General features: G+C 33.9%; 1 protein-coding gene across 1 annotated transcript; it reads right to left on the bottom strand.

Annotated features, from left to right (window-relative positions):
- Window positions 1-3,668: 3,668 nt before the first annotated feature.
- Window positions 3,669-5,051, bottom strand: LOC128132755 (uncharacterized). Its single transcript, XM_052769690.1, has one exon. The coding sequence runs from the start codon at window positions 5,049-5,051 to the stop codon at window positions 3,669-3,671; it is 1,383 nt and encodes a 460-aa protein (XP_052625650.1).
- Between the last annotated feature and the right edge of the window lie 67,038 nt (window positions 5,052-72,089).

Genomic DNA, 72,089 nt, shown 5'->3' on the forward strand with positions numbered 1-72,089 from the left:
TAAAGTTTGTAGAAATATTAATCTCGAACTTTCAGGAGAACATTTCAATGTTCCCACTATTTACCAACAAAATTCAGGAATTGATATCATAATTGGTAACAACTTCTGTCAAGTCTATGGACCATTCATACAATGGATAGATAGAATTGCCTTTCATCTTAATAATGATATGGTAATTATAAAAAAGGTTACAGAGGCCTATAGCAAAGGAAAACCAGGTTTTCTTGAAACTCAAGAAAAAGGATCTAAAGAAAAACAAATTCCAGGTACTAATATAACTCATGAAGAGATTAATAAAGAAAGGATTATTTCTATTCAAACTACCAGGTTCAAACAGATTGAAGATCTTCTTGAAAAAGTTTGTTCTGAAAATCCTATTGATCCAAATAAAACCAAAGGATGGATGAAAGCTTCAATCAAGCTTATTGATCCCAAAACGGTTATTAGAGAAAAACCTATGGTTTACTCTCTACAAGATAGAGAAGAATTTTCCAAACAAATCAAAGAATTACTTGATATGAGACTAATTATAGAATCAAAATCCCCTCATATGTCCCCTGCCTTTCTTGTCAATAAAGAAGCAGAGAAAAGAAGAGGAAAGAAGCGAATGGTTGTTAACTACAAAGCAATCAATGATGCAACTATTGGAGACTCACATAATCTCCCCAATATGCACGAACTCTTGACTCTTCTACGAGGAAAAAACATTTATTCAAGTTTCGACTGCAAGTCAGGTTTCTGGCAAGTTCTACTTGATGAAGAATCGCAGCTTCTCACTGCCTTCACATGTCCTGATGGACTCTTTCAATGGAAAGTACTACCCTTTGGGCTTAAACAAGCTCCTAGTATTTTTCAAAGACACATGCAGAATGCTCTTCGAGGCCTTGAAGGTTTCTGCACTGTATACGTTGATGACATCATGATCTTCAGCAAAAATGAACAAGAACACTATGTTCATGTCACACAGGTTCTCAGAACTATTTTAAAATATGGTATAATACTTTCAAAAAAGAAAGCTCATCTTTTCAAAACAAAAATCAATTTTTTAGGTTTAGAAATAAATGAAGGTACCCATTGTCCTCAAAAGCATATTCTTGAACATTTACATGACTTTCCAAATGTTTTAGAAGACAAAAAGCAACTACAAAGATTTCTTGGTGTTTTAACTTATGCTGAAACATATATTGAAAAACTTGCAGCCATGAGAAAACCTTTACAGGCAAAATTAAAAAAAGATGTCATTTGGAATTGGTCAAATGCTGATACAGACTACATCAAAAAGATAAAGAAAGTTTTAATCAATTTTCCAAAACTTTATCTTCCAAACATTGAAGACAGTTTAATTATTGAAACTGATGCTTCTGATGAATTTTGGGGAGGTGTTTTAAAAGCTAAAAACCCCAAAAACGAAGAACAAATTTGCAGGTACACCTCCGGAAGTTTCAAAGCAGCTGAGAAAAACTACCATAGTAACGAAAAAGAATTACTCGCTGTAAAAAGAGTTATTACAAAATTCTCTGTATATTTAACACCAGTAAATTTCCTGGTTCGTACAGATAATAAAAATTTTACTTATTTCCTCCGAACTAAGATTGCAGGAGATAACAAATTAGGCCGGCTAATACGTTGGCAAGAGTGGTTTTCACGATATACTTTCACTGTTGAACATCTCGCAGGAAACAAAAACGTACTGGCAGACTGCCTCACCCGTGACTTCAGGTATACCTTACATCATCCATGATCTCACTCGCTCCTCTCGAGCCCTATAAAAGGATATGATCCTCAAGACATATTTCCTCACAAATACTTCACCTACAAAAAGAGAGGGGGAGATTAGAGAAAAAAGTAAACAAAATTTGAGTTTACAAAAATGGAAGACCTCAACACTTTGAGGATGAAGAAACAAATGCTCCTCATAGAGCTATCTGCAATTGAGCAGAAAATCAACTTGTATGAACAAGTAACAACGGTCACCAATGTACCGGAAAGCGAAAGCTCAAAAACAAAGGCTATTCCAGTGCAAACGGCACCTGGTAAAGAATCAACAAATCCGTTGAAAGCTGATGCTTTGCTAAAAAGCATAATAAAGGAGACAGCTACTCCTCTTCCTGATGGAAAAACTAGCTTGTTGGTTGATACCAATCCTTGTACTGAAGGAATCAGTAAAATGACAACTTTGTCACCCATTAACAAATCTGTGCAGGAGTTTACACCAGATTACAAAAAAGCTCTTAACAAAGAAGCTGAAAGATTTTATGTAATCTACAAAGGACCTCATGCCGGTGTTCATACTGACTGGGGAATTACAGAAACATTCTGTAAAGTTGATAAAGTTACTTGCAAAAAATTCAGAAATGAAGCATCTGCAAGATTAAGCCTTGCCACTTATCAAGACGATACAAGCAAGACTAACCAACCACTTCTTCGACCAAAAATTCATAAAGTCAAAGAAGCTCACAGAGACCAAAGGTTTGACGTTCCAAATAACGTTCAACAAATGGTTAACCATCCTGAAATCTCTTTCGAAGACTTCAGAACAATCTGGAAGAAAGCAAGAGCTGCATGCCCAGAAGACCTTGTTCATGAAAAGTTTTTCACTACGGACAAGAAAACAAAAAGTCTGTTCAACTTCCTCGAAGGATCAGATGCAAAATTAGTCTACCAAGCCTTTCAAGCTGGACTAATTGACAATATCTACCCAAGTTGCAACCTTCAAGAACTCATTTTCTTCCCAAGCAACATGGTAGAATCCATTAAAAACTTTCGAAAGAAAGTACTTAAAGCAAAAGATAATCCAATGCTACACGCCAACACTTCTGCCGACATGCAGAACAACTTTTTGAAGAACATCTTTGTCACTTTTGCGAAAGCAAAGATTCGGAGACAATGGAGGGACCCCCCTCTGAAGATGACAAATCATCATCATCTTAAAGAAAGATGCTTCACGTGTCAAATGGCCCCAGCCACTCAAATTAATAATGCCTTTCTTCATTATTAGAAGCTTTCTAGCTGTCCACAATAATGTAATCTTTAGTGGATAAAAACGTCATACCTGACATATTAGGCAAGGATCAGACCCTCTCAATGTATCTATAAATTGAGAGTTATGTTTTGTTTTAGGGACATCGCAATAACGAGTGCAAGAAAAAACACTCTCTATCTAGTAAATTCTCAGTTCAATGTCTAGTGAGTAATTCCTCCCTTAGAAGGGGAAAAATGTAAAATATTGTAAGAGTCTTCCCATTTTGGGAACTCTGTTATCAATAAATCTTTGTTTTGTTATTTTTGAGTGTTCATACAATTTAGAGTGATGAAACTTGTAAGTGACAGAGTGTCAGGTCGACGATGATTAACAGTACCACAGGCACCATGCCAACAGGGAAAGCAACCACACAGACCAATGAACGACACAGGCTGGCTTGAATAGTTTCTATCCATGTAAGTATAACACTCACCACATCACAATTACACATTTATTGATACAAGAGTCATCTTTTCACAATTTTTATATTTATTCCCTTCTTTGTTAAAACACAAATTCCGTACACATCCACACACCCAAACTATCTTTTCACAATTTTTATATTTATTCCCTTCTTTGTTAAAACACAAATTCCGTACACATCCACACACCCAAACTGGTATCAAAGCAGTTTGCAATAGTGGCACTAATCCTGTGTGACATGAACATAGTGTTCTTGTTCATTTTTGCTGAAGATCATGATGTCATCAACGTATACAGTGCAGAAACCTTCAAGGCCTCGAAGAGCATTCTGCATGTGTCTTTGAAAAATACTAGGAGCTTGTTTAAGCCCAAAGGGTAGTACTTTCCATTGAAAGAGTCCATCAGGACATGTGAAGGCAGTGAGAAGCTGCGATTCTTCATCAAGTAGAACTTGCCAGAAACCTGACTTGCAGTCGAAACTTGAATAAATGTTTTTTCCTCGTAGAAGAGTCAAGAGTTCGTGCATATTGGGGAGATTATGTGAGTCTCCAATAGTTGCATCATTGATTGCTTTGTAGTTAACAACCATTCGCTTCTTTCCTCTTCTTTTCTCTGCTTCTTTATTGACAAGAAAGGCAGGGGACATATGAGGGGATTTTGATTCTATAATTAGTCTCATATCAAGTAATTCTTTGATTTGTTTGGAAAATTCTTCTCTATCTTGTAGAGAGTAAACCATAGGTTTTTCTCTAATAACCGTTTTGGGATCAATAAGCTTGATTGAAGCTTTCATCCATCCTTTGGTTTTATTTGGATCAATAGGATTTTCAGAACAAACTTTTTCAAGAAGATCTTCAATCTGTTTGAACCTGGTAGTTTGAATAGAAATAATCCTTTCTTTATTAATCTCTTCATGAGTTATATTAGTACCTGGAATTTGTTTTTCTTTAGATCCTTTTTCTTGAGTTTCAAGAAAACCTGGTTTTCCTTTGCTATAGGCCTCTGTAACCTTTTTTATAATTACCATATCATTATTAAGATGAAAGGCAATTCTATCTATCCATTGTATGAATGGTCCATAGACTTGACAGAAGTTGTTACCAATTATGATATCAATTCCTGAATTTTGTTGGTAAATAGTGGGAACATTGAAATGTTCTCCTGAAAGTTCGAGATTAATATTTCTACAAACTTTATTAATTTTTATGGTTTCACCATTTGCAATAGTGGCACTAATTTCTTTGGGAGCGTTTTCCCAGAGTTCATCCGGAATGATGAATTTGCTTGCAAGACATAAAGATGCACCTGTGTCTACAAAACAATGTACTCTAAATTTTTTATATCCTTTAAAGTTAAGGAAGGCAGAAACATAAATAGAGTTTGGATTAGTAAGATTCATGATAAGGGAATCATCAATCCTCTGGAGGTTTACGCAAAAATGGTTAATCTCCTCCTCCCTGAAAAGCGAGGTATGTATGGGACTAGTCTGAGTCATCCGTTGTTGATTCGTATTCTTCAGTGTCTGATGAAGATTCTGTTTCAACATGATATATAAAAACATGTTGCGTACCATCATACTCTTCTTCAAGAGCTTCATAGCCTCCATTGTTAGCGGTTTGTAAAACCTTGACTTTGTCAGGGTATTTTTTTCTATTTGGACATTCGTTTGCGTAGTGTCCTTCTTCATTGCAGATCCAACACCTACATTTTTTCTTTCCTTGCGGACAAGAAGTAGTTTTCTTAGGTGTTTCTTTTGATGGTTTCTTGAAGTATTTTCCTGGTGAAAATTTTCTTCTTTTCTTTTTCCAAAAAGATTTGTATTTCTTTTTGTTTTTATACTTTTTCTTAGTATAATTTTCAACAACACTGAAGAAAATAATTCAGAAGAAAAACAAATCTTAACTTATGTTGAAGATGAAGACGGCTTCCATGCAAATCTTTTAATAAAACAAGACCTTCTCTCTAGAGTTAAGAAAATTGATTTAAAAATAAAGAAAGAAAACATTTTCAAAAATGTTCCTTCTAAACTTAGTATTCTAAATCCCCTTAAAAGGAAAAATGAAATCTTCTACTTTGTTAGTACTAAAGAAATGTCCGTAGACATAAAAGATACAATAGGAGTTGTCTTTCTACCCCTTTTAACTAAGGAACAAATACATAATAACTTAAAAAGTATTCCAGTTGAGATTAGATCAAAAATTAGAATGGTCCATATCGGAGCTGTAAAAATTTTGTTAAAATCCCAATTCCAAGCAGGAATAAATTCTCCCATAAAAATGGCCTTAATTGACAACAGAATTACTGACAGACAGGACTGCATCTTAGGTGCTGCAAAGGGAAACCTTGCTTACCAAAAGTTTATGTTTTCAGTCTATCCAAAGTTTGCTCTGGATTTAAAATCTGCAAATATAGATAAAACCTTATCTTTTATACATCACTTTGAAAGAAGTGACCTAATGAGTCCAGGTGATAAACCTTTCACCATAACATATCTCATAGGATATGCCCTGACCAACAGTCACCATAGCATAGACTATAAGAAAGACGAGTACATCGAACTTGATGATGTCTTTTCAGAAATAGGTCATGTCAAAGATAAACAATTCTGCGACATAAATCCTCAAGAAAACTCTTGGGTTTTAAATATAGCTAGAAATAAAAAAGCTCTAGGAGAAACTCTTAGACCAAGAATTTCTATGGATTCACTCCACATAGGAGAAAGCTCGGAGAGAAAAGATAATAACCTAATAAGAAACATGTCTTTAAAAATTGATAGTCTACGCCAGAATATCAAACAAATCACTGACATTATAAATGAATAATAAAATTGATTTTCCTCATTTCTATAAAAAAGGTAAAACAGTCAAAATTAAAACTCTTGACGATAATACTGAAAAGAAAGAATACGTTTTCTCTACTTCTGGTAAAGCTGGTGTTCAAACAATCGTAAATCATTGCAATAATCTCAACCAAATCATTGCAAGATGTCTTTTAAAAACTTCAAAAATAAGCCATTATCTTGGTATTTCAAAAGATATTTCTACAGATATTTCAAAAAATAAAATACCTTTTAACCAATTTAAAAACGATTTAGCCTTTATGGTTAAAAACAATCTTGATAAAAAAGATTTTGAAAAATTCTTCGAAGTTATTGAAAAACAAAATAAATTAACTATCAAGTTAACCCAGTCTATTGACAAACATTCAATTCTTTTAGAAAGCTCTTTAAAAAACAACCAATTTGTTGAAGAAGTCGCCAAGAAGGCAAATATTGAGGGAACTCTTAAGGAAACCAACATTAAGATCACTAATATACATGATCAATTAAAACAACTAATAGGATGACCTCGATACCCGAGCTCAATAGATCAACCACCTCGATACCCGAGCTCAATAGATCAATCAATCTCCTTAATGAAAAAATTGATGGGCTGATTATAAACATGGACTTAACATTCAATAAATATGTAACCATTACCCAGTTGGAAGTAGCATCTGCAAAAATTATTGCAGACATTACCAAAGAGTTATCTGAAAAGATTGACTCTTGCCCATGTAATAAAGACATACTTGAGCACATTAAGAATATCTCCATCATAGAACAAAAAACCAAGCCTGGAAAATATTCAGGTCTTAAGAAATACTCACCCCCCAATCCTAGTATTGGAAACCCTGACTTAGGAAGCTCAAAAGATTCCCAGAAAATTAACATTTTCAAGAAAGAATAAAAATGAAAGAAACAATCTCTGAACGTCTCGAGAAATATTTCTTTAACCTTCAATATGAAGATTATGATAAAACTGACCAAAAGCTTATTCAGCTTTTATCTTTAGAAACTGAAGAATGTGAAGAATTGTATCAAAAAGAACCCAAACTTTTTGATCAATATTTTAGAATGACTAAAATAAATGAACCCGATACTGAATCAGAACAAGAAGATAATTTTAAAACAAATACAAAAACTGTTAAGTTCGAATATTCAGATATGGAAGATGATGAAGCAGAATCTTCTTATACAGCCACAAGAAGAGGCAATAAAAAGAAATACGAGTTCAAAATGCCTGTCCACAATGGAATTCCAAATAGTGGCCAAGGACCCAATACGATCAATGTACTCAATATTGATTGTATCCAAGATTTAAAACTCAGAGAAAGAGTTGTAGAAAAATGGGTTACTGAGATTTCACTAATCTTACAAACAAATCCAGATGAATTTGAAAAAGCAAAAAATGTTCTACTACTTTTAGAACACAAAACTGATGGAATCGTGCAGAAATTCCTAAGAAACAATAATTGGAATGAAGAACTACATGGCTCAGATCTTTTTGATAATCTCATAAATGTCATATACACTACTTTCTTAGGTCTTGATTATATTTCTAATAAAGACTTCACCATAAATAAGAAGGTTGACATAGCAAGAGTTTCAATGACTAAACTCCAGTTACATGATATTAGTCTTCTCGACAAATACACATGTATGTATGAATCATATTTGTATGATATTCCACAGAGAAGTGAATATGCGCAATGGATATCTGCTTATCTCATGAAAATTCCAATTATTGGAGAAACCTGTACAGACAGATGGAAAAAAGAAGCTACTGGAGAAATCCAGCAAACCAGTCTTTCTTACGCAACAAAAATTGCAAAAGAAGAAATTGATAGAATCTGTCAAGACAGATATAAACAACAAAAGCTTAAAACTATAAGCAAAGATTGTTGTAGCATTCTCTCTGATTTCAAAAACTTTGATATTGGAAAGAAAAATTATACTAAGAAAAAGTATAAAAACAAAAAGAAATACAAATCTTTTTGGAAAAAGAAAAGAAGAAAATTTTCACCAGGAAAATACTTCAAGAAACCATCAAAAGAAACACCTAAGAAAACTACTTCTTGTCCGCAAGGAAAGAAAAAATGTAGGTGTTGGATCTGCAATGAAGAAGGACACTACGCAAACGAATGTCCAAATAGAAAAAAATACCCTGACAAAGTCAAGGTTTTACAAACCGCTAACAATGGAGGCTATGAAGCTCTTGAAGAAGAGTATGATGGTACGCAACATGTTTTTATATATCATGTTGAAACAGAATCTTCATCAGACACTGAAGAATACGAATCAACAACGGATGACTCAGACTAGTCCCATACATACCTCGCTTTTCAGGGAGGAGGAGATTAACCATTTTTGCGTAAACCTCCAGAGGATTGATGATTCCCTTATCATGAATCTTACTAATCCAAACTCTATTTATGTTTCTGCCTTCCTTAACTTTAAAGGATATAAAAAATTTAGAGTACATTGTTTTGTAGACACAGGTGCATCTTTATGTCTTGCAAGCAAATTCATCATTCCGGATGAACTCTGGGAAAACGCTCCCAAAGAAATTAGTGCCACTATTGCAAATGGTGAAACCATAAAAATTAATAAAGTTTGTAGAAATATTAATCTCGAACTTTCAGGAGAACATTTCAATGTTCCCACTATTTACCAACAAAATTCAGGAATTGATATCATAATTGGTAACAACTTCTGTCAAGTCTATGGACCATTCATACAATGGATAGATAGAATTGCCTTTCATCTTAATAATGATATGGTAATTATAAAAAAGGTTACAGAGGCCTATAGCAAAGGAAAACCAGGTTTTCTTGAAACTCAAGAAAAAGGATCTAAAGAAAAACAAATTCCAGGTACTAATATAACTCATGAAGAGATTAATAAAGAAAGGATTATTTCTATTCAAACTACCAGGTTCAAACAGATTGAAGATCTTCTTGAAAAAGTTTGTTCTGAAAATCCTATTGATCCAAATAAAACCAAAGGATGGATGAAAGCTTCAATCAAGCTTATTGATCCCAAAACGGTTATTAGAGAAAAACCTATGGTTTACTCTCTACAAGATAGAGAAGAATTTTCCAAACAAATCAAAGAATTACTTGATATGAGACTAATTATAGAATCAAAATCCCCTCATATGTCCCCTGCCTTTCTTGTCAATAAAGAAGCAGAGAAAAGAAGAGGAAAGAAGCGAATGGTTGTTAACTACAAAGCAATCAATGATGCAACTATTGGAGACTCACATAATCTCCCCAATATGCACGAACTCTTGACTCTTCTACGAGGAAAAAACATTTATTCAAGTTTCGACTGCAAGTCAGGTTTCTGGCAAGTTCTACTTGATGAAGAATCGCAGCTTCTCACTGCCTTCACATGTCCTGATGGACTCTTTCAATGGAAAGTACTACCCTTTGGGCTTAAACAAGCTCCTAGTATTTTTCAAAGACACATGCAGAATGCTCTTCGAGGCCTTGAAGGTTTCTGCACTGTATACGTTGATGACATCATGATCTTCAGCAAAAATGAACAAGAACACTATGTTCATGTCACACAGGTTCTCAGAACTATTTTAAAATATGGTATAATACTTTCAAAAAAGAAAGCTCATCTTTTCAAAACAAAAATCAATTTTTTAGGTTTAGAAATAAATGAAGGTACCCATTGTCCTCAAAAGCATATTCTTGAACATTTACATGACTTTCCAAATGTTTTAGAAGACAAAAAGCAACTACAAAGATTTCTTGGTGTTTTAACTTATGCTGAAACATATATTGAAAAACTTGCAGCCATGAGAAAACCTTTACAGGCAAAATTAAAAAAAGATGTCATTTGGAATTGGTCAAATGCTGATACAGACTACATCAAAAAGATAAAGAAAGTTTTAATCAATTTTCCAAAACTTTATCTTCCAAACATTGAAGACAGTTTAATTATTGAAACTGATGCTTCTGATGAATTTTGGGGAGGTGTTTTAAAAGCTAAAAACCCCAAAAACGAAGAACAAATTTGCAGGTACACCTCCGGAAGTTTCAAAGCAGCTGAGAAAAACTACCATAGTAACGAAAAAGAATTACTCGCTGTAAAAAGAGTTATTACAAAATTCTCTGTATATTTAACACCAGTAAATTTCCTGGTTCGTACAGATAATAAAAATTTTACTTATTTCCTCCGAACTAAGATTGCAGGAGATAACAAATTAGGCCGGCTAATACGTTGGCAAGAGTGGTTTTCACGATATACTTTCACTGTTGAACATCTCGCAGGAAACAAAAACGTACTGGCAGACTGCCTCACCCGTGACTTCAGGTATACCTTACATCATCCATGATCTCACTCGCTCCTCTCGAGCCCTATAAAAGGATATGATCCTCAAGACATATTTCCTCACAAATACTTCACCTACAAAAAGAGAGGGGGAGATTAGAGAAAAAAGTAAAATGGTCCATATAGAGATATTCTTAATGTGCTCAAGTATGTCTTTATTACATGGGCAAGAGTCAATCTTTTCAGATAACTCTTTGGTAATGTCTGCAATAATTTTTGCAGATGCTACTTCCAACTGGGTAATGGTTACATATTTATTGAATGTTAAGTCCATGTTTATAATCAGCCCATCAATTTTTTCATTAAGGAGATTGATTGATCTATTGAGCTCGGGTATCGAGGTGGTTGATCTATTGAGCTCGGGTATCGAGGTCATCCTATTAGTTGTTTTAATTGATCATGTATATTAGTGATCTTAATGTTGGTTTCCTTAAGAGTTCCCTCAATATTTGCCTTCTTGGCGACTTCTTCAACAAATTGGTTGTTTTTTAAAGAGCTTTCTAAAAGAATTGAATGTTTGTCAATAGACTGGGTTAACTTGATAGTTAATTTATTTTGTTTTTCAATAACTTCGAAGAATTTTTCAAAATCTTTTTTATCAAGATTGTTTTTAACCATAAAGGCTAAATCGTTTTTAAATTGGTTAAAAGGTATTTTATTTTTTGAAATATCTGTAGAAATATCTTTTGAAATACCAAGATAATGGCTTATTTTTGAAGTTTTTAAAAGACATCTTGCAATGATTTGGTTGAGATTATTGCAATGATTTACGATTGTTTGAACACCAGCTTTACCAGAAGTAGAGAAAACGTATTCTTTCTTTTCAGTATTATCGTCAAGAGTTTTAATTTTGACTGTTTTACCTTTTTTATAGAAATGAGGAAAATCAATTTTATTATTCATTTATAATGTCAGTGATTTGTTTGATATTCTGGCGTAGACTATCAATTTTTAAAGACATGTTTCTTATTAGGTTATTATCTTTTCTCTCCGAGCTTTCTCCTATGTGGAGTGAATCCATAGAAATTCTTGGTCTAAGAGTTTCTCCTAGAGCTTTTTTATTTCTAGCTATATTTAAAACCCAAGAGTTTTCTTGAGGATTTATGTCGCAGAATTGTTTATCTTTGACATGACCTATTTCTGAAAAGACATCATCAAGTTCGATGTACTCGTCTTTCTTATAGTCTATGCTATGGTGACTGTTGGTCAGGGCATATCCTATGAGATATGTTATGGTGAAAGGTTTATCACCTGGACTCATTAGGTCACTTCTTTCAAAGTGATGTATAAAAGATAAGGTTTTATCTATATTTGCAGATTTTAAATCCAGAGCAAACTTTGGATAGACTGAAAACATAAACTTTTGGTAAGCAAGGTTTCCCTTTGCAGCACCTAAGATGCAGTCCTGTCTGTCAGTAATTCTGTTGTCAATTAAGGCCATTTTTATGGGAGAATTTATTCCTGCTTGGAATTGGGATTTTAACAAAATTTTTACAGCTCCGATATGGACCATTCTAATTTTTGATCTAATCTCAACTGGAATACTTTTTAAGTTATTATGTATTTGTTCCTTAGTTAAAAGGGGTAGAAAGACAGCTCCTATTGTATCTTTTATGTCTACGGACATTTCTTTAGTACTAACAAAGTAGAAGATTTCATTTTTCCTTTTAAGGGGATTTAGAATACTAAGTTTAGAAGGAACATTTTTGAAAATGTTTTCTTTCTTTATTTTTAAATCAATTTTCTTAACTCTAGAGAGAAGGTCTTGTTTTATTAAAAGATTTGCATGGAAGCCGTCTTCATCTTCAACATAAGTTAAGATTTGTTTTTCTTCTGAATTATTTTCTTCAGTGTTGTTGAAAATTTCATTATTCATTTTAAGAAAAGCTAACAAGTTAAAATAAACTTTCTGAGTTTTGAAACTAATTTTTTATTTCTATCAAGATGTTCTTGATGTACTTTTTGCTTATGCAGGAGATACATACGTATATTAACCAAGTTTGGTATATATTCGTGAGTATGTTTATTTTGTGCTTGTAGAATTCTGAAATCTATATGCACCAAGTCTTTTTTATTATTGAAAAGTATTTCTTTATGGTGATTTATTTCAATCTCTTTATTATGAATATGTTCAAACTTTACTCTGTAAAGTGTTTTATTATAATGTAATGCCATATTTATCAAGGCTCTGATACTTTGCTAAAAAAAGTTATGCCTGTCCACAAATTCCGTACACATTCTTTATTATGAATATGTTCAAACTTTACTCTGTAAAGTGTTTTATTATAATGTAATGCCATATTTATCAAGGCTCTGATACCAGTTTGGGTGTGTGGATGTGTACGGAATTTGTGTTTTAACAAAGAAGGGAATAAATATAAATTTTGTGAAAAGATGACTCTTGTATCAATAAATGTGTAATTGTGATGTGGTGAGTGTTATACTTACATGGATAGAAACTATTCAAGCCAGCCTGTGTCGTTCATTGGTCTGTGTGGTTGCTTTCCCTGTTGGCATGGTGCCTGTGGTACTGTTAATCATCGTCGACCTGACACTCTGTCACTTACAAGTTTCATCACTCTAAATTGTATGAACACTCAAAAATAACAAAACAAAGATTTATTGATAACAGAGTTCCCAAAATGGGAAGACTCTTACAATATTTTACATTTTTCCCCTTCTAAGGGAGGAATTACTCACTAGACATTGAACTGAGAATTTACTAGATAGAGAGTGTTTTTTCTTGCACTCGTTATTGCGATGTCCCTAAAACAAAACATAACTCTCAATTTATAGATACATTGAGAGGGTCTGATCCTTGCCTAATATGTCAGGTATGACGTTTTTATCCACTAAAGATTACATTATTGTGGACAGCTAGAAAGCTTCTAATAATGAAGAAAGGCATTATTAATTTGAGTGGCTGGGGCCATTTGACACGTGAAGCATCTTTCTTTAAGATGATGATGATTTGTCATCTTCAGAGGGGGGTCCCTCCATTGTCTCCGAATCTTTGCTTTCGCAAAAGTGACAAAGATGTTCTTCAAAAAGTTGTTCTGCATGTCGGCAGAAGTGTTGGCGTGTAGCATTGGATACTTCCATGCTATTGTTCATGAATTTTTCGCCAAACTTGGAGGCTTGACGAAGATCTTCTTGGCTGGTGTTGTTGTAACTCCAGCTTGTAATTATACAATGCGAGTCGGTATAATTAATCTTCTTTTTTGAACCAGAGATAATCTCGATGATTTTTTCTGATATTCTTCTTAAACCATTGATGCGATTGGGATGAAGAATCTCTGTAAAAGGTAGATCTTTGTCTTCCATTGGTTGAGATTGTTCAATATCTCTATTGGCTTTAGAAAGACCAATTTCCAGAAAGTGGTATGGAGAAAGAGTTGATTCTTGAATCCATTCTGGGAGTGAAGAGATGCATCTGATGTAGATCGGATTATCTTTTGCTTTAAGTACTTTCTTTCGAAAGTTTTTAATGGATTCTACCATGTTGCTTGGGAAGAAAATGAGTTCTTGAAGGTTGCAACTTGGGTAGATATTGTCAATTAGTCCAGCTTGAAAGGCTTGGTAGACTAATTTTGCATCTGATCCTTCGAGGAAGTTGAACAGACTTTTTGTTTTCTTGTCCGTAGTGAAAAACTTTTCATGAACAAGGTCTTCTGGGCATGCAGCTCTTGCTTTCTTCCAGATTGTTCTGAAGTCTTCGAAAGAGATTTCAGGATGGTTAACCATTTGTTGAACGTTATTTGGAACGTCAAACCTTTGGTCTCTGTGAGCTTCTTTGACTTTATGAATTTTTGGTCGAAGAAGTGGTTGGTTAGTCTTGCTTGTATCGTCTTGATAAGTGGCAAGGCTTAATCTTGCAGATGCTTCATTTCTGAATTTTTTGCAAGTAACTTTATCAACTTTACAGAATGTTTCTGTAATTCCCCAGTCAGTATGAACACCGGCATGAGGTCCTTTGTAGATTACATAAAATCTTTCAGCTTCTTTGTTAAGAGCTTTTTTGTAATCTGGTGTAAACTCCTGCACAGATTTGTTAATGGGTGACAAAGTTGTCATTTTACTGATTCCTTCAGTACAAGGATTGGTATCAACCAACAAGCTAGTTTTTCCATCAGGAAGAGGAGTAGCTGTCTCCTTTATTATGCTTTTTAGCAAAGCATCAGCTTTCAACGGATTTGTTGATTCTTTACCAGGTGCCGTTTGCACTGGAATAGCCTTTGTTTTTGAGCTTTCGCTTTCCGGTACATTGGTGACCGTTGTTACTTGTTCATACAAGTTGATTTTCTGCTCAATTGCAGATAGCTCTATGAGGAGCATTTGTTTCTTCATCCTCAAAGTGTTGAGGTCTTCCATTTTTGTAAACTCAAATTTTGTTTACTTTTTTCTCTAATCTCCCCCTCTCTTTTTGTAGGTGAAGTATTTGTGAGGAAATATGTCTTGAGGATCATATCCTTTTATAGGGCTCGAGAGGAGCGAGTGAGATCATGGATGATGTAAGGTATACCTGAAGTCACGGGTGAGGCAGTCTGCCAGTACGTTTTTGTTTCCTGCGAGATGTTCAACAGTGAAAGTATATCGTGAAAACCACTCTTGCCAACGTATTAGCCGGCCTAATTTGTTATCTCCTGCAATCTTAGTTCGGAGGAAATAAGTAAATTTTTTATTATCTGTACGAACCAGGAAATTTACTGGTGTTAAATATACAGAGAATTTTGTAATAACTCTTTTTACAGCGAGTAATTCTTTTTCGTTACTATGGTAGTTTTTCTCAGCTGCTTTGAAACTTCCGGAGGTGTACCTGCAAATTTGTTCTTCGTTTTTGGGGTTTTTAGCTTTTAAAACACCTCCCCAAAATTCATCAGAAGCATCAGTTTCAATAATTAAACTGTCTTCAATGTTTGGAAGATAAAGTTTTGGAAAATTGATTAAAACTTTCTTTATCTTTTTGATGTAGTCTGTATCAGCATTTGACCAATTCCAAATGACATCTTTTTTTAATTTTGCCTGTAAAGGTTTTCTCATGGCTGCAAGTTTTTCAATATATGTTTCAGCATAAGTTAAAACACCAAGAAATCTTTGTAGTTGCTTTTTGTCTTCTAAAACATTTGGAAAGTCATGTAAATGTTCAAGAATATGCTTTTGAGGACAATGGGTACCTTCATTTATTTCTAAACCTAAAAAATTGATTTTTGTTTTGAAAAGATGAGCTTTCTTTTTTGAAAGTATTATACCATATTTTAAAATAGTTCTGAGAACCTGTGTGACATGAACATAGTGTTCTTGTTCATTTTTGCTGAAGATCATGATGTCATCAACGTATACAGTGCAGAAACCTTCAAGGCCTCGAAGAGCATTCTGCATGTGTCTTTGAAAAATACTAGGAGCTTGTTTAAGCCCAAAGGGTAGTACTTTCCATTGAAAGAGTCCATCAGGACATGTGAAGGCAGTGAGAAGCTGCGATTCTTCATCAAGTAGAACTTGCCAGAAACCTGACTTGCAGTCGAAACTTGAATAAATGTTTTTTCCTCGTAGAAGAGTCAAGAGTTCGTGCATATTGGGGAGATTATGTGAGTCTCCAATAGTTGCATCATTGATTGCTTTGTAGTTAACAACCATTCGCTTCTTTCCTCTTCTTTTCTCTGCTTCTTTATTGACAAGAAAGGCAGGGGACATATGAGGGGATTTTGATTCTATAATTAGTCTCATATCAAGTAATTCTTTGATTTGTTTGGAAAATTCTTCTCTATCTTGTAGAGAGTAAACCATAGGTTTTTCTCTAATAACCGTTTTGGGATCAATAAGCTTGATTGAAGCTTTCATCCATCCTTTGGTTTTATTTGGATCAATAGGATTTTCAGAACAAACTTTTTCAAGAAGATCTTCAATCTGTTTGAACCTGGTAGTTTGAATAGAAATAATCCTTTCTTTATTAATCTCTTCATGAGTTATATTAGTACCTGGAATTTGTTTTTCTTTAGATCCTTTTTCTTGAGTTTCAAGAAAACCTGGTTTTCCTTTGCTATAGGCCTCTGTAACCTTTTTTATAATTACCATATCATTATTAAGATGAAAGGCAATTCTATCTATCCATTGTATGAATGGTCCATAGACTTGACAGAAGTTGTTACCAATTATGATATCAATTCCTGAATTTTGTTGGTAAATAGTGGGAACATTGAAATGTTCTCCTGAAAGTTCGAGATTAATATTTCTACAAACTTTATTAATTTTTATGGTTTCACCATTTGCAATAGTGGCACTAATTTCTTTGGGAGCGTTTTCCCAGAGTTCATCCGGAATGATGAATTTGCTTGCAAGACATAAAGATGCACCTGTGTCTACAAAACAATGTACTCTAAATTTTTTATATCCTTTAAAGTTAAGGAAGGCAGAAACATAAATAGAGTTTGGATTAGTAAGATCAACATGATATATAAAAACATGTTGCGTACCATCATACTCTTCTTCAAGAGCTTCATAAGAAGATTAATGTTCCCACTATTTACCAACAAAATTCAGGAATTGATATCATAATTGGTAACAACTTCTGTCAAGTCTATGGACCATTCATACAATGGATAGATAGAATTGCCTTTCATCTTAATAATGATATGGTAATTATAAAAAAGGTTACAGAGGCCTATAGCAAAGGAAAACCAGGTTTTCTTGAAACTCAAGAAAAAGGATCTAAAGAAAAACAAATTCCAGGTACTAATATAACTCATGAAGAGATTAATAAAGAAAGGATTATTTCTATTCAAACTACCAGGTTCAAACAGATTGAAGATCTTCTTGAAAAAGTTTGTTCTGAAAATCCTATTGATCCAAATAAAACCAAAGGATGGATGAAAGCTTCAATCAAGCTTATTGATCCCAAAACGGTTATTAGAGAAAAACCTATGGTTTACTCTCTACAAGATAGAGAAGAATTTTCCAAACAAATCAAAGAATTACTTGATATGAGACTAATTATAGAATCAAAATCCCCTCATATGTCCCCTGCCTTTCTTGTCAATAAAGAAGCAGAGAAAAGAAGAGGAAAGAAGCGAATGGTTGTTAACTACAAAGCAATCAATGATGCAACTATTGGAGACTCACATAATCTCCCCAATATGCACGAACTCTTGACTCTTCTACGAGGAAAAAACATTTATTCAAGTTTCGACTGCAAGTCAGGTTTCTGGCAAGTTCTACTTGATGAAGAATCGCAGCTTCTCACTGCCTTCACATGTCCTGATGGACTCTTTCAATGGAAAGTACTACCCTTTGGGCTTAAACAAGCTCCTAGTATTTTTCAAAGACACATGCAGAATGCTCTTCGAGGCCTTGAAGGTTTCTGCACTGTATACGTTGATGACATCATGATCTTCAGCAAAAATGAACAAGAACACTATGTTCATGTCACACAGGTTCTCAGAACTATTTTAAAATATGGTATAATACTTTCAAAAAAGAAAGCTCATCTTTTCAAAACAAAAATCAATTTTTTAGGTTTAGAAATAAATGAAGGTACCCATTGTCCTCAAAAGCATATTCTTGAACATTTACATGACTTTCCAAATGTTTTAGAAGACAAAAAGCAACTACAAAGATTTCTTGGTGTTTTAACTTATGCTGAAACATATATTGAAAAACTCGCAGCCATGAGAAAACCTTTACAGGCAAAATTAAAAAAAGATGTCATTTGGAATTGGTCAAATGCTGATACAGACTACATCAAAAAGATAAAGAAAGTTTTAATCAATTTTCCAAAACTTTATCTTCCAAACATTGAAGACAGTTTAATTATTGAAACTGATGCTTCTGATGAATTTTGGGGAGGTGTTTTAAAAGCTAAAAACCCCAAAAACGAAGAACAAATTTGCAGGTACACCTCCGGAAGTTTCAAAGCAGCTGAGAAAAACTACCATAGTAACGAAAAAGAATTACTCGCTGTAAAAAGAGTTATTACAAAATTCTCTGTATATTTAACACCAGTAAATTTCCTGGTTCGTACAGATAATAAAAATTTTACTTATTTCCTCCGAACTAAGATTGCAAGAGATAACAAATTAGGCCGGCTAATACGTTGGCAAGAGTGGTTTTCACGATATACTTTCACTGTTGAACATCTCGCAGGAAACAAAAACGTACTGGCAGACTGCCTCACCCGTGACTTCAGGTATACCTTACATCATCCATGATCTCACTCGCTCCTCTCGAGCCCTATAAAAGGATATGATCCTCAAGACATATTTCCTCACAAATACTTCACCTACAAAAAGAGAGGGGGAGATTAGAGAAAAAAGTAAACAAAATTTGAGTTTACAAAAATGGAAGACCTCAACACTTTGAGGATGAAGAAACAAATGCTCCTCATAGAGCTATCTGCAATTGAGCAGAAAATCAACTTGTATGAACAAGTAACAACGGTCACCAATGTACCGGAAAGCGAAAGCTCAAAAACAAAGGCTATTCCAGTGCAAACGGCACCTGGTAAAGAATCAACAAATCCGTTGAAAGCTGATGCTTTGCTAAAAAGCATAATAAAGGAGACAGCTACTCCTCTTCCTGATGGAAAAACTAGCTTGTTGGTTGATACCAATCCTTGTACTGAAGGAATCAGTAAAATGACAACTTTGTCACCCATTAACAAATCTGTGCAGGAGTTTACACCAGATTACAAAAAAGCTCTTAACAAAGAAGCTGAAAGATTTTATGTAATCTACAAAGGACCTCATGCCGGTGTTCATACTGACTGGGGAATTACAGAAACATTCTGTAAAGTTGATAAAGTTACTTGCAAAAAATTCAGAAATGAAGCATCTGCAAGATTAAGCCTTGCCACTTATCAAGACGATACAAGCAAGACTAACCAACCACTTCTTCGACCAAAAATTCATAAAGTCAAAGAAGCTCACAGAGACCAAAGGTTTGACGTTCCAAATAACGTTCAACAAATGGTTAACCATCCTGAAATCTCTTTCGAAGACTTCAGAACAATCTGGAAGAAAGCAAGAGCTGCATGCCCAGAAGACCTTGTTCATGAAAAGTTTTTCACTACGGACAAGAAAACAAAAAGTCTGTTCAACTTCCTCGAAGGATCAGATGCAAAATTAGTCTACCAAGCCTTTCAAGCTGGACTAATTGACAATATCTACCCAAGTTGCAACCTTCAAGAACTCATTTTCTTCCCAAGCAACATGGTAGAATCCATTAAAAACTTTCGAAAGAAAGTACTTAAAGCAAAAGATAATCCGATCTACATCAGATGCATCTCTTCACTCCCAGAATGGATTCAAGAATCAACTCTTTCTCCATACCACTTTCTGGAAATTGGTCTTTCTAAAGCCAATAGAGATATTGAACAATCTCAACCAATGGAAGACAAAGATCTACCTTTTACAGAGATTCTTCATCCCAATCGCATCAATGGTTTAAGAAGAATATCAGAAAAAATCATCGAGATTATCTCTGGTTCAAAAAAGAAGATTAATTATACCGACTCGCATTGTATAATTACAAGCTGGAGTTACAACAACACCAGCCAAGAAGATCTTCGTCAAGCCTCCAAGTTTGGCGAAAAATTCATGAACAATAGCATGGAAGTATCCAATGCTACACGCCAACACTTCTGCCGACATGCAGAACAACTTTTTGAAGAACATCTTTGTCACTTTTGCGAAAGCAAAGATTCGGAGACAATGGAGGGACCCCCCTCTGAAGATGACAAATCATCATCATCTTAAAGAAAGATGCTTCACGTGTCAAATGGCCCCAGCCACTCAAATTAATAATGCCTTTCTTCATTATTAGAAGCTTTCTAGCTGTCCACAATAATGTAATCTTTAGTGGATAAAAACGTCATACCTGACATATTAGGCAAGGATCAGACCCTCTCAATGTATCTATAAATTGAGAGTTATGTTTTGTTTTAGGGACATCGCAATAACGAGTGCAAGAAAAAACACTCTCTATCTAGTAAATTCTCAGTTCAATGTCTAGTGAGTAATTCCTCCCTTAGAAGGGGAAAAATGTAAAATATTGTAAGAGTCTTCCCATTTTGGGAACTCTGTTATCAATAAATCTTTGTTTTGTTATTTTTGAGTGTTCATACAATTTAGAGTGATGAAACTTGTAAGTGACAGAGTGTCAGGTCGACGATGATTAACAGTACCACAGGCACCATGCCAACAGGGAAAGCAACCACACAGACCAATGAACGACACAGGCTGGCTTGAATAGTTTCTATCCATGTAAGTATAACACTCACCACATCACAATTACACATTTATTGATACAAGAGTCATCTTTTCACAATTTTTATATTTATTCCCTTCTTTGTTAAAACACAAATTCCGTACACATCCACACACCCAAACTGGTATCAGAGCCTTCAAGAAAACCTGGTTTTCCTTTGCTATAGGCCTCTGTAACCTTTTTTATAATTACCATATCATTATTAAGATGAAAGGCAATTCTATCTATCCATTGTATGAATGGTCCATAGACTTGACAGAAGTTGTTACCAATTATGATATCAATTCCTGAATTTTGTTGGTAAATAGTGGGAACATTGAAATGTTCTCCTGAAAGTTCGAGATTAATATTTCTACAAACTTTATTAATTTTTATGGTTTCACCATTTGCAATAGTGGCACTAATTTCTTTGGGAGCGTTTTCCCAGAGTTCATCCGGAATGATGAATTTGCTTGCAAGACATAAAGATGCACCTGTGTCTACAAAACAATGTACTCTAAATTTTTTATATCCTTTAAAGTTAAGGAAGGCAGAAACATAAATAGAGTTTGGATTAGTAAGATTCATGATAAGGGAATCATCAATCCTCTGGAGGTTTACGCAAAAATGGTTAATCTCCTCCTCCCTGAAAAGCGAGGTATGTATGGGACTAGTCTGAGTCATCCGTTGTTGATTCGTATTCTTCAGTGTCTGATGAAGATTCTGTTTCAACATGATATATAAAAACATGTTGCGTACCATCATACTCTTCTTCAAGAGCTTCATAGCCTCCATTGTTAGCGGTTTGTAAAACCTTGACTTTGTCAGGGTATTTTTTTCTATTTGGACATTCGTTTGCGTAGTGTCCTTCTTCATTGCAGATCCAACACCTACATTTTTTCTTTCCTTGCGGACAAGAAGTAGTTTTCTTAGGTGTTTCTTTTGATGGTTTCTTGAAGTATTTTCCTGGTGAAAATTTTCTTCTTTTCTTTTTCCAAAAAGATTTGTATTTCTTTTTGTTTTTATACTTTTTCTTAGTATAATTTTTCTTTCCAATATCAAAGTTTTTGAAATCAGAGAGAATGCTACAACAATCTTTGCTTATAGTTTTAAGCTTTTGTTGTTTATATCTGTCTTGACAGATTCTATCAATTTCTTCTTTTGCAATTTTTGTTGCGTAAGAAAGACTGGTTTGCTGGATTTCTCCAGTAGCTTCTTTTTTCCATCTGTCTGTACAGGTTTCTCCAATAATTGGAATTTTCATGAGATAAGCAGATATCCATTGCGCATATTCACTTCTCTGTGGAATATCATACAAATATGATTCATACATACATGTGTATTTGTCGAGAAGACTAATATCATGTAACTGGAGTTTAGTCATTGAAACTCTTGCTATGTCAACCTTCTTATTTATGGTGAAGTCTTTATTAGAAATATAATCAAGACCTAAGAAAGTAGTGTATATGACATTTATGAGATTATCAAAAAGATCTGAGCCATGTAGTTCTTCATTCCAATTATTGTTTCTTAGGAATTTCTGCACGATTCCATCAGTTTTGTGTTCTAAAAGTAGTAGAACATTTTTTGCTTTTTCAAATTCATCTGGATTTGTTTGTAAGATTAGTGAAATCTCAGTAACCCATTTTTCTACAACTCTTTCTCTGAGTTTTAAATCTTGGATACAATCAATATTGAGTACATTGATCGTATTGGGTCCTTGGCCACTATTTGGAATTCCATTGTGGACAGGCATTTTGAACTCGTATTTCTTTTTATTGCCTCTTCTTGTGGCTGTATAAGAAGATTCTGCTTCATCATCTTCCATATCTGAATATTCGAACTTAACAGTTTTTGTATTTGTTTTAAAATTATCTTCTTGTTCTGATTCAGTATCGGGTTCATTTATTTTAGTCATTCTAAAATATTGATCAAAAAGTTTGGGTTCTTTTTGATACAATTCTTCACATTCTTCAGTTTCTAAAGATAAAAGCTGAATAAGCTTTTGGTCAGTTTTATCATAATCTTCATATTGAAGGTTAAAGAAATATTTCTCGAGACGTTCAGAGATTGTTTCTTTCATTTTTATTCTTTCTTGAAAATGTTAATTTTCTGGGAATCTTTTGAGCTTCCTAAGTCAGGGTTTCCAATACTAGGATTGGGGGGTGAGTATTTCTTAAGACCTGAATATTTTCCAGGCTTGGTTTTTTGTTCTATGATGGAGATATTCTTAATGTGCTCAAGTATGTCTTTATTACATGGGCAAGAGTCAATCTTTTCAGATAACTCTTTGGTAATGTCTGCAATAATTTTTGCAGATGCTACTTCCAACTGGGTAATGGTTACATATTTATTGAATGTTAAGTCCATGTTTATAATCAGCCCATCAATTTTTTCATTAAGGAGATTGATTGATCTATTGAGCTCGGGTATCGAGGTGGTTGATCTATTGAGCTCGGGTATCGAGGTCATCCTATTAGTTGTTTTAATTGATCATGTATATTAGTGATCTTAATGTTGGTTTCCTTAAGAGTTCCCTCAATATTTGCCTTCTTGGCGACTTCTTCAACAAATTGGTTGTTTTTTAAAGAGCTTTCTAAAAGAATTGAATGTTTGTCAATAGACTGGGTTAACTTGATAGTTAATTTATTTTGTTTTTCAATAACTTCGAAGAATTTTTCAAAATCTTTTTTATCAAGATTGTTTTTAACCATAAAGGCTAAATCGTTTTTAAATTGGTTAAAAGGTATTTTATTTTTTGAAATATCTGTAGAAATATCTTTTGAAATACCAAGATAATGGCTTATTTTTGAAGTTTTTAAAAGACATCTTGCAATGATTTGGTTGAGATTATTGCAATGATTTACGATTGTTTGAACACCAGCTTTACCAGAAGTAGAGAAAACGTATTCTTTCTTTTCAGTATTATCGTCAAGAGTTTTAATTTTGACTGTTTTACCTTTTTTATAGAAATGAGGAAAATCAATTTTATTATTCATTTATAATGTCAGTGATTTGTTTGATATTCTGGCGTAGACTATCAATTTTTAAAGACATGTTTCTTATTAGGTTATTATCTTTTCTCTCCGAGCTTTCTCCTATGTGGAGTGAATCCATAGAAATTCTTGGTCTAAGAGTTTCTCCTAGAGCTTTTTTATTTCTAGCTATATTTAAAACCCAAGAGTTTTCTTGAGGATTTATGTCGCAGAATTGTTTATCTTTGACATGACCTATTTCTGAAAAGACATCATCAAGTTCGATGTACTCGTCTTTCTTATAGTCTATGCTATGGTGACTGTTGGTCAGGGCATATCCTATGAGATATGTTATGGTGAAAGGTTTATCACCTGGACTCATTAGGTCACTTCTTTCAAAGTGATGTATAAAAGATAAGGTTTTATCTATATTTGCAGATTTTAAATCCAGAGCAAACTTTGGATAGACTGAAAACATAAACTTTTGGTAAGCAAGGTTTCCCTTTGCAGCACCTAAGATGCAGTCCTGTCTGTCAGTAATTCTGTTGTCAATTAAGGCCATTTTTATGGGAGAATTTATTCCTGCTTGGAATTGGGATTTTAACAAAATTTTTACAGCTCCGATATGGACCATTCTAATTTTTGATCTAATCTCAACTGGAATACTTTTTAAGTTATTATGTATTTGTTCCTTAGTTAAAAGGGGTAGAAAGACAGCTCCTATTGTATCTTTTATGTCTACGGACATTTCTTTAGTACTAACAAAGTAGAAGATTTCATTTTTCCTTTTAAGGGGATTTAGAATACTAAGTTTAGAAGGAACATTTTTGAAAATGTTTTCTTTCTTTATTTTTAAATCAATTTTCTTAACTCTAGAGAGAAGGTCTTGTTTTATTAAAAGATTTGCATGGAAGCCGTCTTCATCTTCAACATAAGTTAAGATTTGTTTTTCTTCTGAATTATTTTCTTCAGTGTTGTTGAAAATTTCATTATTCATTTTAAGAAAAGCTAACAAGTTAAAATAAACTTTCTGAGTTTTGAAACTAATTTTTTATTTCTATCAAGATGTTCTTGATGTACTTTTTGCTTATGCAGGAGATACATACGTATATTAACCAAGTTTGGTATATATTCGTGAGTATGTTTATTTTGTGCTTGTAGAATTCTGAAATCTATATGCACCAAGTCTTTTTTATTATTGAAAAGTATTTCTTTATGGTGATTTATTTCAATCTCTTTATTATGAATATGTTCAAACTTTACTCTGTAAAGTGTACACATCCACACACCCAAACTGGTATCAGAGCCTGGATAAATATGGCATTACATTATAATAAAACTACTTTCTCCCATAAAAATGGCCTTAATTGACAACAGAATTACTGACAGACAGGACTGCATCTTAGGTGCTGCAAAGGGAAACCTTGCTTACCAAAAGTTTATGTTTTCAGTCTATCCAAAGTTTGCTCTGGATTTAAAATCTGCAAATATAGATAAAACCTTATCTTTTATACATCACTTTGAAAGAAGTGACCTAATGAGTCCAGGTGATAAACCTTTCACCATAACATATCTCATAGGATATGCCCTGACCAACAGTCACCATAGCATAGACTATAAGAAAGACGAGTACATCGAACTTGATGATGTCTTTTCAGAAATAGGTCATGTCAAAGATAAACAATTCTGCGACATAAATCCTCAAGAAAACTCTTGGGTTTTAAATATAGCTAGAAATAAAAAAGCTCTAGGAGAAACTCTTAGACCAAGAATTTCTATGGATTCACTCCACATAGGAGAAAGCTCGGAGAGAAAAGATAATAACCTAATAAGAAACATGTCTTTAAAAATTGATAGTCTACGCCAGAATATCAAACAAATCACTGACATTATAAATGAATAATAAAATTGATTTTCCTCATTTCTATAAAAAAGGTAAAACAGTCAAAATTAAAACTCTTGACGATAATACTGAAAAGAAAGAATACGTTTTCTCTACTTCTGGTAAAGCTGGTGTTCAAACAATCGTAAATCATTGCAATAATCTCAACCAAATCATTGCAAGATGTCTTTTAAAAACTTCAAAAATAAGCCATTATCTTGGTATTTCAAAAGATATTTCTACAGATATTTCAAAAAATAAAATACCTTTTAACCAATTTAAAAACGATTTAGCCTTTATGGTTAAAAACAATCTTGATAAAAAAGATTTTGAAAAATTCTTCGAAGTTATTGAAAAACAAAATAAATTAACTATCAAGTTAACCCAGTCTATTGACAAACATTCAATTCTTTTAGAAAGCTCTTTAAAAAACAACCAATTTGTTGAAGAAGTCGCCAAGAAGGCAAATATTGAGGGAACTCTTAAGGAAACCAACATTAAGATCACTAATATACATGATCAATTAAAACAACTAATAGGATGACCTCGATACCCGAGCTCAATAGATCAACCACCTCGATACCCGAGCTCAATAGATCAATCAATCTCCTTAATGAAAAAATTGATGGGCTGATTATAAACATGGACTTAACATTCAATAAATATGTAACCATTACCCAGTTGGAAGTAGCATCTGCAAAAATTATTGCAGACATTACCAAAGAGTTATCTGAAAAGATTGACTCTTGCCCATGTAATAAAGACATACTTGAGCACATTAAGAATATCTCCATCATAGAACAAAAAACCAAGCCTGGAAAATATTCAGGTCTTAAGAAATACTCACCCCCCAATCCTAGTATTGGAAACCCTGACTTAGGAAGCTCAAAAGATTCCCAGAAAATTAACATTTTCAAGAAAGAATAAAAATGAAAGAAACAATCTCTGAACGTCTCGAGAAATATTTCTTTAACCTTCAATATGAAGATTATGATAAAACTGACCAAAAGCTTATTCAGCTTTTATCTTTAGAAACTGAAGAATGTGAAGAATTGTATCAAAAAGAACCCAAACTTTTTGATCAATATTTTAGAATGACTAAAATAAATGAACCCGATACTGAATCAGAACAAGAAGATAATTTTAAAACAAATACAAAAACTGTTAAGTTCGAATATTCAGATATGGAAGATGATGAAGCAGAATCTTCTTATACAGCCACAAGAAGAGGCAATAAAAAGAAATACGAGTTCAAAATGCCTGTCCACAATGGAATTCCAAATAGTGGCCAAGGACCCAATACGATCAATGTACTCAATATTGATTGTATCCAAGATTTAAAACTCAGAGAAAGAGTTGTAGAAAAATGGGTTACTGAGATTTCACTAATCTTACAAACAAATCCAGATGAATTTGAAAAAGCAAAAAATGTTCTACTACTTTTAGAACACAAAACTGATGGAATCGTGCAGAAATTCCTAAGAAACAATAATTGGAATGAAGAACTACATGGCTCAGATCTTTTTGATAATCTCATAAATGTCATATACACTACTTTCTTAGGTCTTGATTATATTTCTAATAAAGACTTCACCATAAATAAGAAGGTTGACATAGCAAGAGTTTCAATGACTAAACTCCAGTTACATGATATTAGTCTTCTCGACAAATACACATGTATGTATGAATCATATTTGTATGATATTCCACAGAGAAGTGAATATGCGCAATGGATATCTGCTTATCTCATGAAAATTCCAATTATTGGAGAAACCTGTACAGACAGATGGAAAAAAGAAGCTACTGGAGAAATCCAGCAAACCAGTCTTTCTTACGCAACAAAAATTGCAAAAGAAGAAATTGATAGAATCTGTCAAGACAGATATAAACAACAAAAGCTTAAAACTATAAGCAAAGATTGTTGTAGCATTCTCTCTGATTTCAAAAACTTTGATATTGGAAAGAAAAATTATACTAAGAAAAAGTATAAAAACAAAAAGAAATACAAATCTTTTTGGAAAAAGAAAAGAAGAAAATTTTCACCAGGAAAATACTTCAAGAAACCATCAAAAGAAACACCTAAGAAAACTACTTCTTGTCCGCAAGGAAAGAAAAAATGTAGGTGTTGGATCTGCAATGAAGAAGGACACTACGCAAACGAATGTCCAAATAGAAAAAAAATACCCTGACAAAGTCAAGGTTTTACAAACCGCTAACAATGGAGGCTATGAAGCTCTTGAAGAAGAGTATGATGGTACGCAACATGTTTTTATATATCATGTTGAAACAGAATCTTCATCAGACACTGAAGAATACGAATCAACAACGGATGACTCAGACTAGTCCCATACATACCTCGCTTTTCAGGGAGGAGGAGATTAACCATTTTTGCGTAAACCTCCAGAGGATTGATGATTCCCTTATCATGAATCTTACTAATCCAAACTCTATTTATGTTTCTGCCTTCCTTAACTTTAAAGGATATAAAAAATTTAGAGTACATTGTTTTGTAGACACAGGTGCATCTTTATGTCTTGCAAGCAAATTCATCATTCCGGATGAACTCTGGGAAAACGCTCCCAAAGAAATTAGTGCCACTATTGCAAATGGTGAAACCATAAAAATTAATAAAGTTTGTAGAAATATTAATCTCGAACTTTCAGGAGAACATTTCAATGTTCCCACTATTTACCAACAAAATTCAGGAATTGATATCATAATTGGTAACAACTTCTGTCAAGTCTATGGACCATTCATACAATGGATAGATAGAATTGCCTTTCATCTTAATAATGATATGGTAATTATAAAAAAGGTTACAGAGGCCTATAGCAAAGGAAAACCAGGTTTTCTTGAAACTCAAGAAAAAGGATCTAAAGAAAAACAAATTCCAGGTACTAATATAACTCATGAAGAGATTAATAAAGAAAGGATTATTTCTATTCAAACTACCAGGTTCAAACAGATTGAAGATCTTCTTGAAAAAGTTTGTTCTGAAAATCCTATTGATCCAAATAAAACCAAAGGATGGATGAAAGCTTCAATCAAGCTTATTGATCCCAAAACGGTTATTAGAGAAAAACCTATGGTTTACTCTCTACAAGATAGAGAAGAATTTTCCAAACAAATCAAAGAATTACTTGATATGAGACTAATTATAGAATCAAAATCCCCTCATATGTCCCCTGCCTTTCTTGTCAATAAAGAAGCAGAGAAAAGAAGAGGAAAGAAGCGAATGGTTGTTAACTACAAAGCAATCAATGATGCAACTATTGGAGACTCACATAATCTCCCCAATATGCACGAACTCTTGACTCTTCTACGAGGAAAAAAACATTTATTCAAGTTTCGACTGCAAGTCAGGTTTCTGGCAAGTTCTACTTGATGAAGAATCGCAGCTTCTCACTGCCTTCACATGTCCTGATGGACTCTTTCAATGGAAAGTACTACCCTTTGGGCTTAAACAAGCTCCTAGTATTTTTCAAAGACACATGCAGAATGCTCTTCGAGGCCTTGAAGGTTTCTGCACTGTATACGTTGATGACATCATGATCTTCAGCAAAAATGAACAAGAACACTATGTTCATGTCACACAGGTTCTCAGAACTATTTTAAAATATGGTATAATACTTTCAAAAAAGAAAGCTCATCTTTTCAAAACAAAAATCAATTTTTTAGGTTTAGAAATAAATGAAGGTACCCATTGTCCTCAAAAGCATATTCTTGAACATTTACATGACTTTCCAAATGTTTTAGAAGACAAAAAGCAACTACAAAGATTTCTTGGTGTTTTAACTTATGCTGAAACATATATTGAAAAACTTGCAGCCATGAGAAAACCTTTACAGGCAAAATTAAAAAAAGATGTCATTTGGAATTGGTCAAATGCTGATACAGACTACATCAAAAAGATAAAGAAAGTTTTAATCAATTTTCCAAAACTTTATCTTCCAAACATTGAAGACAGTTTAATTATTGAAACTGATGCTTCTGATGAATTTTGGGGAGGTGTTTTAAAAGCTAAAAACCCCAAAAACGAAGAACAAATTTGCAGGTACACCTCCGGAAGTTTCAAAGCAGCTGAGAAAAACTACCATAGTAACGAAAAAGAATTACTCGCTGTAAAAAGAGTTATTACAAAATTCTCTGTATATTTAACACCAGTAAATTTCCTGGTTCGTACAGATAATAAAAATTTTACTTATTTCCTCCGAACTAAGATTGCAGGAGATAACAAATTAGGCCGGCTAATACGTTGGCAAGAGTGGTTTTCACGATATACTTTCACTGTTGAACATCTCGCAGGAAACAAAAACGTACTGGCAGACTGCCTCACCCGTGACTTCAGGTATACCTTACATCATCCATGATCTCACTCGCTCCTCTCGAGCCCTATAAAAGGATATGATCCTCAAGACATATTTCCTCACAAATACTTCACCTACAAAAAGAGAGGGGGAGATTAGAGAAAAAAGTAAACAAAATTTGAGTTTACAAAAATGGAAGACCTCAACACTTTGAGGATGAAGAAACAAATGCTCCTCATAGAGCTATCTGCAATTGAGCAGAAAATCAACTTGTATGAACAAGTAACAACGGTCACCAATGTACCGGAAAGCGAAAGCTCAAAAACAAAGGCTATTCCAGTGCAAACGGCACCTGGTAAAGAATCAACAAATCCGTTGAAAGCTGATGCTTTGCTAAAAAGCATAATAAAGGAGACAGCTACTCCTCTTCCTGATGGAAAAACTAGCTTGTTGGTTGATACCAATCCTTGTACTGAAGGAATCAGTAAAATGACAACTTTGTCACCCATTAACAAATCTGTGCAGGAGTTTACACCAGATTACAAAAAAGCTCTTAACAAAGAAGCTGAAAGATTTTATGTAATCTACAAAGGACCTCATGCCGGTGTTCATACTGACTGGGGAATTACAGAAACATTCTGTAAAGTTGATAAAGTTACTTGCAAAAAATTCAGAAATGAAGCATCTGCAAGATTAAGCCTTGCCACTTATCAAGACGATACAAGCAAGACTAACCAACCACTTCTTCGACCAAAAATTCATAAAGTCAAAGAAGCTCACAGAGACCAAAGGTTTGACGTTCCAAATAACGTTCAACAAATGGTTAACCATCCTGAAATCTCTTTCGAAGACTTCAGAACAATCTGGAAGAAAGCAAGAGCTGCATGCCCAGAAGACCTTGTTCATGAAAAGTTTTTCACTACGGACAAGAAAACAAAAAGTCTGTTCAACTTCCTCGAAGGATCAGATGCAAAATTAGTCTACCAAGCCTTTCAAGCTGGACTAATTGACAATATCTACCCAAGTTGCAACCTTCAAGAACTCATTTTCTTCCCAAGCAACATGGTAGAATCCATTAAAAACTTTCGAAAGAAAGTACTTAAAGCAAAAGATAATCCGATCTACATCAGATGCATCTCTTCACTCCCAGAATGGATTCAAGAATCAACTCTTTCTCCATACCACTTTCTGGAAATTGGTCTTTCTAAAGCCAATAGAGATATTGAACAATCTCAACCAATGGAAGACAAAGATCTACCTTTTACAGAGATTCTTCATCCCAATCGCATCAATGGTTTAAGAAGAATATCAGAAAAAATCATCGAGATTATCTCTGGTTCAAAAAAGAAGATTAATTATACCGACTCGCATTGTATAATTACAAGCTGGAGTTACAACAACACCAGCCAAGAAGATCTTCGTCAAGCCTCCAAGTTTGGCGAAAAATTCATGAACAATAGCATGGAAGTATCCAATGCTACACGCCAACACTTCTGCCGACATGCAGAACAACTTTTTGAAGAACATCTTTGTCACTTTTGCGAAAGCAAAGATTCGGAGACAATGGAGGGACCCCCCTCTGAAGATGACAAATCATCATCATCTTAAAGAAAGATGCTTCACGTGTCAAATGGCCCCAGCCACTCAAATTAATAATGCCTTTCTTCATTATTAGAAGCTTTCTAGCTGTCCACAATAATGTAATCTTTAGTGGATAAAAACGTCATACCTGACATATTAGGCAAGGATCAGACCCTCTCAATGTATCTATAAATTGAGAGTTATGTTTTGTTTTAGGGACATCGCAATAACGAGTGCAAGAAAAAACACTCTCTATCTAGTAAATTCTCAGTTCAATGTCTAGTGAGTAATTCCTCCCTTAGAAGGGGAAAAATGTAAAATATTGTAAGAGTCTTCCCATTTTGGGAACTCTGTTATCAATAAATCTTTGTTTTGTTATTTTTGAGTGTTCATACAATTTAGAGTGATGAAACTTGTAAGTGACAGAGTGTCAGGTCGACGATGATTAACAGTACCACAGGCACCATGCCAACAGGGAAAGCAACCACACAGACCAATGAACGACACAGGCTGGCTTGAATAGTTTCTATCCATGTAAGTATAACACTCACCACATCACAATTACACATTTATTGATACAAGAGTCATCTTTTCACAATTTTTATATTTATTCCCTTCTTTGTTAAAACACAAATTCCGTACACATCCACACACCCAAACTGGTATCAATTACATTATAATAAAACACTTTACAGAGTAAAGTTTGAACATATTCATAATAAAGAGATTGAAATAAATCACCATAAAGAAATACTTTTCAATAATAAAAAAGACTTGGTGCATATAGATTTCAGAATTCTACAAGCACAAAATAAACATACTCACGAATATATACCAAACTTGGTTAATATACGTATGTATCTCCTGCATAAGCAAAAAGTACATCAAGAACATCTTGATAGAAATAAAAAATTAGTTTCAAAACTCAGAAAGTTTATTTTAACTTGTTAAATATGGCATATAATGTATCAAAAAATATAATGTAAAAAATTTACCATACCTGACATATGGCATCCCCTTCTTTGTGGATGTGTACGGAGCCTTTGATACCAGTTTGGGTGTGTGGATGTGTACGGAATTTGTGCTTTTATTATAATGTAATGCCATATTTATCAAGGCTCTGATACCAGTTTGGGTGTGTGGATGTGTACGGAATTTGTGTTTTAACAAAGAAGGGAATAAATATAAAAATTGTGAAAAGATGACTCTTGTATCAATAAATGTGTAATTGTGATGTGGTGAGTGTTATACTTACATGGATAGAAACTATTCAAGCCAGCCTGTGTCGTTCATTGGTCTGTGTGGTTGCTTTCCCTGTTGGCATGGTGCCTGTGGTACTGTTAATCATCGTCGACCTGACACTCTGTCACTTACAAGTTTCATCACTCTAAATTGTATGAACACTCAAAAATAACAAAACAAAGATTTATTGATAACAGAGTTCCCAAAATGGGAAGACTCTTACAATATTTTACATTTTTCCCCTTCTAAGGGAGGAATTACTCACTAGACATTGAACTGAGAATTTACTAGATAGAGAGTGTTTTTTCTTGCACTCGTTATTGCGATGTCCCTAAAACAAAACATAACTCTCAATTTATAGATACATTGAGAGGGTCTGATCCTTGCCTAATATGTCAGGTATGACGTTTTTATCCACTAAAGATTACATTATTGTGGACAGCTAGAAAGCTTCTAATAATGAAGAAAGGCATTATTAATTTGAGTGGCTGGGGCCATTTGACACGTGAAGCATCTTTCTTTAAGATGATGATGATTTGTCATCTTCAGAGGGGGGTCCCTCCATTGTCTCCGAATCTTTGCTTTCGCAAAAGTGACAAAGATGTTCTTCAAAAAGTTGTTCTGCATGTCGGCAGAAGTGTTGGCGTGTAGCATTGGATACTTCCATGCTATTGTTCATGAATTTTTCGCCAAACTTGGAGGCTTGACGAAGATCTTCTTGGCTGGTGTTGTTGTAACTCCAGCTTGTAATTATACAATGCGAGTCGGTATAATTAATCTTCTTTTTTGAACCAGAGATAATCTCGATGATTTTTTCTGATATTCTTCTTAAACCATTGATGCGATTGGGATGAAGAATCTCTGTAAAAGGTAGATCTTTGTCTTCCATTGGTTGAGATTGTTCAATATCTCTATTGGCTTTAGAAAGACCAATTTCCAGAAAGTGGTATGGAGAAAGAGTTGATTCTTGAATCCATTCTGGGAGTGAAGAGATGCATCTGATGTAGATCGGATTATCTTTTGCTTTAAGTACTTTCTTTCGAAAGTTTTTAATGGATTCTACCATGTTGCTTGGGAAGAAAATGAGTTCTTGAAGGTTGCAACTTGGGTAGATATTGTCAATTAGTCCAGCTTGAAAGGCTTGGTAGACTAATTTTGCATCTGATCCTTCGAGGAAGTTGAACAGACTTTTTGTTTTCTTGTCCGTAGTGAAAAACTTTTCATGAACAAGGTCTTCTGGGCATGCAGCTCTTGCTTTCTTCCAGATTGTTCTGAAGTCTTCGAAAGAGATTTCAGGATGGTTAACCATTTGTTGAACGTTATTTGGAACGTCAAACCTTTGGTCTCTGTGAGCTTCTTTGACTTTATGAATTTTTGGTCGAAGAAGTGGTTGGTTAGTCTTGCTTGTATCGTCTTGATAAGTGGCAAGGCTTAATCTTGCAGATGCTTCATTTCTGAATTTTTTGCAAGTAACTTTATCAACTTTACAGAATGTTTCTGTAATTCCCCAGTCAGTATGAACACCGGCATGAGGTCCTTTGTAGATTACATAAAATCTTTCAGCTTCTTTGTTAAGAGCTTTTTTGTAATCTGGTGTAAACTCCTGCACAGATTTGTTAATGGGTGACAAAGTTGTCATTTTACTGATTCCTTCAGTACAAGGATTGGTATCAACCAACAAGCTAGTTTTTCCATCAGGAAGAGGAGTAGCTGTCTCCTTTATTATGCTTTTTAGCAAAGCATCAGCTTTCAACGGATTTGTTGATTCTTTACCAGGTGCCGTTTGCACTGGAATAGCCTTTGTTTTTGAGCTTTCGCTTTCCGGTACATTGGTGACCGTTGTTACTTGTTCATACAAGTTGATTTTCTGCTCAATTGCAGATAGCTCTATGAGGAGCATTTGTTTCTTCATCCTCAAAGTGTTGAGGTCTTCCATTTTTGTAAACTCAAATTTTGTTTACTTTTTTCTCTAATCTCCCCCTCTCTTTTTGTAGGTGAAGTATTTGTGAGGAAATATGTCTTGAGGATCATATCCTTTTATAGGGCTCGAGAGGAGCGAGTGAGATCATGGATGATGTAAGGTATACCTGAAGTCACGGGTGAGGCAGTCTGCCAGTACGTTTTTGTTTCCTGCGAGATGTTCAACAGTGAAAGTATATCGTGAAAACCACTCTTGCCAACGTATTAGCCGGCCTAATTTGTTATCTCCTGCAATCTTAGTTCGGAGGAAATAAGTAAAATTTTTATTATCTGTACGAACCAGGAAATTTACTGGTGTTAAATATACAGAGAATTTTGTAATAACTCTTTTTACAGCGAGTAATTCTTTTTCGTTACTATGGTAGTTTTTCTCAGCTGCTTTGAAACTTCCGGAGGTGTACCTGCAAATTTGTTCTTCGTTTTTGGGGTTTTTAGCTTTTAAAACACCTCCCCAAAATTCATCAGAAGCATCAGTTTCAATAATTAAACTGTCTTCAATGTTTGGAAGATAAAGTTTTGGAAAATTGATTAAAACTTTCTTTATCTTTTTGATGTAGTCTGTATCAGCATTTGACCAATTCCAAATGACATCTTTTTTTAATTTTGCCTGTAAAGGTTTTCTCATGGCTGCAAGTTTTTCAATATATGTTTCAGCATAAGTTAAAACACCAAGAAATCTTTGTAGTTGCTTTTTGTCTTCTAAAACATTTGGAAAGTCATGTAAATGTTCAAGAATATGCTTTTGAGGACAATGGGTACCTTCATTTATTTCTAAACCTAAAAAATTGATTTTTGTTTTGAAAAGATGAGCTTTCTTTTTTGAAAGTATTATACCATATTTTAAAATAGTTCTGAGAACCTGTGTGACATGAACATAGTGTTCTTGTTCATTTTTGCTGAAGATCATGATGTCATCAACGTATACAGTGCAGAAACCTTCAAGGCCTCGAAGAGCATTCTGCATGTGTCTTTGAAAAATACTAGGAGCTTGTTTAAGCCCAAAGGGTAGTACTTTCCATTGAAAGAGTCCATCAGGACATGTGAAGGCAGTGAGAAGCTGCGATTCTTCATCAAGTAGAACTTGCCAGAAACCTGACTTGCAGTCGAAACTTGAATAAATGTTTTTTCCTCGTAGAAGAGTCAAGAGTTCGTGCATATTGGGGAGATTATGTGAGTCTCCAATAGTTGCATCATTGATTGCTTTGTAGTTAACAACCATTCGCTTCTTTCCTCTTCTTTTCTCTGCTTCTTTATTGACAAGAAAGGCAGGGGACATATGAGGGGATTTTGATTCTATAATTAGTCTCATATCAAGTAATTCTTTGATTTGTTTGGAAAATTCTTCTCTATCTTGTAGAGAGTAAACCATAGGTTTTTCTCTAATAACCGTTTTGGGATCAATAAGCTTGATTGAAGCTTTCATCCATCCTTTGGTTTTATTTGGATCAATAGGATTTTCAGAACAAACTTTTTCAAGAAGATCTTCAATCTGTTTGAACCTGGTAGTTTGAATAGAAATAATCCTTTCTTTATTAATCTCTTCATGAGTTATATTAGTACCTGGAATTTGTTTTTCTTTAGATCCTTTTTCTTGAGTTTCAAGAAAACCTGGTTTTCCTTTGCTATAGGCCTCTGTAACCTTTTTTATAATTACCATATCATTATTAAGATGAAAGGCAATTCTATCTATCCATTGTATGAATGGTCCATAGACTTGACAGAAGTTGTTACCAATTATGATATCAATTCCTGAATTTTGTTGGTAAATAGTGGGAACATTGAAATGTTCTCCTGAAAGTTCGAGATTAATATTTCTACAAACTTTATTAATTTTTATGGTTTCACCATTTGCAATAGTGGCACTAATTTCTTTGGGAGCGTTTTCCCAGAGTTCATCCGGAATGATGAATTTGCTTGCAAGACATAAAGATGCACCTGTGTCTACAAAACAATGTACTCTAAATTTTTTATATCCTTTAAAGTTAAGGAAGGCAGAAACATAAATAGAGTTTGGATTAGTAAGATTCATGATAAGGGAATCATCAATCCTCTGGAGGTTTACGCAAAAATGGTTAATCTCCTCCTCCCTGAAAAGCGAGGTATGTATGGGACTAGTCTGAGTCATCCGTTGTTGATTCGTATTCTTCAGTGTCTGATGAAGATTCTGTTTCAACATGATATATAAAAACATGTTGCGTACCATCATACTCTTCTTCAAGAGCTTCATAGCCTCCATTGTTAGCGGTTTGTAAAACCTTGACTTTGTCAGGGTATTTTTTTCTATTTGGACATTCGTTTGCGTAGTGTCCTTCTTCATTGCAGATCCAACACCTACATTTTTTCTTTCCTTGCGGACAAGAAGTAGTTTTCTTAGGTGTTTCTTTTGATGGTTTCTTGAAGTATTTTCCTGGTGAAAATTTTCTTCTTTTCTTTTTCCAAAAAGATTTGTATTTCTTTTTGTTTTTATACTTTTTCTTAGTATAATTTTTCTTTCCAATATCAAAGTTTTTGAAATCAGAGAGAATGCTACAACAATCTTTGCTTATAGTTTTAAGCTTTTGTTGTTTATATCTGTCTTGACAGATTCTATCAATTTCTTCTTTTGCAATTTTTGTTGCGTAAGAAAGACTGGTTTGCTGGATTTCTCCAGTAGCTTCTTTTTTCCATCTGTCTGTACAGGTTTCTCCAATAATTGGAATTTTCATGAGATAAGCAGATATCCATTGCGCATATTCACTTCTCTGTGGAATATCATACAAATATGATTCATACATACATGTGTATTTGTCGAGAAGACTAATATCATGTAACTGGAGTTTAGTCATTGAAACTCTTGCTATGTCAACCTTCTTATTTATGGTGAAGTCTTTATTAGAAATATAATCAAGACCTAAGAAAGTAGTGTATATGACATTTATGAGATTATCAAAAAGATCTGAGCCATGTAGTTCTTCATTCCAATTATTGTTTCTTAGGAATTTCTGCACGATTCCATCAGTTTTGTGTTCTAAAAGTAGTAGAACATTTTTTGCTTTTTCAAATTCATCTGGATTTGTTTGTAAGATTAGTGAAATCTCAGTAACCCATTTTTCTACAACTCTTTCTCTGAGTTTTAAATCTTGGATACAATCAATATTGAGTACATTGATCGTATTGGGTCCTTGGCCACTATTTGGAATTCCATTGTGGACAGGCATTTTGAACTCGTATTTCTTTTTATTGCCTCTTCTTGTGGCTGTATAAGAAGATTCTGCTTCATCATCTTCCATATCTGAATATTCGAACTTAACAGTTTTTGTATTTGTTTTAAAATTATCTTCTTGTTCTGATTCAGTATCGGGTTCATTTATTTTAGTCATTCTAAAATATTGATCAAAAAGTTTGGGTTCTTTTTGATACAATTCTTCACATTCTTCAGTTTCTAAAGATAAAAGCTGAATAAGCTTTTGGTCAGTTTTATCATAATCTTCATATTGAAGGTTAAAGAAATATTTCTCGAGACGTTCAGAGATTGTTTCTTTCATTTTTATTCTTTCTTGAAAATGTTAATTTTCTGGGAATCTTTTGAGCTTCCTAAGTCAGGGTTTCCAATACTAGGATTGGGGGGTGAGTATTTCTTAAGACCTGAATATTTTCCAGGCTTGGTTTTTTGTTCTATGATGGAGATATTCTTAATGTGCTCAAGTATGTCTTTATTACATGGGCAAGAGTCAATCTTTTCAGATAACTCTTTGGTAATGTCTGCAATAATTTTTGCAGATGCTACTTCCAACTGGGTAATGGTTACATATTTATTGAATGTTAAGTCCATGTTTATAATCAGCCCATCAATTTTTTCATTAAGGAGATTGATTGATCTATTGAGCTCGGGTATCGAGGTGGTTGATCTATTGAGTTCGGGTATCGAGGTCATCCTATTAGTTGTTTTAATTGATCATGTATATTAGTGATCTTAATGTTGGTTTCCTTAAGAGTTCCCTCAATATTTGCCTTCTTGGCGACTTCTTCAACAAATTGGTTGTTTTTTAAAGAGCTTTCTAAAAGAATTGAATGTTTGTCAATAGACTGGGTTAACTTGATAGTTAATTTATTTTGTTTTTCAATAACTTCGAAGAATTTTTCAAAATCTTTTTTATCAAGATTGTTTTTAACCATAAAGGCTAAATCGTTTTTAAATTGGTTAAAAGGTATTTTATTTTTTGAAATATCTGTAGAAATATCTTTTGAAATACCAAGATAATGGCTTATTTTTGAAGTTTTTAAAAGACATCTTGCAATGATTTGGTTGAGATTATTGCAATGATTTACGATTGTTTGAACACCAGCTTTACCAGAAGTAGAGAAAACGTATTCTTTCTTTTCAGTATTATCGTCAAGAGTTTTAATTTTGACTGTTTTACCTTTTTTATAGAAATGAGGAAAATCAATTTTATTATTCATTTATAATGTCAGTGATTTGTTTGATATTCTGGCGTAGACTATCAATTTTTAAAGACATGTTTCTTATTAGGTTATTATCTTTTCTCTCCGAGCTTTCTCCTATGTGGAGTGAATCCATAGAAATTCTTGGTCTAAGAGTTTCTCCTAGAGCTTTTTTATTTCTAGCTATATTTAAAACCCAAGAGTTTTCTTGAGGATTTATGTCGCAGAATTGTTTATCTTTGACATGACCTATTTCTGAAAAGACATCATCAAGTTCGATGTACTCGTCTTTCTTATAGTCTATGCTATGGTGACTGTTGGTCAGGGCATATCCTATGAGATATGTTATGGTGAAAGGTTTATCACCTGGACTCATTAGGTCACTTCTTTCAAAGTGATGTATAAAAGATAAGGTTTTATCTATATTTGCAGATTTTAAATCCAGAGCAAACTTTGGATAGACTGAAAACATAAACTTTTGGTAAGCAAGGTTTCCCTTTGCAGCACCTAAGATGCAGTCCTGTCTGTCAGTAATTCTGTTGTCAATTAAGGCCATTTTTATGGGAGAATTTATTCCTGCTTGGAATTGGGATTTTAACAAAATTTTTACAGCTCCGATATGGACCATTCTAATTTTTGATCTAATCTCAACTGGAATACTTTTTAAGTTATTATGTATTTGTTCCTTAGTTAAAAGGGGTAGAAAGACAGCTCCTATTGTATCTTTTATGTCTACGGACATTTCTTTAGTACTAACAAAGTAGAAGATTTCATTTTTCCTTTTAAGGGGATTTAGAATACTAAGTTTAGAAGGAACATTTTTGAAAATGTTTTCTTTCTTTATTTTTAAATCAATTTTCTTAACTCTAGAGAGAAGGTCTTGTTTTATTAAAAGATTTGCATGGAAGCCGTCTTCATCTTCAACATAAGTTAAGATTTGTTTTTCTTCTGAATTATTTTCTTCAGTGTTGTTGAAAATTTCATTATTCATTTTAAGAAAAGCTAACAAGTTAAAATAAACTTTCTGAGTTTTGAAACTAATTTTTTATTTCTATCAAGATGTTCTTGATGTACTTTTTGCTTATGCAGGAGATACATACGTATATTAACCAAGTTTGGTATATATTCGTGAGTATGTTTATTTTGTGCTTGTAGAATTCTGAAATCTATATGCACCAAGTCTTTTTTATTATTGAAAAGTATTTCTTTATGGTGATTTATTTCAATCTCTTTATTATGAATATGTTCAAACTTTACTCTGTAAAGTGTTTTATTATAATGTAATGCCATATTTATCAAGGCTCTGATACCAGTTTGGGTGTGTGGATGTGTAATAAAGACATACTTGAGCACATTAAGAATATCTCCATCATAGAACAAAAAACCAAGCCTGGAAAATATTCAGGTCTTAAGAAATACTCACCCCCCAATCCTAGTATTGGAAACCCTGACTTAGGAAGCTCAAAAGATTCCCAGAAAATTAACATTTTCAAGAAAGAATAAAAATGAAAGAAACAATCTCTGAACGTCTCGAGAAATATTTCTTTAACCTTCAATATGAAGATTATGATAAAACTGACCAAAAGCTTATTCAGCTTTTATCTTTAGAAACTGAAGAATGTGAAGAATTGTATCAAAAAGAACCCAAACTTTTTGATCAATATTTTAGAATGACTAAAATAAATGAACCCGATACTGAATCAGAACAAGAAGATAATTTTAAAACAAATACAAAAACTGTTAAGTTCGAATATTCAGATATGGAAGATGATGAAGCAGAATCTTCTTATACAGCCACAAGAAGAGGCAATAAAAAGAAATACGAGTTCAAAATGCCTGTCCACAATGGAATTCCAAATAGTGGCCAAGGACCCAATACGATCAATGTACTCAATATTGATTGTATCCAAGATTTAAAACTCAGAGAAAGAGTTGTAGAAAAATGGGTTACTGAGATTTCACTAATCTTACAAACAAATCCAGATGAATTTGAAAAAGCAAAAAATGTTCTACTACTTTTAGAACACAAAACTGATGGAATCGTGCAGAAATTCCTAAGAAACAATAATTGGAATGAAGAACTACATGGCTCAGATCTTTTTGATAATCTCATAAATGTCATATACACTACTTTCTTAGGTCTTGATTATATTTCTAATAAAGACTTCACCATAAATAAGAAGGTTGACATAGCAAGAGTTTCAATGACTAAACTCCAGTTACATGATATTAGTCTTCTCGACAAATACACATGTATGTATGAATCATATTTGTATGATATTCCACAGAGAAGTGAATATGCGCAATGGATATCTGCTTATCTCATGAAAATTCCAATTATTGGAGAAACCTGTACAGACAGATGGAAAAAAGAAGCTACTGGAGAAATCCAGCAAACCAGTCTTTCTTACGCAACAAAAATTGCAAAAGAAGAAATTGATAGAATCTGTCAAGACAGATATAAACAACAAAAGCTTAAAACTATAAGCAAAGATTGTTGTAGCATTCTCTCTGATTTCAAAAACTTTGATATTGGAAAGAAAAATTATACTAAGAAAAAGTATAAAAACAAAAAGAAATACAAATCTTTTTGGAAAAAGAAAAGAAGAAAATTTTCACCAGGAAAATACTTCAAGAAACCATCAAAAGAAACACCTAAGAAAACTACTTCTTGTCCGCAAGGAAAGAAAAAATGTAGGTGTTGGATCTGCAATGAAGAAGGACACTACGCAAACGAATGTCCAAATAGAAAAAAATACCCTGACAAAGTCAAGGTTTTACAAACCGCTAACAATGGAGGCTATGAAGCTCTTGAAGAAGAGTATGATGGTACGCAACATGTTTTTATATATCATGTTGAAACAGAATCTTCATCAGACACTGAAGAATACGAATCAACAACGGATGACTCAGACTAGTCCCATACATACCTCGCTTTTCAGGGAGGAGGAGATTAACCATTTTTGCGTAAACCTCCAGAGGATTGATGATTCCCTTATCATGAATCTTACTAATCCAAACTCTATTTATGTTTCTGCCTTCCTTAACTTTAAAGGATATAAAAAATTTAGAGTACATTGTTTTGTAGACACAGGTGCATCTTTATGTCTTGCAAGCAAATTCATCATTCCAGATGAACTCTGGGAAAACGCTCCCAAAGAAATTAGTGCCACTATTGCAAATGGTGAAACCATAAAAATTAATAAAGTTTGTAGAAATATTAATCTCGAACTTTCAGGAGAACATTTCAATGTTCCCACTATTTACCAACAAAATTCAGGAATTGATATCATAATTGGTAACAACTTCTGTCAAGTCTATGGACCATTCATACAATGGATAGATAGAATTGCCTTTCATCTTAATAATGATATGGTAATTATAAAAAAGGTTACAGAGGCCTATAGCAAAGGAAAACCAGGTTTTCTTGAAACTCAAGAAAAAGGATCTAAAGAAAAACAAATTCCAGGTACTAATATAACTCATGAAGAGATTAATAAAGAAAGGATTATTTCTATTCAAACTACCAGGTTCAAACAGATTGAAGATCTTCTTGAAAAAGTTTGTTCTGAAAATCCTATTGATCCAAATAAAACCAAAGGATGGATGAAAGCTTCAATCAAGCTTATTGATCCCAAAACGGTTATTAGAGAAAAACCTATGGTTTACTCTCTACAAGATAGAGAAGAATTTTCCAAACAAATCAAAGAATTACTTGATATGAGACTAATTATAGAATCAAAATCCCCTCATATGTCCCCTGCCTTTCTTGTCAATAAAGAAGCAGAGAAAAGAAGAGGAAAGAAGCGAATGGTTGTTAACTACAAAGCAATCAATGATGCAACTATTGGAGACTCACATAATCTCCCCAATATGCACGAACTCTTGACTCTTCTACGAGGAAAAAACATTTATTCAAGTTTCGACTGCAAGTCAGGTTTCTGGCAAGTTCTACTTGATGAAGAATCGCAGCTTCTCACTGCCTTCACATGTCCTGATGGACTCTTTCAATGGAAAGTACTACCCTTTGGGCTTAAACAAGCTCCTAGTATTTTTCAAAGACACATGCAGAATGCTCTTCGAGGCCTTGAAGGTTTCTGCACTGTATACGTTGATGACATCATGATCTTCAGCAAAAATGAACAAGAACACTATGTTCATGTCACACAGGTTCTCAGAACTATTTTAAAATATGGTATAATACTTTCAAAAAAGAAAGCTCATCTTTTCAAAACAAAAATCAATTTTTTAGGTTTAGAAATAAATGAAGGTACCCATTGTCCTCAAAAGCATATTCTTGAACATTTACATGACTTTCCAAATGTTTTAGAAGACAAAAAGCAACTACAAAGATTTCTTGGTGTTTTAACTTATGCTGAAACATATATTGAAAAACTTGCAGCCATGAGAAAACCTTTACAGGCAAAATTAAAAAAAGATGTCATTTGGAATTGGTCAAATGCTGATACAGACTACATCAAAAAGATAAAGAAAGTTTTAATCAATTTTCCAAAACTTTATCTTCCAAACATTGAAGACAGTTTAATTATTGAAACTGATGCTTCTGATGAATTTTGGGGAGGTGTTTTAAAAGCTAAAAACCCCAAAAACGAAGAACAAATTTGCAGGTACACCTCCGGAAGTTTCAAAGCAGCTGAGAAAAACTACCATAGTAACGAAAAAGAATTACTCGCTGTAAAAAGAGTTATTACAAAATTCTCTGTATATTTAACACCAGTAAATTTCCTGGTTCGTACAGATAATAAAAATTTTACTTATTTCCTCCGAACTAAGATTGCAGGAGATAACAAATTAGGCCGGCTAATACGTTGGCAAGAGTGGTTTTCACGATATACTTTCACTGTTGAACATCTCGCAGGAAACAAAAACGTACTGGCAGACTGCCTCACCCGTGACTTCAGGTATACCTTACATCATCCATGATCTCACTCGCTCCTCTCGAGCCCTATAAAAGGATATGATCCTCAAGACATATTTCCTCACAAATACTTCACCTACAAAAAGAGAGGGGGAGATTAGAGAAAAAAGTAAACAAAATTTGAGTTTACAAAAATGGAAGACCTCAACACTTTGAGGATGAAGAAACAAATGCTCCTCATAGAGCTATCTGCAATTGAGCAGAAAATCAACTTGTATGAACAAGTAACAACGGTCACCAATGTACCGGAAAGCGAAAGCTCAAAAACAAAGGCTATTCCAGTGCAAACGGCACCTGGTAAAGAATCAACAAATCCGTTGAAAGCTGATGCTTTGCTAAAAAGCATAATAAAGGAGACAGCTACTCCTCTTCCTGATGGAAAAACTAGCTTGTTGGTTGATACCAATCCTTGTACTGAAGGAATCAGTAAAATGACAACTTTGTCACCCATTAACAAATCTGTGCAGGAGTTTACACCAGATTACAAAAAAGCTCTTAACAAAGAAGCTGAAAGATTTTATGTAATCTACAAAGGACCTCATGCCGGTGTTCATACTGACTGGGGAATTACAGAAACATTCTGTAAAGTTGATAAAGTTACTTGCAAAAAATTCAGAAATGAAGCATCTGCAAGATTAAGCCTTGCCACTTATCAAGACGATACAAGCAAGACTAACCAACCACTTCTTCGACCAAAAATTCATAAAGTCAAAGAAGCTCACAGAGACCAAAGGTTTGACGTTCCAAATAACGTTCAACAAATGGTTAACCATCCTGAAATCTCTTTCGAAGACTTCAGAACAATCTGGAAGAAAGCAAGAGCTGCATGCCCAGAAGACCTTGTTCATGAAAAGTTTTTCACTACGGACAAGAAAACAAAAAGTCTGTTCAACTTCCTCGAAGGATCAGATGCAAAATTAGTCTACCAAGCCTTTCAAGCTGGACTAATTGACAATATCTACCCAAGTTGCAACCTTCAAGAACTCATTTTCTTCCCAAGCAACATGGTAGAATCCATTAAAAACTTTCGAAAGAAAGTACTTAAAGCAAAAGATAATCCGATCTACATCAGATGCATCTCTTCACTCCCAGAATGGATTCAAGAATCAACTCTTTCTCCATACCACTTTCTGGAAATTGGTCTTTCTAAAGCCAATAGAGATATTGAACAATCTCAACCAATGGAAGACAAAGATCTACCTTTTACAGAGATTCTTCATCCCAATCGCATCAATGGTTTAAGAAGAATATCAGAAAAAATCATCGAGATTATCTCTGGTTCAAAAAAGAAGATTAATTATACCGACTCGCATTGTATAATTACAAGCTGGAGTTACAACAACACCAGCCAAGAAGATCTTCGTCAAGCCTCCAAGTTTGGCGAAAAATTCATGAACAATAGCATGGAAGTATCCAATGCTACACGCCAACACTTCTGCCGACATGCAGAACAACTTTTTGAAGAACATCTTTGTCACTTTTGCGAAAGCAAAGATTCGGAGACAATGGAGGGACCCCCCTCTGAAGATGACAAATCATCATCATCTTAAAGAAAGATGCTTCACGTGTCAAATGGCCCCAGCCACTCAAATTAATAATGCCTTTCTTCATTATTAGAAGCTTTCTAGCTGTCCACAATAATGTAATCTTTAGTGGATAAAAACGTCATACCTGACATATTAGGCAAGGATCAGACCCTCTCAATGTATCTATAAATTGAGAGTTATGTTTTGTTTTAGGGACATCGCAATAACGAGTGCAAGAAAAAACACTCTCTATCTAGTAAATTCTCAGTTCAATGTCTAGTGAGTAATTCCTCCCTTAGAAGGGGAAAAATGTAAAATATTGTAAGAGTCTTCCCATTTTGGGAACTCTGTTATCAATAAATCTTTGTTTTGTTATTTTTGAGTGTTCATACAATTTAGAGTGATGAAACTTGTAAGTGACAGAGTGTCAGGTCGACGATGATTAACAGTACCACAGGCACCATGCCAACAGGGAAAGCAACCACACAGACCAATGAACGACACAGGCTGGCTTGAATAGTTTCTATCCATGTAAGTATAACACTCACCACATCACAATTACACATTTATTGATACAAGAGTCATCTTTTCACAATTTTTATATTTATTCCCTTCTTTGTTAAAACACAAATTCCGTACACATCCACACACCCAAACTGGTATCAGAGTTCATTGGTCTGTGTGGTTGCTTTCCCTGTTGGCATGGTGCCTGTGGTACTGTTAATCATCGTCGACCTGACACTCTGTCACTTACAAGTTTCATCACTCTAAATTGTATGAACACTCAAAAATAACAAAACAAAGATTTATTGATAACAGAGTTCCCAAAATGGGAAGACTCTTACAATATTTTACATTTTTCCCCTTCTAAGGGAGGAATTACTCACTAGACATTGAACTGAGAATTTACTAGATAGAGAGTGTTTTTTCTTGCACTCGTTATTGCGATGTCCCTAAAACAAAACATAACTCTCAATTTATAGATACATTGAGAGGGTCTGATCCTTGCCTAATATGTCAGGTATGACGTTTTTATCCACTAAAGATTACATTATTGTGGACAGCTAGAAAGCTTCTAATAATGAAGAAAGGCATTATTAATTTGAGTGGCTGGGGCCATTTGACACGTGAAGCATCTTTCTTTAAGATGATGATGATTTGTCATCTTCAGAGGGGGGTCCCTCCATTGTCTCCGAATCTTTGCTTTCGCAAAAGTGACAAAGATGTTCTTCAAAAAGTTGTTCTGCATGTCGGCAGAAGTGTTGGCGTGTAGCATTGGATACTTCCATGCTATTGTTCATGAATTTTTCGCCAAACTTGGAGGCTTGACGAAGATCTTCTTGGCTGGTGTTGTTGTAACTCCAGCTTGTAATTATACAATGCGAGTCGGTATAATTAATCTTCTTTTTTGAACCAGAGATAATCTCGATGATTTTTTCTGATATTCTTCTTAAACCATTGATGCGATTGGGATGAAGAATCTCTGTAAAAGGTAGATCTTTGTCTTCCATTGGTTGAGATTGTTCAATATCTCTATTGGCTTTAGAAAGACCAATTTCCAGAAAGTGGTATGGAGAAAGAGTTGATTCTTGAATCCATTCTGGGAGTGAAGAGATGCATCTGATGTAGATCGGATTATCTTTTGCTTTAAGTACTTTCTTTCGAAAGTTTTTAATGGATTCTACCATGTTGCTTGGGAAGAAAATGAGTTCTTGAAGGTTGCAACTTGGGTAGATATTGTCAATTAGTCCAGCTTGAAAGGCTTGGTAGACTAATTTTGCATCTGATCCTTCGAGGAAGTTGAACAGACTTTTTGTTTTCTTGTCCGTAGTGAAAAACTTTTCATGAACAAGGTCTTCTGGGCATGCAGCTCTTGCTTTCTTCCAGATTGTTCTGAAGTCTTCGAAAGAGATTTCAGGATGGTTAACCATTTGTTGAACGTTATTTGGAACGTCAAACCTTTGGTCTCTGTGAGCTTCTTTGACTTTATGAATTTTTGGTCGAAGAAGTGGTTGGTTAGTCTTGCTTGTATCGTCTTGATAAGTGGCAAGGCTTAATCTTGCAGATGCTTCATTTCTGAATTTTTTGCAAGTAACTTTATCAACTTTACAGAATGTTTCTGTAATTCCCCAGTCAGTATGAACACCGGCATGAGGTCCTTTGTAGATTACATAAAATCTTTCAGCTTCTTTGTTAAGAGCTTTTTTGTAATCTGGTGTAAACTCCTGCACAGATTTGTTAATGGGTGACAAAGTTGTCATTTTACTGATTCCTTCAGTACAAGGATTGGTATCAACCAACAAGCTAGTTTTTCCATCAGGAAGAGGAGTAGCTGTCTCCTTTATTATGCTTTTTAGCAAAGCATCAGCTTTCAACGGATTTGTTGATTCTTTACCAGGTGCCGTTTGCACTGGAATAGCCTTTGTTTTTGAGCTTTCGCTTTCCGGTACATTGGTGACCGTTGTTACTTGTTCATACAAGTTGATTTTCTGCTCAATTGCAGATAGCTCTATGAGGAGCATTTGTTTCTTCATCCTCAAAGTGTTGAGGTCTTCCATTTTTGTAAACTCAAATTTTGTTTACTTTTTTCTCTAATCTCCCCCTCTCTTTTTGTAGGTGAAGTATTTGTGAGGAAATATGTCTTGAGGATCATATCCTTTTATAGGGCTCGAGAGGAGCGAGTGAGATCATGGATGATGTAAGGTATACCTGAAGTCACGGGTGAGGCAGTCTGCCAGTACGTTTTTGTTTCCTGCGAGATGTTCAACAGTGAAAGTATATCGTGAAAACCACTCTTGCCAACGTATTAGCCGGCCTAATTTGTTATCTCCTGCAATCTTAGTTCGGAGGAAATAAGTAAAATTTTTATTATCTGTACGAACCAGGAAATTTACTGGTGTTAAATATACAGAGAATTTTGTAATAACTCTTTTTACAGCGAGTAATTCTTTTTCGTTACTATGGTAGTTTTTCTCAGCTGCTTTGAAACTTCCGGAGGTGTACCTGCAAATTTGTTCTTCGTTTTTGGGGTTTTTAGCTTTTAAAACACCTCCCCAAAATTCATCAGAAGCATCAGTTTCAATAATTAAACTGTCTTCAATGTTTGGAAGATAAAGTTTTGGAAAATTGATTAAAACTTTCTTTATCTTTTTGATGTAGTCTGTATCAGCATTTGACCAATTCCAAATGACATCTTTTTTTAATTTTGCCTGTAAAGGTTTTCTCATGGCTGCAAGTTTTTCAATATATGTTTCAGCATAAGTTAAAACACCAAGAAATCTTTGTAGTTGCTTTTTGTCTTCTAAAACATTTGGAAAATCATGTAAATGTTCAAGAATATGCTTTTGAGGACAATGGGTACCTTCATTTATTTCTAAACCTAAAAAATTGATTTTTGTTTTGAAAAGATGAGCTTTCTTTTTTGAAAGTATTATACCATATTTTAAAATAGTTCTGAGAACCTGTGTGACATGAACATAGTGTTCTTGTTCATTTTTGCTGAAGATCATGATGTCATCAACGTATACAGTGCAGAAACCTTCAAGGCCTCGAAGAGCATTCTGCATGTGTCTTTGAAAAATACTAGGAGCTTGTTTAAGCCCAAAGGGTAGTACTTTCCATTGAAAGAGTCCATCAGGACATGTGAAGGCAGTGAGAAGCTGCGATTCTTCATCAAGTAGAACTTGCCAGAAACCTGACTTGCAGTCGAAACTTGAATAAATGTTTTTTCCTCGTAGAAGAGTCAAGAGTTCGTGCATATTGGGGAGATTATGTGAGTCTCCAATAGTTGCATCATTGATTGCTTTGTAGTTAACAACCATTCGCTTCTTTCCTCTTCTTTTCTCTGCTTCTTTATTGACAAGAAAGGCAGGGGACATATGAGGGGATTTTGATTCTATAATTAGTCTCATATCAAGTAATTCTTTGATTTGTTTGGAAAATTCTTCTCTATCTTGTAGAGAGTAAACCATAGGTTTTTCTCTAATAACCGTTTTGGGATCAATAAGCTTGATTGAAGCTTTCATCCATCCTTTGGTTTTATTTGGATCAATAGGATTTTCAGAACAAACTTTTTCAAGAAGATCTTCAATCTGTTTGAACCTGGTAGTTTGAATAGAAATAATCCTTTCTTTATTAATCTCTTCATGAGTTATATTAGTACCTGGAATTTGTTTTTCTTTAGATCCTTTTTCTTGAGTTTCAAGAAAACCTGGTTTTCCTTTGCTATAGGCCTCTGTAACCTTTTTTATAATTACCATATCATTATTAAGATGAAAGGCAATTCTATCTATCCATTGTATGAATGGTCCATAGACTTGACAGAAGTTGTTACCAATTATGATATCAATTCCTGAATTTTGTTGGTAAATAGTGGGAACATTGAAATGTTCTCCTGAAAGTTCGAGATTAATATTTCTACAAACTTTATTAATTTTTATGGTTTCACCATTTGCAATAGTGGCACTAATTTCTTTGGGAGCGTTTTCCCAGAGTTCATCCGGAATGATGAATTTGCTTGCAAGACATAAAGATGCACCTGTGTCTACAAAACAATGTACTCTAAATTTTTTATATCCTTTAAAGTTAAGGAAGGCAGAAACATAAATAGAGTTTGGATTAGTAAGATTCATGATAAGGGAATCATCAATCCTCTGGAGGTTTACGCAAAAATGGTTAATCTCCTCCTCCCTGAAAAGCGAGGTATGTATGGGACTAGTCTGAGTCATCCGTTGTTGATTCGTATTCTTCAGTGTCTGATGAAGATTCTGTTTCAACATGATATATAAAAACATGTTGCGTACCATCATACTCTTCTTCAAGAGCTTCATAGCCTCCATTGTTAGCGGTTTGTAAAACCTTGACTTTGTCAGGGTATTTTTTTCTATTTGGACATTCGTTTGCGTAGTGTCCTTCTTCATTGCAGATCCAACACCTACATTTTTTCTTTCCTTGCGGACAAGAAGTAGTTTTCTTAGGTGTTTCTTTTGATGGTTTCTTGAAGTATTTTCCTGGTGAAAATTTTCTTCTTTTCTTTTTCCAAAAAGATTTGTATTTCTTTTTGTTTTTATACTTTTTCTTAGTATAATTTTTCTTTCCAATATCAAAGTTTTTGAAATCAGAGAGAATGCTACAACAATCTTTGCTTATAGTTTTAAGCTTTTGTTGTTTATATCTGTCTTGACAGATTCTATCAATTTCTTCTTTTGCAATTTTTGTTGCGTAAGAAAGACTGGTTTGCTGGATTTCTCCAGTAGCTTCTTTTTTCCATCTGTCTGTACAGGTTTCTCCAATAATTGGAATTTTCATGAGATAAGCAGATATCCATTGCGCATATTCACTTCTCTGTGGAATATCATACAAATATGATTCATACATACATGTGTATTTGTCGAGAAGACTAATATCATGTAACTGGAGTTTAGTCATTGAAACTCTTGCTATGTCAACCTTCTTATTTATGGTGAAGTCTTTATTAGAAATATAATCAAGACCTAAGAAAGTAGTGTATATGACATTTATGAGATTATCAAAAAGATCTGAGCCATGTAGTTCTTCATTCCAATTATTGTTTCTTAGGAATTTCTGCACGATTCCATCAGTTTTGTGTTCTAAAAGTAGTAGAACATTTTTTGCTTTTTCAAATTCATCTGGATTTGTTTGTAAGATTAGTGAAATCTCAGTAACCCATTTTTCTACAACTCTTTCTCTGAGTTTTAAATCTTGGATACAATCAATATTGAGTACATTGATCGTATTGGGTCCTTGGCCACTATTTGGAATTCCATTGTGGACAGGCATTTTGAACTCGTATTTCTTTTTATTGCCTCTTCTTGTGGCTGTATAAGAAGATTCTGCTTCATCATCTTCCATATCTGAATATTCGAACTTAACAGTTTTTGTATTTGTTTTAAAATTATCTTCTTGTTCTGATTCAGTATCGGGTTCATTTATTTTAGTCATTCTAAAATATTGATCAAAAAGTTTGGGTTCTTTTTGATACAATTCTTCACATTCTTCAGTTTCTAAAGATAAAAGCTGAATAAGCTTTTGGTCAGTTTTATCATAATCTTCATATTGAAGGTTAAAGAAATATTTCTCGAGACGTTCAGAGATTGTTTCTTTCATTTTTATTCTTTCTTGAAAATGTTAATTTTCTGGGAATCTTTTGAGCTTCCTAAGTCAGGGTTTCCAATACTAGGATTGGGGGGTGAGTATTTCTTAAGACCTGAATATTTTCCAGGCTTGGTTTTTTGTTCTATGATGGAGATATTCTTAATGTGCTCAAGTATGTCTTTATTACATGGGCAAGAGTCAATCTTTTCAGATAACTCTTTGGTAATGTCTGCAATAATTTTTGCAGATGCTACTTCCAACTGGGTAATGGTTACATATTTATTGAATGTTAAGTCCATGTTTATAATCAGCCCATCAATTTTTTCATTAAGGAGATTGATTGATCTATTGAGCTCGGGTATCGAGGTGGTTGATCTATTGAGCTCGGGTATCGAGGTCATCCTATTAGTTGTTTTAATTGATCATGTATATTAGTGATCTTAATGTTGGTTTCCTTAAGAGTTCCCTCAATATTTGCCTTCTTGGCGACTTCTTCAACAAATTGGTTGTTTTTTAAAGAGCTTTCTAAAAGAATTGAATGTTTGTCAATAGACTGGGTTAACTTGATAGTTAATTTATTTTGTTTTTCAATAACTTCGAAGAATTTTTCAAAATCTTTTTTATCAAGATTGTTTTTAACCATAAAGGCTAAATCGTTTTTAAATTGGTTAAAAGGTATTTTATTTTTTGAAATATCTGTAGAAATATCTTTTGAAATACCAAGATAATGGCTTATTTTTGAAGTTTTTAAAAGACATCTTGCAATGATTTGGTTGAGATTATTGCAATGATTTACGATTGTTTGAACACCAGCTTTACCAGAAGTAGAGAAAACGTATTCTTTCTTTTCAGTATTATCGTCAAGAGTTTTAATTTTGACTGTTTTACCTTTTTTATAGAAATGAGGAAAATCAATTTTATTATTCATTTATAATGTCAGTGATTTGTTTGATATTCTGGCGTAGACTATCAATTTTTAAAGACATGTTTCTTATTAGGTTATTATCTTTTCTCTCCGAGCTTTCTCCTATGTGGAGTGAATCCATAGAAATTCTTGGTCTAAGAGTTTCTCCTAGAGCTTTTTTATTTCTAGCTATATTTAAAACCCAAGAGTTTTCTTGAGGATTTATGTCGCAGAATTGTTTATCTTTGACATGACCTATTTCTGAAAAGACATCATCAAGTTCGATGTACTCGTCTTTCTTATAGTCTATGCTATGGTGACTGTTGGTCAGGGCATATCCTATGAGATATGTTATGGTGAAAGGTTTATCACCTGGACTCATTAGGTCACTTCTTTCAAAGTGATGTATAAAAGATAAGGTTTTATCTATATTTGCAGATTTTAAATCCAGAGCAAACTTTGGATAGACTGAAAACATAAACTTTTGGTAAGCAAGGTTTCCCTTTGCAGCACCTAAGATGCAGTCCTGTCTGTCAGTAATTCTGTTGTCAATTAAGGCCATTTTTATGGGAGAATTTATTCCTGCTTGGAATTGGGATTTTAACAAAATTTTTACAGCTCCGATATGGACCATTCTAATTTTTGATCTAATCTCAACTGGAATACTTTTTAAGTTATTATGTATTTGTTCCTTAGTTAAAAGGGGTAGAAAGACAGCTCCTATTGTATCTTTTATGTCTACGGACATTTCTTTAGTACTAACAAAGTAGAAGATTTCATTTTTCCTTTTAAGGGGATTTAGAATACTAAGTTTAGAAGGAACATTTTTGAAAATGTTTTCTTTCTTTATTTTTAAATCAATTTTCTTAACTCTAGAGAGAAGGTCTTGTTTTATTAAAAGATTTGCATGGAAGCCGTCTTCATCTTCAACATAAGTTAAGATTTGTTTTTCTTCTGAATTATTTTCTTCAGTGTTGTTGAAAATTTCATTATTCATTTTAAGAAAAGCTAACAAGTTAAAATAAACTTTCTGAGTTTTGAAACTAATTTTTTATTTCTATCAAGATGTTCTTGATGTACTTTTTGCTTATGCAGGAGATACATACGTATATTAACCAAGTTTGGTATATATTCGTGAGTATGTTTATTTTGTGCTTGTAGAATTCTGAAATCTATATGCACCAAGTCTTTTTTATTATTGAAAAGTATTTCTTTATGGTGATTTATTTCAATCTCTTTATTATGAATATGTTCAAACTTTACTCTGTAAAGTGTTTTATTATAATGTAATGCCATATTTATCAAGGCTCTGATACCAGTTTGGGTGTGTGGATGTGTACGGAATTTGTGTTTTAACAAAGAAGGGAATAAATATAAAAATTGTGAAAAGATGACTCTTGTATCAATAAATGTGTAATTGTGATGTGGTGAGTGTTATACTTACATGGATAGAAACTATTCAAGCCAGCCTGTGTCGTTCATTGGTCTGTGTGGTTGCTTTCCCTGTTGGCATGGTGCCTGTGGTACTGTTAATCATCGTCGACCTGACACTCTGTCACTTACAAGTTTCATCACTCTAAATTGTATGAACACTCAAAAATAACAAAACAAAGATTTATTGATAACAGAGTTCCCAAAATGGGAAGACTCTTACAATATTTTACATTTTTCCCCTTCTAAGGGAGGAATTACTCACTAGACATTGAACTGAGAATTTACTAGATAGAGAGTGTTTTTTCTTGCACTCGTTATTGCGATGTCCCTAAAACAAAACATAACTCTCAATTTATAGATACATTGAGAGGGTCTGATCCTTGCCTAATATGTCAGGTATGACGTTTTTATCCACTAAAGATTACATTATTGTGGACAGCTAGAAAGCTTCTAATAATGAAGAAAGGCATTATTAATTTGAGTGGCTGGGGCCATTTGACACGTGAAGCATCTTTCTTTAAGATGATGATGATTTGTCATCTTCAGAGGGGGGTCCCTCCATTGTCTCCGAATCTTTGCTTTCGCAAAAGTGACAAAGATGTTCTTCAAAAAGTTGTTCTGCATGTCGGCAGAAGTGTTGGCGTGTAGCATTGGATACTTCCATGCTATTGTTCATGAATTTTTCGCCAAACTTGGAGGCTTGACGAAGATCTTCTTGGCTGGTGTTGTTGTAACTCCAGCTTGTAATTATACAATGCGAGTCGGTATAATTAATCTTCTTTTTTGAACCAGAGATAATCTCGATGATTTTTTCTGATATTCTTCTTAAACCATTGATGCGATTGGGATGAAGAATCTCTGTAAAAGGTAGATCTTTGTCTTCCATTGGTTGAGATTGTTCAATATCTCTATTGGCTTTAGAAAGACCAATTTCCAGAAAGTGGTATGGAGAAAGAGTTGATTCTTGAATCCATTCTGGGAGTGAAGAGATGCATCTGATGTAGATCGGATTATCTTTTGCTTTAAGTACTTTCTTTCGAAAGTTTTTAATGGATTCTACCATGTTGCTTGGGAAGAAAATGAGTTCTTGAAGGTTGCAACTTGGGTAGATATTGTCAATTAGTCCAGCTTGAAAGGCTTGGTAGACTAATTTTGCATCTGATCCTTCGAGGAAGTTGAACAGACTTTTTGTTTTCTTGTCCGTAGTGAAAAACTTTTCATGAACAAGGTCTTCTGGGCATGCAGCTCTTGCTTTCTTCCAGATTGTTCTGAAGTCTTCGAAAGAGATTTCAGGATGGTTAACCATTTGTTGAACGTTATTTGGAACGTCAAACCTTTGGTCTCTGTGAGCTTCTTTGACTTTATGAATTTTTGGTCGAAGAAGTGGTTGGTTAGTCTTGCTTGTATCGTCTTGATAAGTGGCAAGGCTTAATCTTGCAGATGCTTCATTTCTGAATTTTTTGCAAGTAACTTTATCAACTTTACAGAATGTTTCTGTAATTCCCCAGTCAGTATGAACACCGGCATGAGGTCCTTTGTAGATTACATAAAATCTTTCAGCTTCTTTGTTAAGAGCTTTTTTGTAATCTGGTGTAAACTCCTGCACAGATTTGTTAATGGGTGACAAAGTTGTCATTTTACTGATTCCTTCAGTACAAGGATTGGTATCAACCAACAAGCTAGTTTTTCCATCAGGAAGAGGAGTAGCTGTCTCCTTTATTATGCTTTTTAGCAAAGCATCAGCTTTCAACGGATTTGTTGATTCTTTACCAGGTGCCGTTTGCACTGGAATAGCCTTTGTTTTTGAGCTTTCGCTTTCCGGTACATTGGTGACCGTTGTTACTTGTTCATACAAGTTGATTTTCTGCTCAATTGCAGATAGCTCTATGAGGAGCATTTGTTTCTTCATCCTCAAAGTGTTGAGGTCTTCCATTTTTGTAAACTCAAATTTTGTTTACTTTTTTCTCTAATCTCCCCCTCTCTTTTTGTAGGTGAAGTATTTGTGAGGAAATATGTCTTGAGGATCATATCCTTTTATAGGGCTCGAGAGGAGCGAGTGAGATCATGGATGATGTAAGGTATACCTGAAGTCACGGGTGAGGCAGTCTGCCAGTACGTTTTTGTTTCCTGCGAGATGTTCAACAGTGAAAGTATATCGTGAAAACCACTCTTGCCAACGTATTAGCCGGCCTAATTTGTTATCTCCTGCAATCTTAGTTCGGAGGAAATAAGTAAAATTTTTATTATCTGTACGAACCAGGAAATTTACTGGTGTTAAATATACAGAGAATTTTGTAATAACTCTTTTTACAGCGAGTAATTCTTTTTCGTTACTATGGTAGTTTTTCTCAGCTGCTTTGAAACTTCCGGAGGTGTACCTGCAAATTTGTTCTTCGTTTTTGGGGTTTTTAGCTTTTAAAACACCTCCCCAAAATTCATCAGAAGCATCAGTTTCAATAATTAAACTGTCTTCAATGTTTGGAAGATAAAGTTTTGGAAAATTGATTAAAACTTTCTTTATCTTTTTGATGTAGTCTGTATCAGCATTTGACCAATTCCAAATGACATCTTTTTTTAATTTTGCCTGTAAAGGTTTTCTCATGGCTGCAAGTTTTTCAATATATGTTTCAGCATAAGTTAAAACACCAAGAAATCTTTGTAGTTGCTTTTTGTCTTCTAAAACATTTGGAAAGTCATGTAAATGTTCAAGAATATGCTTTTGAGGACAATGGGTACCTTCATTTATTTCTAAACCTAAAAAATTGATTTTTGTTTTGAAAAGATGAGCTTTCTTTTTTGAAAGTATTATACCATATTTTAAAATAGTTCTGAGAACCTGTGTGACATGAACATAGTGTTCTTGTTCATTTTTGCTGAAGATCATGATGTCATCAACGTATACAGTGCAGAAACCTTCAAGGCCTCGAAGAGCATTCTGCATGTGTCTTTGAAAAATACTAGGAGCTTGTTTAAGCCCAAAGGGTAGTACTTTCCATTGAAAGAGTCCATCAGGACATGTGAAGGCAGTGAGAAGCTGCGATTCTTCATCAAGTAGAACTTGCCAGAAACCTGACTTGCAGTCGAAACTTGAATAAATGTTTTTTCCTCGTAGAAGAGTCAAGAGTTCGTGCATATTGGGGAGATTATGTGAGTCTCCAATAGTTGCATCATTGATTGCTTTGTAGTTAACAACCATTCGCTTCTTTCCTCTTCTTTTCTCTGCTTCTTTATTGACAAGAAAGGCAGGGGACATATGAGGGGATTTTGATTCTATAATTAGTCTCATATCAAGTAATTCTTTGATTTGTTTGGAAAATTCTTCTCTATCTTGTAGAGAGTAAACCATAGGTTTTTCTCTAATAACCGTTTTGGGATCAATAAGCTTGATTGAAGCTTTCATCCATCCTTTGGTTTTATTTGGATCAATAGGATTTTCAGAACAAACTTTTTCAAGAAGATCTTCAATCTGTTTGAACCTGGTAGTTTGAATAGAAATAATCCTTTCTTTATTAATCTCTTCATGAGTTATATTAGTACCTGGAATTTGTTTTTCTTTAGATCCTTTTTCTTGAGTTTCAAGAAAACCTGGTTTTCCTTTGCTATAGGCCTCTGTAACCTTTTTTATAATTACCATATCATTATTAAGATGAAAGGCAATTCTATCTATCCATTGTATGAATGGTCCATAGACTTGACAGAAGTTGTTACCAATTATGATATCAATTCCTGAATTTTGTTGGTAAATAGTGGGAACATTGAAATGTTCTCCTGAAAGTTCGAGATTAATATTTCTACAAACTTTATTAATTTTTATGGTTTCACCATTTGCAATAGTGGCACTAATTTCTTTGGGAGCGTTTTCCCAGAGTTCATCCGGAATGATGAATTTGCTTGCAAGACATAAAGATGCACCTGTGTCTACAAAACAATGTACTCTAAATTTTTTATATCCTTTAAAGTTAAGGAAGGCAGAAACATAAATAGAGTTTGGATTAGTAAGATTCATGATAAGGGAATCATCAATCCTCTGGAGGTTTACGCAAAAATGGTTAATCTCCTCCTCCCTGAAAAGCGAGGTATGTATGGGACTAGTCTGAGTCATCCGTTGTTGATTCGTATTCTTCAGTGTCTGATGAAGATTCTGTTTCAACATGATATATAAAAACATGTTGCGTACCATCATACTCTTCTTCAAGAGCTTCATAGCCTCCATTGTTAGCGGTTTGTAAAACCTTGACTTTGTCAGGGTATTTTTTTCTATTTGGACATTCGTTTGCGTAGTGTCCTTCTTCATTGCAGATCCAACACCTACATTTTTTCTTTCCTTGCGGACAAGAAGTAGTTTTCTTAGGTGTTTCTTTTGATGGTTTCTTGAAGTATTTTCCTGGTGAAAATTTTCTTCTTTTCTTTTTCCAAAAAGATTTGTATTTCTTTTTGTTTTTATACTTTTTCTTAGTATAATTTTTCTTTCCAATATCAAAGTTTTTGAAATCAGAGAGAATGCTACAACAATCTTTGCTTATAGTTTTAAGCTTTTGTTGTTTATATCTGTCTTGACAGATTCTATCAATTTCTTCTTTTGCAATTTTTGTTGCGTAAGAAAGACTGGTTTGCTGGATTTCTCCAGTAGCTTCTTTTTTCCATCTGTCTGTACAGGTTTCTCCAATAATTGGAATTTTCATGAGATAAGCAGATATCCATTGCGCATATTCACTTCTCTGTGGAATATCATACAAATATGATTCATACATACATGTGTATTTGTCGAGAAGACTAATATCATGTAACTGGAGTTTAGTCATTGAAACTCTTGCTATGTCAACCTTCTTATTTATGGTGAAGTCTTTATTAGAAATATAATCAAGACCTAAGAAAGTAGTGTATATGACTTTTATGAGATTATCAAAAAGATCTGAGCCATGTAGTTCTTCATTCCAATTATTGTTTCTTAGGAATTTCTGCACGATTCCATCAGTTTTGTGTTCTAAAAGTAGTAGAACATTTTTTGCTTTTTCAAATTCATCTGGATTTGTTTGTAAGATTAGTGAAATCTCAGTAACCCATTTTTCTACAACTCTTTCTCTGAGTTTTAAATCTTGGATACAATCAATATTGAGTACATTGATCGTATTGGGTCCTTGGCCACTATTTGGAATTCCATTGTGGACAGGCATTTTGAACTCGTATTTCTTTTTATTGCCTCTTCTTGTGGCTGTATAAGAAGATTCTGCTTCATCATCTTCCATATCTGAATATTCGAACTTAACAGTTTTTGTATTTGTTTTAAAATTATCTTCTTGTTCTGATTCAGTATCGGGTTCATTTATTTTAGTCATTCTAAAATATTGATCAAAAAGTTTGGGTTCTTTTTGATACAATTCTTCACATTCTTCAGTTTCTAAAGATAAAAGCTGAATAAGCTTTTGGTCAGTTTTATCATAATCTTCATATTGAAGGTTAAAGAAATATTTCTCGAGACGTTCAGAGATTGTTTCTTTCATTTTTATTCTTTCTTGAAAATGTTAATTTTCTGGGAATCTTTTGAGCTTCCTAAGTCAGGGTTTCCAATACTAGGATTGGGGGGTGAGTATTTCTTAAGACCTGAATATTTTCCAGGCTTGGTTTTTTGTTCTATGATGGAGATATTCTTAATGTGCTCAAGTATGTCTTTATTACATGGGCAAGAGTCAATCTTTTCAGATAACTCTTTGGTAATGTCTGCAATAATTTTTGCAGATGCTACTTCCAACTGGGTAATGGTTACATATTTATTGAATGTTAAGTCCATGTTTATAATCAGCCCATCAATTTTTTCATTAAGGAGATTGATTGATCTATTGAGCTCGGGTATCGAGGTGGTTGATCTATTGAGCTCGGGTATCGAGGTCATCCTATTAGTTGTTTTAATTGATCATGTATATTAGTGATCTTAATGTTGGTTTCCTTAAGAGTTCCCTCAATATTTGCCTTCTTGGCGACTTCTTCAACAAATTGGTTGTTTTTTAAAGAGCTTTCTAAAAGAATTGAATGTTTGTCAATAGACTGGGTTAACTTGATAGTTAATTTATTTTGTTTTTCAATAACTTCGAAGAATTTTTCAAAATCTTTTTTATCAAGATTGTTTTTAACCATAAAGGCTAAATCGTTTTTAAATTGGTTAAAAGGTATTTTATTTTTTGAAATATCTGTAGAAATATCTTTTGAAATACCAAGATAATGGCTTATTTTTGAAGTTTTTAAAAGACATCTTGCAATGATTTGGTTGAGATTATTGCAATGATTTACGATTGTTTGAACACCAGCTTTACCAGAAGTAGAGAAAACGTATTCTTTCTTTTCAGTATTATCGTCAAGAGTTTTAATTTTGACTGTTTTACCTTTTTTATAGAAATGAGGAAAATCAATTTTATTATTCATTTATAATGTCAGTGATTTGTTTGATATTCTGGCGTAGACTATCAATTTTTAAAGACATGTTTCTTATTAGGTTATTATCTTTTCTCTCCGAGCTTTCTCCTATGTGGAGTGAATCCATAGAAATTCTTGGTCTAAGAGTTTCTCCTAGAGCTTTTTTATTTCTAGCTATATTTAAAACCCAAGAGTTTTCTTGAGGATTTATGTCGCAGAATTGTTTATCTTTGACATGACCTATTTCTGAAAAGACATCATCAAGTTCGATGTACTCGTCTTTCTTATAGTCTATGCTATGGTGACTGTTGGTCAGGGCATATCCTATGAGATATGTTATGGTGAAAGGTTTATCACCTGGACTCATTAGGTCACTTCTTTCAAAGTGATGTATAAAAGATAAGGTTTTATCTATATTTGCAGATTTTAAATCCAGAGCAAACTTTGGATAGACTGAAAACATAAACTTTTGGTAAGCAAGGTTTCCCTTTGCAGCACCTAAGATGCAGTCCTGTCTGTCAGTAATTCTGTTGTCAATTAAGGCCATTTTTATGGGAGAATTTATTCCTGCTTGGAATTGGGATTTTAACAAAATTTTTACAGCTCCGATATGGACCATTCTAATTTTTGATCTAATCTCAACTGGAATACTTTTTAAGTTATTATGTATTTGTTCCTTAGTTAAAAGGGGTAGAAAGACAGCTCCTATTGTATCTTTTATGTCTACGGACATTTCTTTAGTACTAACAAAGTAGAAGATTTCATTTTTCCTTTTAAGGGGATTTAGAATACTAAGTTTAGAAGGAACATTTTTGAAAATGTTTTCTTTCTTTATTTTTAAATCAATTTTCTTAACTCTAGAGAGAAGGTCTTGTTTTATTAAAAGATTTGCATGGAAGCCGTCTTCATCTTCAACATAAGTTAAGATTTGTTTTTCTTCTGAATTATTTTCTTCAGTGTTGTTGAAAATTTCATTATTCATTTTAAGAAAAGCTAACAAGTTAAAATAAACTTTCTGAGTTTTGAAACTAATTTTTTATTTCTATCAAGATGTTCTTGATGTACTTTTTGCTTATGCAGGAGATACATACGTATATTAACCAAGTTTGGTATATATTCGTGAGTATGTTTATTTTGTGCTTGTAGAATTCTGAAATCTATATGCACCAAGTCTTTTTTATTATTGAAAAGTATTTCTTTATGGTGATTTATTTCAATCTCTTTATTATGAATATGTTCAAACTTTACTCTGTAAAGTGTTTTATTATAATGTAATGCCATATTTATCAAGGCTCTGATACCAGTTTGGGTGTGTGGATGTGTACGGAATTTGTGTTTTAACAAAGAAGGGAATAAATATAAAAATTGTGAAAAGATGACTCTTGTATCAATAAATGTGTAATTGTGATGTGGTGAGTGTTATACTTACATGGATAGAAACTATTCAAGCCAGCCTGTGTCGTTCATTGGTCTGTGTGGTTGCTTTCCCTGTTGGCATGGTGCCTGTGGTACTGTTAATCATCGTCGACCTGACACTCTGTCACTTACAAGTTTCATCACTCTAAATTGTATGAACACTCAAAAATAACAAAACAAAGATTTATTGATAACAGAGTTCCCAAAATGGGAAGACTCTTACAATATTTTACATTTTTCCCCTTCTAAGGGAGGAATTACTCACTAGACATTGAACTGAGAATTTACTAGATAGAGAGTGTTTTTTCTTGCACTCGTTATTGCGATGTCCCTAAAACAAAACATAACTCTCAATTTATAGATACATTGAGAGGGTCTGATCCTTGCCTAATATGTCAGGTATGACGTTTTTATCCACTAAAGATTACATTATTGTGGACAGCTAGAAAGCTTCTAATAATGAAGAAAGGCATTATTAATTTGAGTGGCTGGGGCCATTTGACACGTGAAGCATCTTTCTTTAAGATGATGATGATTTGTCATCTTCAGAGGGGGGTCCCTCCATTGTCTCCGAATCTTTGCTTTCGCAAAAGTGACAAAGATGTTCTTCAAAAAGTTGTTCTGCATGTCGGCAGAAGTGTTGGCGTGTAGCATTGGATACTTCCATGCTATTGTTCATGAATTTTTCGCCAAACTTGGAGGCTTGACGAAGATCTTCTTGGCTGGTGTTGTTGTAACTCCAGCTTGTAATTATACAATGCGAGTCGGTATAATTAATCTTCTTTTTTGAACCAGAGATAATCTCGATGATTTTTTCTGATATTCTTCTTAAACCATTGATGCGATTGGGATGAAGAATCTCTGTAAAAGGTAGATCTTTGTCTTCCATTGGTTGAGATTGTTCAATATCTCTATTGGCTTTAGAAAGACCAATTTCCAGAAAGTGGTATGGAGAAAGAGTTGATTCTTGAATCCATTCTGGGAGTGAAGAGATGCATCTGATGTAGATCGGATTATCTTTTGCTTTAAGTACTTTCTTTCGAAAGTTTTTAATGGATTCTACCATGTTGCTTGGGAAGAAAATGAGTTCTTGAAGGTTGCAACTTGGGTAGATATTGTCAATTAGTCCAGCTTGAAAGGCTTGGTAGACTAATTTTGCATCTGATCCTTCGAGGAAGTTGAACAGACTTTTTGTTTTCTTGTCCGTAGTGAAAAACTTTTCATGAACAAGGTCTTCTGGGCATGCAGCTCTTGCTTTCTTCCAGATTGTTCTGAAGTCTTCGAAAGAGATTTCAGGATGGTTAACCATTTGTTGAACGTTATTTGGAACGTCAAACCTTTGGTCTCTGTGAGCTTCTTTGACTTTATGAATTTTTGGTCGAAGAAGTGGTTGGTTAGTCTTGCTTGTATCGTCTTGATAAGTGGCAAGGCTTAATCTTGCAGATGCTTCATTTCTGAATTTTTTGCAAGTAACTTTATCAACTTTACAGAATGTTTCTGTAATTCCCCAGTCAGTATGAACACCGGCATGAGGTCCTTTGTAGATTACATAAAATCTTTCAGCTTCTTTGTTAAGAGCTTTTTTGTAATCTGGTGTAAACTCCTGCACAGATTTGTTAATGGGTGACAAAGTTGTCATTTTACTGATTCCTTCAGTACAAGGATTGGTATCAACCAACAAGCTAGTTTTTCCATCAGGAAGAGGAGTAGCTGTCTCCTTTATTATGCTTTTTAGCAAAGCATCAGCTTTCAACGGATTTGTTGATTCTTTACCAGGTGCCGTTTGCACTGGAATAGCCTTTGTTTTTGAGCTTTCGCTTTCCGGTACATTGGTGACCGTTGTTACTTGTTCATACAAGTTGATTTTCTGCTCAATTGCAGATAGCTCTATGAGGAGCATTTGTTTCTTCATCCTCAAAGTGTTGAGGTCTTCCATTTTTGTAAACTCAAATTTTGTTTACTTTTTTCTCTAATCTCCCCCTCTCTTTTTGTAGGTGAAGTATTTGTGAGGAAATATGTCTTGAGGATCATATCCTTTTATAGGGCTCGAGAGGAGCGAGTGAGATCATGGATGATGTAAGGTATACCTGAAGTCACGGGTGAGGCAGTCTGCCAGTACGTTTTTGTTTCCTGCGAGATGTTCAACAGTGAAAGTATATCGTGAAAACCACTCTTGCCAACGTATTAGCCGGCCTAATTTGTTATCTCCTGCAATCTTAGTTCGGAGGAAATAAGTAAAATTTTTATTATCTGTACGAACCAGGAAATTTACTGGTGTTAAATATACAGAGAATTTTGTAATAACTCTTTTTACAGCGAGTAATTCTTTTTCGTTACTATGGTAGTTTTTCTCAGCTGCTTTGAAACTTCCGGAGGTGTACCTGCAAATTTGTTCTTCGTTTTTGGGGTTTTTAGCTTTTAAAACACCTCCCCAAAATTCATCAGAAGCATCAGTTTCAATAATTAAACTGTCTTCAATGTTTGGAAGATAAAGTTTTGGAAAATTGATTAAAACTTTCTTTATCTTTTTGATGTAGTCTGTATCAGCATTTGACCAATTCCAAATGACATCTTTTTTTAATTTTGCCTGTAAAGGTTTTCTCATGGCTGCAAGTTTTTCAATATATGTTTCAGCATAAGTTAAAACACCAAGAAATCTTTGTAGTTGCTTTTTGTCTTCTAAAACATTTGGAAAGTCATGTAAATGTTCAAGAATATGCTTTTGAGGACAATGGGTACCTTCATTTATTTCTAAACCTAAAAAATTGATTTTTGTTTTGAAAAGATGAGCTTTCTTTTTTGAAAGTATTATACCATATTTTAAAATAGTTCTGAGAACCTGTGTTGATTCTTTATCAAAGGCTCTGATACCAGTTTGGGTGTGTGGATGTGTACGGAATTTGTGTTTTAACAAAGAAGGGAATAAATATAAAAATTGTGAAAAGATGACTCTTGTATCAATAAATGTGTAATTGTGATGTGGTGAGTGTTATACTTACATGGATAGAAACTATTCAAGCCAGCCTGTGTCGTTCATTGGTCTGTGTGGTTGCTTTCCCTGTTGGCATGGTGCCTGTGGTACTGTTAATCATCGTCGACCTGACACTCTGTCACTTACAAGTTTCATCACTCTAAATTGTATGAACACTCAAAAATAACAAAACAAAGATTTATTGATAACAGAGTTCCCAAAATGGGAAGACTCTTACAATATTTTACATTTTTCCCCTTCTAAGGGAGGAATTACTCACTAGACATTGAACTGAGAATTTACTAGATAGAGAGTGTTTTTTCTTGCACTCGTTATTGCGATGTCCCTAAAACAAAACATAACTCTCAATTTATAGATACATTGAGAGGGTCTGATCCTTGCCTAATATGTCAGGTATGACGTTTTTATCCACTAAAGATTACATTATTGTGGACAGCTAGAAAGCTTCTAATAATGAAGAAAGGCATTATTAATTTGAGTGGCTGGGGCCATTTGACACGTGAAGCATCTTTCTTTAAGATGATGATGATTTGTCATCTTCAGAGGGGGGTCCCTCCATTGTCTCCGAATCTTTGCTTTCGCAAAAGTGACAAAGATGTTCTTCAAAAAGTTGTTCTGCATGTCGGCAGAAGTGTTGGCGTGTAGCATTGGATACTTCCATGCTATTGTTCATGAATTTTTCGCCAAACTTGGAGGCTTGACGAAGATCTTCTTGGCTGGTGTTGTTGTAACTCCAGCTTGTAATTATACAATGCGAGTCGGTATAATTAATCTTCTTTTTTGAACCAGAGATAATCTCGATGATTTTTTCTGATATTCTTCTTAAACCATTGATGCGATTGGGATGAAGAATCTCTGTAAAAGGTAGATCTTTGTCTTCCATTGGTTGAGATTGTTCAATATCTCTATTGGCTTTAGAAAGACCAATTTCCAGAAAGTGGTATGGAGAAAGAGTTGATTCTTGAATCCATTCTGGGAGTGAAGAGATGCATCTGATGTAGATCGGATTATCTTTTGCTTTAAGTACTTTCTTTCGAAAGTTTTTAATGGATTCTACCATGTTGCTTGGGAAGAAAATGAGTTCTTGAAGGTTGCAACTTGGGTAGATATTGTCAATTAGTCCAGCTTGAAAGGCTTGGTAGACTAATTTTGCATCTGATCCTTCGAGGAAGTTGAACAGACTTTTTGTTTTCTTGTCCGTAGTGAAAAACTTTTCATGAACAAGGTCTTCTGGGCATGCAGCTCTTGCTTTCTTCCAGATTGTTCTGAAGTCTTCGAAAGAGATTTCAGGATGGTTAACCATTTGTTGAACGTTATTTGGAACGTCAAACCTTTGGTCTCTGTGAGCTTCTTTGACTTTATGAATTTTTGGTCGAAGAAGTGGTTGGTTAGTCTTGCTTGTATCGTCTTGATAAGTGGCAAGGCTTAATCTTGCAGATGCTTCATTTCTGAATTTTTTGCAAGTAACTTTATCAACTTTACAGAATGTTTCTGTAATTCCCCAGTCAGTATGAACACCGGCATGAGGTCCTTTGTAGATTACATAAAATCTTTCAGCTTCTTTGTTAAGAGCTTTTTTGTAATCTGGTGTAAACTCCTGCACAGATTTGTTAATGGGTGACAAAGTTGTCATTTTACTGATTCCTTCAGTACAAGGATTGGTATCAACCAACAAGCTAGTTTTTCCATCAGGAAGAGGAGTAGCTGTCTCCTTTATTATGCTTTTTAGCAAAGCATCAGCTTTCAACGGATTTGTTGATTCTTTACCAGGTGCCGTTTGCACTGGAATAGCCTTTGTTTTTGAGCTTTCGCTTTCCGGTACATTGGTGACCGTTGTTACTTGTTCATACAAGTTGATTTTCTGCTCAATTGCAGATAGCTCTATGAGGAGCATTTGTTTCTTCATCCTCAAAGTGTTGAGGTCTTCCATTTTTGTAAACTCAAATTTTGTTTACTTTTTTCTCTAATCTCCCCCTCTCTTTTTGTAGGTGAAGTATTTGTGAGGAAATATGTCTTGAGGATCATATCCTTTTATAGGGCTCGAGAGGAGCGAGTGAGATCATGGATGATGTAAGGTATACCTGAAGTCACGGGTGAGGCAGTCTGCCAGTACGTTTTTGTTTCCTGCGAGATGTTCAACAGTGAAAGTATATCGTGAAAACCACTCTTGCCAACGTATTAGCCGGCCTAATTTGTTATCTCCTGCAATCTTAGTTCGGAGGAAATAAGTAAAATTTTTATTATCTGTACGAACCAGGAAATTTACTGGTGTTAAATATACAGAGAATTTTGTAATAACTCTTTTTACAGCGAGTAATTCTTTTTCGTTACTATGGTAGTTTTTCTCAGCTGCTTTGAAACTTCCGGAGGTGTACCTGCAAATTTGTTCTTCGTTTTTGGGGTTTTTAGCTTTTAAAACACCTCCCCAAAATTCATCAGAAGCATCAGTTTCAATAATTAAACTGTCTTCAATGTTTGGAAGATAAAGTTTTGGAAAATTGATTAAAACTTTCTTTATCTTTTTGATGTAGTCTGTATCAGCATTTGACCAATTCCAAATGACATCTTTTTTTAATTTTGCCTGTAAAGGTTTTCTCATGGCTGCAAGTTTTTCAATATATGTTTCAGCATAAGTTAAAACACCAAGAAATCTTTGTAGTTGCTTTTTGTCTTCTAAAACATTTGGAAAGTCATGTAAATGTTCAAGAATATGCTTTTGAGGACAATGGGTACCTTCATTTATTTCTAAACCTAAAAAATTGATTTTTGTTTTGAAAAGATGAGCTTTCTTTTTTGAAAGTATTATACCATATTTTAAAATAGTTCTGAGAACCTGTGTGACATGAACATAGTGTTCTTGTTCATTTTTGCTGAAGATCATGATGTCATCAACGTATACAGTGCAGAAACCTTCAAGGCCTCGAAGAGCATTCTGCATGTGTCTTTGAAAAATACTAGGAGCTTGTTTAAGCCCAAAGGGTAGTACTTTCCATTGAAAGAGTCCATCAGGACATGTGAAGGCAGTGAGAAGCTGCGATTCTTCATCAAGTAGAACTTGCCAGAAACCTGACTTGCAGTCGAAACTTGAATAAATGTTTTTTTCCTCGTAGAAGAGTCAAGAGTTCGTGCATATTGGGGAGATTATGTGAGTCTCCAATAGTTGCATCATTGATTGCTTTGTAGTTAACAACCATTCGCTTCTTTCCTCTTCTTTTCTCTGCTTCTTTATTGACAAGAAAGGCAGGGGACATATGAGGGGATTTTGATTCTATAATTAGTCTCATATCAAGTAATTCTTTGATTTGTTTGGAAAATTCTTCTCTATCTTGTAGAGAGTAAACCATAGGTTTTTCTCTAATAACCGTTTTGGGATCAATAAGCTTGATTGAAGCTTTCATCCATCCTTTGGTTTTATTTGGATCAATAGGATTTTCAGAACAAACTTTTTCAAGAAGATCTTCAATCTGTTTGAACCTGGTAGTTTGAATAGAAATAATCCTTTCTTTATTAATCTCTTCATGAGTTATATTAGTACCTGGAATTTGTTTTTCTTTAGATCCTTTTTCTTGAGTTTCAAGAAAACCTGGTTTTCCTTTGCTATAGGCCTCTGTAACCTTTTTTATAATTACCATATCATTATTAAGATGAAAGGCAATTCTATCTATCCATTGTATGAATGGTCCATAGACTTGACAGAAGTTGTTACCAATTATGATATCAATTCCTGAATTTTGTTGGTAAATAGTGGGAACATTGAAATGTTCTCCTGAAAGTTCGAGATTAATATTTCTACAAACTTTATTAATTTTTATGGTTTCACCATTTGCAATAGTGGCACTAATTTCTTTGGGAGCGTTTTCCCAGAGTTCATCCGGAATGATGAATTTGCTTGCAAGACATAAAGATGCACCTGTGTCTACAAAACAATGTACTCTAAATTTTTTATATCCTTTAAAGTTAAGGAAGGCAGAAACATAAATAGAGTTTGGATTAGTAAGATTCATGATAAGGGAATCATCAATCCTCTGGAGGTTTACGCAAAAATGGTTAATCTCCTCCTCCCTGAAAAGCGAGGTATGTATGGGACTAGTCTGAGTCATCCGTTGTTGATTCGTATTCTTCAGTGTCTGATGAAGATTCTGTTTCAACATGATATATAAAAACATGTTGCGTACCATCATACTCTTCTTCAAGAGCTTCATAGCCTCCATTGTTAGCGGTTTGTAAAACCTTGACTTTGTCAGGGTATTTTTTTCTATTTGGACATTCGTTTGCGTAGTGTCCTTCTTCATTGCAGATCCAACACCTACATTTTTTCTTTCCTTGCGGACAAGAAGTAGTTTTCTTAGGTGTTTCTTTTGATGGTTTCTTGAAGTATTTTCCTGGTGAAAATTTTCTTCTTTTCTTTTTCCAAAAAGATTTGTATTTCTTTTTGTTTTTATACTTTTTCTTAGTATAATTTTTCTTTCCAATATCAAAGTTTTTGAAATCAGAGAGAATGCTACAACAATCTTTGCTTATAGTTTTAAGCTTTTGTTGTTTATATCTGTCTTGACAGATTCTATCAATTTCTTCTTTTGCAATTTTTGTTGCGTAAGAAAGACTGGTTTGCTGGATTTCTCCAGTAGCTTCTTTTTTCCATCTGTCTGTACAGGTTTCTCCAATAATTGGAATTTTCATGAGATAAGCAGATATCCATTGCGCATATTCACTTCTCTGTGGAATATCATACAAATATGATTCATACATACATGTGTATTTGTCGAGAAGACTAATATCATGTAACTGGAGTTTAGTCATTGAAACTCTTGCTATGTCAACCTTCTTATTTATGGTGAAGTCTTTATTAGAAATATAATCAAGACCTAAGAAAGTAGTGTATATGACATTTATGAGATTATCAAAAAGATCTGAGCCATGTAGTTCTTCATTCCAATTATTGTTTCTTAGGAATTTCTGCACGATTCCATCAGTTTTGTGTTCTAAAAGTAGTAGAACATTTTTTGCTTTTTCAAATTCATCTGGATTTGTTTGTAAGATTAGTGAAATCTCAGTAACCCATTTTTCTACAACTCTTTCTCTGAGTTTTAAATCTTGGATACAATCAATATTGAGTACATTGATCGTATTGGGTCCTTGGCCACTATTTGGAATTCCATTGTGGACAGGCATTTTGAACTCGTATTTCTTTTTATTGCCTCTTCTTGTGGCTGTATAAGAAGATTCTGCTTCATCATCTTCCATATCTGAATATTCGAACTTAACAGTTTTTGTATTTGTTTTAAAATTATCTTCTTGTTCTGATTCAGTATCGGGTTCATTTATTTTAGTCATTCTAAAATATTGATCAAAAAGTTTGGGTTCTTTTTGATACAATTCTTCACATTCTTCAGTTTCTAAAGATAAAAGCTGAATAAGCTTTTGGTCAGTTTTATCATAATCTTCATATTGAAGGTTAAAGAAATATTTCTCGAGACGTTCAGAGATTGTTTCTTTCATTTTTATTCTTTCTTGAAAATGTTAATTTTCTGGGAATCTTTTGAGCTTCCTAAGTCAGGGTTTCCAATACTAGGATTGGGGGGTGAGTATTTCTTAAGACCTGAATATTTTCCAGGCTTGGTTTTTTGTTCTATGATGGAGATATTCTTAATGTGCTCAAGTATGTCTTTATTACATGGGCAAGAGTCAATCTTTTCAGATAACTCTTTGGTAATGTCTGCAATAATTTTTGCAGATGCTACTTCCAACTGGGTAATGGTTACATATTTATTGAATGTTAAGTCCATGTTTATAATCAGCCCATCAATTTTTTCATTAAGGAGATTGATTGATCTATTGAGCTCGGGTATCGAGGTGGTTGATCTATTGAGCTCGGGTATCGAGGTCATCCTATTAGTTGTTTTAATTGATCATGTATATTAGTGATCTTAATGTTGGTTTCCTTAAGAGTTCCCTCAATATTTGCCTTCTTGGCGACTTCTTCAACAAATTGGTTGTTTTTTAAAGAGCTTTCTAAAAGAATTGAATGTTTGTCAATAGACTGGGTTAACTTGATAGTTAATTTATTTTGTTTTTCAATAACTTCGAAGAATTTTTCAAAATCTTTTTTATCAAGATTGTTTTTAACCATAAAGGCTAAATCGTTTTTAAATTGGTTAAAAGGTATTTTATTTTTTGAAATATCTGTAGAAATATCTTTTGAAATACCAAGATAATGGCTTATTTTTGAAGTTTTTAAAAGACATCTTGCAATGATTTGGTTGAGATTATTGCAATGATTTACGATTGTTTGAACACCAGCTTTACCAGAAGTAGAGAAAACGTATTCTTTCTTTTCAGTATTATCGTCAAGAGTTTTAATTTTGACTGTTTTACCTTTTTTATAGAAATGAGGAAAATCAATTTTATTATTCATTTATAATGTCAGTGATTTGTTTGATATTCTGGCGTAGACTATCAATTTTTAAAGACATGTTTCTTATTAGGTTATTATCTTTTCTCTCCGAGCTTTCTCCTATGTGGAGTGAATCCATAGAAATTCTTGGTCTAAGAGTTTCTCCTAGAGCTTTTTTATTTCTAGCTATATTTAAAACCCAAGAGTTTTCTTGAGGATTTATGTCGCAGAATTGTTTATCTTTGACATGACCTATTTCTGAAAAGACATCATCAAGTTCGATGTACTCGTCTTTCTTATAGTCTATGCTATGGTGACTGTTGGTCAGGGCATATCCTATGAGATATGTTATGGTGAAAGGTTTATCACCTGGACTCATTAGGTCACTTCTTTCAAAGTGATGTATAAAAGATAAGGTTTTATCTATATTTGCAGATTTTAAATCCAGAGCAAACTTTGGATAGACTGAAAACATAAACTTTTGGTAAGCAAGGTTTCCCTTTGCAGCACCTAAGATGCAGTCCTGTCTGTCAGTAATTCTGTTGTCAATTAAGGCCATTTTTATGGGAGAAAGTAGTTTTATTATAATGTAATGCCATATTTATCAAGGCTCTGATACCAGTTTGGGTGTGTGGATGTGTACACTTTACAGAGTAAAGTTTGAACATATTCATAATAAAGAGATTGAAATAAATCACCATAAAGAAATACTTTTCAATAATAAAAA

This window comes from Lactuca sativa, chromosome 3, assembly GCF_002870075.4.
Source record: "Lactuca sativa cultivar Salinas chromosome 3, Lsat_Salinas_v11, whole genome shotgun sequence".
Taxonomy (NCBI): domain Eukaryota; kingdom Viridiplantae; phylum Streptophyta; class Magnoliopsida; order Asterales; family Asteraceae; genus Lactuca; species Lactuca sativa.

Coding starts and splice junctions, on each gene's coding strand:
- LOC128132755 (XM_052769690.1), bottom strand. CDS start 5,051: ATGGAGGCTATGAAGCTCTTGAAGAAGAGTATGATGGTACGCAACATG.